The 70,909-nt window shown below is 36.5% G+C and overlaps 6 protein-coding genes and 1 long non-coding RNA gene across 10 annotated transcripts; 2 read left to right on the top strand and 5 right to left on the bottom strand.

The window, feature by feature from the left end:
• Positions 1–2,001: 2,001 nt before the first annotated feature.
• Positions 2,002–3,062, bottom strand: LOC125220487 (B3 domain-containing protein Os03g0212300-like). Its single transcript, XM_048122656.1, has 4 exons — positions 2,952–3,062; positions 2,600–2,864; positions 2,330–2,496; positions 2,002–2,241 (listed from the first exon to the last, which is right to left on the bottom strand). Exons 1-4 carry the CDS (start codon positions 3,060–3,062, stop codon positions 2,002–2,004), a joined length of 783 nt encoding a protein of 260 aa, XP_047978613.1.
• Positions 3,063–8,267: 5,205 nt separating this feature from the next.
• LOC125218069 (glutamate receptor 3.2-like) lies at positions 8,268–12,520 on the top strand. 2 transcript variants are annotated; one of them, XM_048119665.1, is made up of 6 exons: positions 8,268–8,653; positions 8,793–10,117; positions 10,197–10,474; positions 10,575–10,606; positions 10,738–11,132; positions 11,945–12,520. In XM_048119665.1, the coding sequence occupies exons 1-6, from the start codon at positions 8,398–8,400 to the stop codon at positions 12,338–12,340; spliced, it is 2,682 nt and encodes an 893-aa protein (XP_047975622.1). In that variant the 5' UTR covers positions 8,268–8,397; the 3' UTR covers positions 12,341–12,520. The 2 variants fall into 2 exon arrangements, with proteins under 2 accessions (XP_047975622.1, XP_047975624.1); XM_048119667.1 differs by having other exon boundaries at positions 8,611–8,653; positions 8,780–10,117.
• A 5,256-nt stretch (positions 12,521–17,776) lies between these two features.
• LOC125218072 (zinc-finger homeodomain protein 4-like) lies at positions 17,777–19,545 on the bottom strand. Of its 3 annotated transcripts, XM_048119669.1 has the most exons (4): positions 19,369–19,545; positions 19,205–19,276; positions 18,715–19,071; positions 17,777–18,587 (listed from the first exon to the last, which is right to left on the bottom strand). In XM_048119669.1, the coding sequence occupies exons 3-4, from the start codon at positions 18,891–18,893 to the stop codon at positions 17,987–17,989; spliced, it is 780 nt and encodes a 259-aa protein (XP_047975626.1). In that variant the 5' UTR covers positions 18,894–19,071; positions 19,205–19,276; positions 19,369–19,545; the 3' UTR covers positions 17,777–17,986. The 3 variants fall into 3 exon arrangements, with proteins under 3 accessions (XP_047975626.1, XP_047975628.1, XP_047975627.1); XM_048119671.1 differs by lacking the exon at positions 19,205–19,276 and having other exon boundaries at positions 18,715–18,943; XM_048119670.1 differs by lacking the exon at positions 19,205–19,276.
• A 2,979-nt stretch (positions 19,546–22,524) lies between these two features.
• LOC125218071 (protein root UVB sensitive 6-like) lies at positions 22,525–29,963 on the bottom strand. Its single transcript, XM_048119668.1, has 13 exons — positions 29,389–29,963; positions 28,859–28,957; positions 28,673–28,786; positions 28,181–28,252; positions 27,962–28,072; positions 27,746–27,865; positions 26,742–26,843; positions 26,557–26,629; positions 24,289–24,372; positions 24,062–24,126; positions 23,797–23,898; positions 23,542–23,721; positions 22,525–22,985 (listed from the first exon to the last, which is right to left on the bottom strand). Exons 1-13 carry the CDS (start codon positions 29,749–29,751, stop codon positions 22,920–22,922), a joined length of 1,551 nt encoding a protein of 516 aa, XP_047975625.1. The 5' UTR covers positions 29,752–29,963; the 3' UTR covers positions 22,525–22,919.
• A 7,007-nt stretch (positions 29,964–36,970) lies between these two features.
• On the top strand, positions 36,971–51,249 carry LOC125221883 (cullin-associated NEDD8-dissociated protein 1-like). Its single transcript, XM_048124195.1, has 28 exons — positions 36,971–37,296; positions 37,413–37,582; positions 38,083–38,293; positions 39,529–39,694; positions 39,804–39,933; positions 40,575–40,689; positions 40,803–40,960; positions 41,035–41,158; positions 42,494–42,544; positions 42,626–42,708; positions 43,204–43,288; positions 43,366–43,467; positions 43,567–43,665; positions 44,470–44,580; positions 44,672–44,755; positions 44,825–44,965; positions 45,886–45,978; positions 46,061–46,182; positions 46,300–46,462; positions 46,559–46,798; positions 47,524–47,772; positions 47,867–48,043; positions 48,144–48,290; positions 48,441–48,557; positions 49,445–49,613; positions 49,735–49,812; positions 49,919–50,057; positions 50,808–51,249. Exons 1-28 carry the CDS (start codon positions 37,261–37,263, stop codon positions 50,902–50,904), a joined length of 3,657 nt encoding a protein of 1,218 aa, XP_047980152.1. The 5' UTR covers positions 36,971–37,260; the 3' UTR covers positions 50,905–51,249.
• A 1,631-nt stretch (positions 51,250–52,880) lies between these two features.
• Positions 52,881–56,004, bottom strand: LOC125224408 (protein NRT1/ PTR FAMILY 4.3-like). Its single transcript, XM_048127804.1, has 5 exons — positions 55,794–56,004; positions 55,509–55,726; positions 54,948–55,388; positions 54,283–54,413; positions 52,881–53,722 (listed from the first exon to the last, which is right to left on the bottom strand). The coding sequence occupies exons 1-5, from the start codon at positions 55,912–55,914 to the stop codon at positions 52,939–52,941; spliced, it is 1,695 nt and encodes a 564-aa protein (XP_047983761.1). The 5' UTR covers positions 55,915–56,004; the 3' UTR covers positions 52,881–52,938.
• Positions 56,005–64,189: 8,185 nt separating this feature from the next.
• On the bottom strand, positions 64,190–70,296 carry LOC125224409. Its single transcript, XR_007176874.1, has 4 exons — positions 69,916–70,296; positions 67,409–67,569; positions 66,525–66,689; positions 64,190–66,434 (listed from the first exon to the last, which is right to left on the bottom strand). It is a non-coding gene; the product is annotated as an uncharacterized LOC125224409 (long non-coding RNA).
• Between the last annotated feature and the right edge of the window lie 613 nt (positions 70,297–70,909).

Genomic DNA, 70,909 nt, shown 5'->3' on the forward strand with positions numbered 1-70,909 from the left:
ACCGATCAGTTACTTTTTTATGCTTCAGTTGAAATGATTTGGTTTTTGTACTTAATTTCTGGTGTATTACCATTTATGTGACTATACACATTTTATTTGCACTTAATTTGGCATATGATTATGATTGTTGAGTGGATTACTCATTGTCGTCGTGTGCTTTGTGTGCAAACTCGGGCTCAGCTTCATTGGTGAAGTCTACATGGCCGAGTCACGTCGCACTGGTTTTGGGCCACCACGGAAGACAACTGGAAACGGTAAAATGCTCACATGTACTTTATGGCTTCTGCATAATTACTGTCTCTTACACTATCTTCATTTGTTTGTTAAGCTAGCTGTGTAAAAAGAGATACTTTTTTTTGTTTTATAGCACCCACTGGGTTGGCATCTCCAACCACTGGGAGGGCATCTCGTTCACTGGCTCCCCTTGACCGTGGACGACGGTGTTGGAGTGACAGAGAAGAGGAGATTCTAATTAGATCGTTGAAAGAACTCGTTGCCACTGGATGGAAAGCAGACAATGGATTTAGGGGCGGGTACCTGGGTAAGATTGAGGATGCGCTGCGCCGTGAGTTCCCTAACACTGACTTGAAGGTGAACCCACATATCCAGTCCAAGATTCATACCTTGAAGAAGCACTATGGCGCATTGTCTCAAGTCCTCAGTAGGAGTGGTATCGGCTTCAATCTCTACGGTGACTACAAAATCGACTGCGATGACGCTGCATGGACTGATATTGTGAAGGTAAGTGGGTGCTTACCTGCTTTGCAATCGACGAATCATACTTGTCCCTATTGAATACATAACGCGACGTTGCCTAAGGGATTGATATTTATGTGTCTGTGTAGTCCGACCCAGGTGCAAAAGGCTTACGCTATAGGTCGTGGCCTTACTACGATGATTGGAAAATCGTCTTCGGCAAGGACAGGGCCTGTGGTGAACATGTTGTTGGTCCGCGAGAGGCGTATCAGCAGAACTCCTTTTGCTCCTCCCCAGTTTCTGCAGGTGAGGGGAGTTCATACCATGTCCCCGATCCATTCCTCGGTGATGATTCTGCTGCTCATAACCTCTACCCTGAGACACAAACCGACAGCGGATTTAGCGCAGCAGCAGGAGAAAGTGGTCCGAAGGAACGTGCACCCAAGAAGCGCAAAGTGAAGGAGGATGCTTTGGATAGGCTGGTTGATGTGATTGGTAAGATGCATGAGGACACTAACAACAGGCTTGAATATCTTGCCAACCGAATTGGGTATGAGTTTGACCTGACTAAGTCGAGGAAGGAGGTTTTCAACCTTGTTGGGGTAATTCCTGGTCTCACTCTTGACCAAGTGTTCGATGCCTCTGCTATCATACTATCAAAGGTGGAAAATTTGGACTTCTTCATGAGTCTGCATGAAGTTGCTAGGCAAGCTTATGTTTACCGAGCTTTGGAGAAGTTTAATGGCAACTGAATGACAAGGAAGTATGCTATCGTATTTTGGCTACAAGGAAGTATTGACATCTAGACTTATTTAAAAGGTGTATGTATCACCTTCTTACTTTTGCTGGAGCGAAATTATGTAGTACATTGCTCCTTCTACTATCCCTTTTCATGGACTGGTATCAATTAGATTGGCTTTTGTCTGTAATTTGAACTTCTATATGTAAGATATGGTAACTGTCTATGTAGGTGTCTCTTTATATGAGTCATGGTGGTAACTGGTATTATACATGGCTTACATCTATTTCATGTTAACGACATGAACACCTATTTATCATACATGAAATATTAGCTAATATAATCCCATTGCTAGACACAAAATATATGTTCTCCTTTTGTTTGTCAGAAGCGAAAGCATCCACAGTTTAAGACATTGGGAGATTACGTGCTAGCAGATACACAAAACACAGAGTGCTATTCGATTTACAATACAACATATTCTGAAGTCCAAAGTTAAACCTACGTTAGACTACTAAGATACATACTGATGAACATATTAGGCAAAATATGGACGAAGTGGCAACTCAGTAACCAAATGAGACATAGAAGTGGACCTCATCGGCATCCACCAACTGAAAAAAGCAAGACATACCTTCAACCAGAGAATAGGCTCGGGCAAATTGCTGCCAACCATGCCTGATCATTATCTGCCCGTGCTTCTGTTTGAGGGACATCAACCAAGTTGTTCCATCTACGTTAAAATATATATCTTCTTGTATCGCAGACATTCTAAGGTGCTTTTTCCAGAATTTCATAGGTAGCACCTGCATGAAGCTGTGGTTACAATGTATTCAAGCATTAAGAGCATGCGATATACTTGGATGCTACGCATCGAGGAAGACATATACTCACAAGTGTTTGCTGGATGTGTGACTTAGTAAGAGCCATTCTGAAAGCAGGGTAGTCGCTCGGAGCTACTTCAGTATCAAAATCATCATCAGATTCATCAGATGTGGAGTAGTCTTCGGAGGAACCAACATCCAAAACAAGTTCGTCATCACGCTCCCGGCTCAATGATGCTGATTAAAGTCAATAAATAAACCTAATTAGTTTTATTTCTACGCTACCTTGAGCAGTTTACATCATCTATGGTCGTAGACTAAAAAGGAGATCAACACTCACCATCATAGTCAGTCCTTGAAGGGCACCCTATGAGGAAGTTGCAACGTAGCACATGGAACTCACCGCCGCCGATGTGGGTGAAAGAGATCATGTCCTTGTTTTCAATGGTGTTCCCACGGACGAAGTCACCCCACCCCTGTTTGAAGTAAAAAATGTCATTTTCTTTCACCATTTGAACACTCCATGGTACACCGTTCGGCATCGACAAGGTGCAATGGGATGGGACTCCATCGCCGTAATTGCTCACCCATTCGCCGGGGATTCGCTGAAAAAGAAGATGCACATCTACTCAAATTCGAAGCAAATGTGGCCACAACTTATTAAAATAACATAAAATCATAAAAATACTCACTATGGTCTCCATATTTCGTTGCACATCAAAAATTTTCATGAAGCTTGGCGCCTTGCGCAGATCTATGGACTCGTCGTCGGAATTGCCTCCATAGTACGAGCCGCCTCCCATTTTTTTCAATTTCAATTTGAAGACAGCTCTCAATACCCTCACTGCTAGGTTTAAGTAAAAGGAACTAGTATCCCATTTAATAAAGAGCTAACGTATAACAACCCATTTAGTCTTTAATTGATTTGAATGATCAGCAAGATTTCGTGAAGTGCCATGCGATAATCAATTTGGAAGGGCGGCTACATATCATTTCAGTATTAATTTCTTTACAGCATGGCTTCGGCGGATGGGTGGTTGCCAATATTGAATGCATTCAATTGCCACCCCATCTACCTCATCCAATCATAGTAATAACAATATATCTACACATCCTCTATTTAAGAAGCAGGGCATTAGATGATTTAGTAAACAAAAATTATTTAGTCAATTGGAAGATGATTATCCCTCCCCAAAATGTTTTTTTTTACAAAGGTAGGTGGAACCCAAGGATGGATGAGCTGGTTCTTGAAACAGCCATCCGAATGAGAAGTGATCATCCATGGCCGGAAGATAACATCCCGGAGTCCGTCGCCTTTGAAGCGGGCGCCGTCATCGAGCGAGAGATTGGAGTCCAACTCACGCTGATAGAGGTCAAACAACGACTGATGATTATGCATGCACGCTATCTCACGTTCAAAGATGTTATGGCGACCACTGGCACTTGTTGGGTGCCCGACATGGAACTCGTCGTTGCAGTCGATTCGGTTTGGCAAGATATCATTAAGGTATGCTTTTATTCTTAATCAATAACCATGTGTAAGTATTGACACCTTTAAGTTCGGTTTCATTTGCAGAGGCATCCTTTTGCGGCTGCATTCTATCATCGAGATGAGCCGGAGTATGAAAAGTTATGTGTTCTCTTTGACCCAATTGTGGTGAATCCCGAAGGTCAGCAGCCCCATCAAGAGGAGACTATAGTCATCTCCGACATTGTTGAAGTTAACCCGACCCTCCCAACGCAAGCTGCTCCTGTTGTGATTGACCTTGATGAGGTTACATCACCTGCACCACAAACACCGAAGGCAGTTCGACGCAAGCTTTTCACCGAGGGCTCGCCTGGTACGGAGTCTACAAACGGTCTCCCAAACCCTTACTTCACCTCATCTCCAAATGGTGCCCAACTTCAAATTAGTTCTAACACTAAAACTCACCACCCCCTGTGGGGGAATACTAACCTACTGTCATCCCCTGGTGTCTCGTCTACGGCCTCATGTAGTCCGTTAGCACCGCACCGTAAGCCATAGCCTTTGGTGATTGTGATGGGTTTATGGTTATTAATCCTATATTATCTACTATATTAGTCTAAATTTGGGAACATGTGATAGTAGGCGACGTTAATTTTTGTGTTTGTTATTCATGGGTGAACTTAGTATATCCTTATGTCAGTAGAATTTTTTTTGTAACACCCAATGTAGCCAACTTGTTGCCAGTCATCTGCCTGTGATGACATGGTTTATTGAAGTTTATTGTTAATGCCATGTTAAAAAAAAATTACATTCAATATAGCTTATGTGGATATTATTTAGCAGTTAACTTGAATGAGAACAAGTATATAGTTAACAGTGCAATGAATAGAGTCCAGTGAGTTGAAACATTACAGACAAATAGTTGAAAGATTCAAGCACTGAGATGACAAGTTCATCACATATTCATTACAAAAAAAACTGAATGGGTATAATGTAGGTGCTAAAACAGGGTGCATTCTCAGAGGTAACCCAAGCTAACGATCACAATCACGGTGCGTAATTGTTCCCATACTGCAAATTAGGAAAGGTATGAGGATTAGCTTTGTCGATACTAAAAATTATGAATATGAAAATAGTTGATGGAAATCGTAAATCATACCCCATTCCACATTGATTCCGCAAGTGTGTCACACATGTTGGTCCACGCCGGAGTTAGCTCAACAACATCGACAAATTCTGGCGCCTGTCCATCACCCTCTCCGACATCAGTGGTTGTTGCATTGTCCAAAGCAATTTCAACGGGGTCGTTTTCCATTTCAGACCTAATAAAGTTGTGCAGCAAGAAACAAGCTATCATAAGTCTAACTTGGATTTTTGTTGGATAGTACGAAGCGCTCCTTAATATACCCCAACGCATTTTTAACACTGCAAATGCTCTCTCAATCACATTACGAGCTTTTGTGTGTCTCATGTTGAATATTTCACGCGCATTTTGTGGTGCCTGGGTACCTACACCCCACTCCTTGAGATGATACCTGACCCCCTTGTATGGAGTAAGGAAGTCATCGCTGTTCGCGTAGCCATTGTCGCACAGGTAGTAATTTCCTAATACAAATCAGATGCATCGAATATTAGGCTTGAATAAAACATATTGCAACCCGAAACAAAGAGACATTGACGTCCGTAGGGATTACCTCGTGGTAATTTTAAACCGTGTTCCCGAGTGACAGCATCACGTAATACGCGTGCGTCCCCAGCTGAACCCTCCCATCCACAAAGAACATACACAAATCTCATCTTACGATCACATACAGCCAATGTATTCGTGCAAATCTGCCCCTTTCTTGATCGATAGCGGGGTTTGTCCTCATTTGACACATGCATATTAATGTATGTTCCATCCAGAGCTCCAAGGCATCCCTGCAGCAAAAGCGACGAAAACCAGTTTATCATCAATACATTTGTGCTTTGAAAAATGCTTGTGTTGTCAGAAATAAAAGCTGTACATAACGTGTGAACCTTGAACCATTTCCACCTACTATCATCACACTCATCAGACACAGGCTCGGGTGTCACGAGCAGGGTGTCATGCAGCTTGAGGACCGCACCGAGCACGGCTTGCACATAACGTGATACAGTATATCCAGACCTCTTAAATTGAAACCGAACTATACGATTTTTTTGTGATGTGCTAGGATTCCCAAGAACATGGCAACTTGTTCCTCCACCTTCACAAAGTTCCCATCCACCAAATCCCCGGTCCCACGAAGAAGAATGCATAGTCTCCCGAACGTGTTGCGGTCCATACGCAAGTTATCTACACAAGCGACGTCGGAGACATTCACTAGTCTATTGAAGTACCTTACTTGGTCAGGGATTCGAGTCAGCCTCTCAAACGCAGCTCTGATGGTCCGCGCATTCCTGCGAGAACGATTCCCCCGCGGACAGAGGAGAGGGAGAACAATAGACAACAACTCCATTTGCTGATTGTGTAAGATATCCTCCACCATTTGAAGCACAGCTACATTCCTAGAAGCTCGATTTGCCATGACCTATATAAAAAGACCCAAATATCTTGATCTCTTTCCAAGCAGATAAATCAAGTTGTTGCAACCAAGTTGAATTCAAATTTATGGAATTGATTAACAAACAACCCACAGTATTGCTCTATTAATTGCTTCTCACAAGTCGATTTTGTCATATTCATAATTCATTCACGGATGTTGCACGGAACGACAACCAATAATGAACAAAATCCTTACCCGCATCAATCGAAGCCTCCACCACCAAGTGAGCACAGGTAATTCTCCGTCGTCGCCACCAGAGATGTCCCAGCTGAACCCTCGCCGATGCGCACGCAGACTTGTTTGGGGTGTTCCAAATACGAGAATGCAGAAGGTAAAGAAGGGCACGAGGGGTAAATTGGGTAGTTTGGATGGTAATCATGGTGCGAAAAATGAGAACAGGTTTTAATCCTTGCAATTTTGTTGGACATTAATCCAGCTAACCTCCTAGTGTAACAGTAGAAATTTCCGGGTCACATGGTTTAAAACCCGGGTCATGCGGACACTTGGTCCATATTATAAAACGTGGGTTTTCTGTGGATTACTTGTCCATATCCATAGAAGTCCGAGGTAAAAAACGGCCCCTAAGAGTGTTGTCATTTTAACGCACCCCTAAGTATATTTAATACAAAATATATTAACAAGAAATTTTTGTTTAATTATTTAAGTTATAGAATTATTCATAAAATATTGTGGGATTAATATGTAAATTAAATAAGTACGGAGGCATAACTGAAAAAGTATAGATATGGAATTTTTTTTTGGGTTTGAGTTTGGTGTAAATGATTGGAGTATAATTACTTTTTGGTGTGATCCAAACTCAGAAATGAGTTTTCTGAGTTTAAGTTTGGTGTAAATGGTTGGAGATGGATTCAAACCCATTTTTTATTATATGACACACCAAAAAGTAATTTTACTCTATTCATTTACACCATTTTTGAGTATTTGTCTAACAAAAATTTTGCGATAAATACTATATTTAGTGTTATTCCACTGAAAATCCCAAAAATGAGTTTGTGTTTGGTCTTTAAGTAAATGTTAGGACGAAACTATACTAAAGTGCAAATATAATAGAGTAGTGCTTTATGGTTTCAAATAATGGAGGTTGAAAAGCATGATTTTGGAGGTTATTAGTCTCTCATTCGATATGTGACTCAACCATGACTTGTAACAGCTTTTAAATATTGCATTTGAAAACCTTTATGAAATAATCTAAATGTATCGGACTTGGGTCCATTCCATTTTTGACCTTGAAAATAACATGTTTCCGTAACATCCATTAAGATCCTATATTTGGTAATAATAATTTCAAAATCTTGTGTTTGTTTGAAGTAAGAGACCATAGATTGCCAAGTGAATTTATTACTGTTTGTTTAGGTATTAATCAAATACATGTGATGCTAAACGTAATTATATTATTCGAGAAACTATGAATCACATATAACATGCATGGATTTAAAAAATTAAAATGTGTGGTTAAGAACATCTATTGTGTAGTAAGATTGTAAGAATATACATAAATTTTAAAAATTTGCTTACTATGACTTTGGTTCTTTAGAATATCCAATTTTTAGTGAGTTTCCCTTGAGATTTCTTCAACCATTTCTTGTGGTTGAAATTCGATGCTTTTTTGTGCAAAGTAATTTTATTTAATTTGTTTGATGTTTTAACATGTTAATTATTTACTTAAACATTCAATATGGAGTAGTAAACTACTCCACTACTTTTCATATTTTGAAGACCAGTACTAAACTAAACGCATTGGATGAGGTTTAGGATTTTGAAGATAGTGAATAAATGATGTTATATTCAGCAAAAAATAAAAAGAACAAACAAAAAGGCAGTTAAATTGTGTCTTCCAAATAAAAAAGAAAACATAAAAAATAAACTTCAGCACTCCATTTTGAGTAATTAAACATATCTCTTTTAGTTACTATTGTATTCTACTTGAAGCTCATTATGTTCCTGAATGTGTCTCCCTTTTCCTTGCTGACAAATTGGCATATTCCCTCGTGCCTTCAATCTATTTGCCCATCCACATGATTTCATCTTGTTTTTTCCCTTTCTCTCTACTCTCTCTACTTTAATTAGCTTCTCTCTGCAACCATGCTTAACAAAGCCACGAAAATCTTGCTGTGGGCCATCCATTTATCCTCCCTCTTCATCACTGCATTCTCAGCCGAAGACACCATCAACATTGGGGCCATTTTCTCCCTTGACACCATCAACGGCAAGGTTGCAAAGATCGCCATGGCCGCCGCCGCCGCCGACGTCAATTCCGATCCCACCATTCTCGGCGCCTCCAAACTCCTCCTCTCCGTCTACGACTCCAACTTCAGTGGCTTCCTCGGCATAATCGGAGGTACATATATATTATATATTCCAACAATTTCTGAAATCTAACTGTCGAAATCATAGTTTTCAGTTTGTACAATATATAGAGTTTGCATTTGATTGAATACGAATTCATTCATGCGCTTATGTTTAGAAACTCGAAACAGGATTACGGTATCTCGAGGCCGACACGGTCGCCATCATCGGGCCACAAGCCTCCGGCATGGCTCGCACCCTCTCACACCTGGCCAACGAGCTTCACGTCCCGATGCTCTCCTTCACCGCATTGGATCCCATCCTCGCCTCCCTCCAGTACCCTTACTTCATCCAAACAGCCCCCAACGACCTCTTCCAAATGGCCGCCATTGCCGACGCCATCAGCTTCTACAGCTACAGAGAGGTTGTCGCCATATTCCCCGACGACGAGCAGAGCAGGGGAAGCATCATAGCCTTATCCGAGAAGCTCGCCGAGAGGCGCTGCCGGATCTTCTACAAATCTCTGCTCTCCCCTGAATCCCTCGCCACGACCGACGACATCATGAAGGAGCTCGTCAAGGTCTCGCTTCTCGAGTCGCGCGTTATCATCGTTCACGCTTATGCTGACGTCGGCCTCAAGGTTTTCGACGTGGCTCACAAGCTGGGGATGATGGAGAAGGGGTATGTTTGGTTCGCGACCGCCTGGCTGTCGACTGTTCTTGACTCTGTCGTTGTTTCTGCAGAGACTGCGAAGTCTCTGCAGGGCGTGCTCGCGGTAAGGCCTCACACCCCGGATTCCGAGAGGAAGAGGGACTTTGTGTCGAGGTGGGAGAAGCTTAGCAACGGCTCGGTTGATTTGAATCCGTATGGTTTGTATGCGTACGACACGGTTTGGATGGTCGCTCACGCGATCAAGGCGTTTAAAAACGAAGGAGGCGTGATCTCCTTCTCCAACAACGGAATTTGGAAGGGTGTGGATGGAGAGGCCTTGAACAGATTCGAGGGAGGGGAATTGCTGCTTAGATGCTTGTTGAAGACTAATATCACAGGGCTAACCGGGCGGATTGCGTTCGATGCTGAGAAATCCGTGATGAGGCCGGCTTTCGACATTTTAAATGTGGTTGGGAGAGGTTACAAGGTGATAGGGTATTGGTCTAACTACTCTGGCCTCTCTGTTTTGCCTCCGGAGAGTTTGTATAGCAAAGCCCCAAATCGTTCGAGTTCGAGCCAGAAGCTGAGGGCCGTGGTCTGGCCAGGGCAAACCACGGTGAAGCCACGGGGGTGGGTGTTCCCTGACAAGGCGAGGCAGCTGAGAGTTGGGATCCCGGATAGAGTTAGTTACAAGGATTTTGTGTCGAGGGATGAGAACACGAATGAGGTTCGTGGATACTGCATCGACGTGTTTGTTGCTGCGGTCGGGTTGCTGCCCTATGCTGTGCCGTATGAGTTCATATCGGTTGGTGATGGGCAGGCCAATCCTAGCTATAATGAGCTTACACACATGATTGTATCAAATGTGAGTTTTGTGATATGTGATGATATTTGATTTTTGTGAGTTAGTATTTGATAGTATTTGTGACTGTGTGTGTGTGCAGAGGTTTGATGCAGTTGTTGGAGACATAGCAATCGTGACGAACCGTACGAAAACAGTAGACTTCACGCAGCCTTACACCGAGTCCGGGCTGGTGGTGGTGGCTCCGCTACGGAAGCTGAACTCGAGCCCATGGGCCTTCATGCAGCCTTTCACCCTCTCCATGTGGCTTGTGACGGGGTTGTTTTTCTTGATCATAGGCTTCGTTGTATGGATTCTCGAGCACAAGATCAACGATGAATTCCGCGGTCCGCCCAGGAAACAACTCATTACTGTTCTTTGGTGCCCCCTCCATTCCTTAATTTCCATTCCATACACATTAAATGATCTTATGCAAAAAAGCTTATTCCATTTTGTGTTGCTTTGTTTCAATTTTAAACAGGTTTGGATTCTCAACAATGTTCTTTGCACACAGTAAGTTGGGAGGAAAAATAAATAAACAAAACATAATAAAAACGGCGTTCTATGTCATTTTTTATTACTATATACAACTTGAAGATAGATGAGTTATCTGATTTCAGTGCATATATATGTAATTTTTTTAGGAGAAAACACAGTGAGCACACTAGGGAGGATGGTGATCATAATATGGCTGTTCGTAGTGTTGATAATAAGCTCGAGCTACACAGCGAGTTTGACATCGATGCTGACGGTCCAGCAACTGGCGCCATCGATCAAAGGAATAGAGTCGTTGTTGACGAGCAACGACCGTATAGGGTTCCAACAAGGCTCATTCACAGAGAACTATTTAATGGAGGAACTCAACATACCAAAGTGGAGGCTGGTGAGTCTGAGGACGCCGGAAGAGTCAGCGGAGGCGCTAAACAGAGGAAGGGTGGCTGCGGTGGTGGATGAGCGTCCCTACGTTGATTTGTTCCTCTCCAAATACTGCATGTTTCAGGTGGTTGGGCGGGAGTTCACTAGAAGCGGCTGGGGATTTGTAAGTTTCTCTCAATTACTCTCCTATATTCTTCCATCCATAATCGCATACCTAATAAATTGCCAAAAAATTTTAAGTTTGATCAAATTCTTATTCTAATTTTAAAACTAGTTTCGTAAAATATATGAAGTTCGAATTTATTCGTTATCGTCCCATGACATGAAAAATTGGCAAAATTGTATCTGATATGGTGGTCGGAAAATCATACATGAATGGCCCTACCGGTGAGTTAAACAATGTCATCTATGTATAAGGAAAACAATGTGAGTGGGTTAACGAAAATCAAAAAGAAATTTACACACATTACCTATTTTTTTTTGCTATAATATAATTGCAAATAAATTCAAACTTCATAGGTTTTTCCTTCTGATTTACATAGTTGCGCATTTAACCAGAATTTGATCAAATTTAAAGATTTTTCTGACAATTTTCCCTATAATATAGTATCAAATTGAATAAAATAAAATGTCTCTGAATAAATATTTTGTCGATCTACCACTAAATATACTCATATTTAATTTATGATACTGTAACAAGTGTAAAATTTGTACACTTGATTAGAAAAAAAGTGAAAGTTAAAGAGTAAAATGATGTAAAAAAAACTCTAACGAAATTATGACTATACTTAACAATATTTTTATGTATTTTACTAATATTTAATTTCTTGGATCCAGTTTGTATACTTCACAGTTCACACCACTAGTCTAACTCTATTTTTAAAATTCCTTTGAAAGAAATTGACAAAATTAAAATTTGTATTCTGAGAACTATGTGCTTCATGTCCAGCATTGTAAACAGTAATTTTTAAGCAGGCATTCCCAAGAGACTCACAGCTAGCAATGGACTTGTCGACGGCGATTCTAACGCTGTCGGAGAATGGAGAGCTCGAAAACATACATAACAAGTGGCTGAACAAAGGAGCATGCACTCTTTCACACAGCCTTAATTCTGACCAACTTCAACTCAAGAGCTTCTGGGCACTTTTCCTCATCGCGGGCGTTGCATGCTTTCTTGCGCTGCTACTCTACTGTTGCTCTATTGCCTTCAAGTATAAGCACCATCCCGTCCCCACTTCCTCCTCATCCTCAACCTCATGCTCCCGAAGTATTCAGAGCTTCTTGTCCTTTGTAGACATGAAGGAAGAGGATGAGCCAAGAACCATGTGGAAGAGAAAGCATTCTGAATTGCGTGCTCACACTCGCAATTAATTATATGTATAATGATCCATCCAGAACTACTCCTATTTGTATATATTTATTAGTTTATAGGACTCATTCATGCATAACTCCTAGCCCTCCTCTTGCTTGTTGCATATCAAACTACACTTATTGGACGTATAGGGATAATTCATGAACCTTTTACATTCTAGATTCATGTTTGGAATTAACTGTAGATCTGAAATTTTTTTTCTAAGAATATTTTGATAGTAACAAAAACTCATGGAATTCAAGGAGAAGTTGGGCTACACATCGAATTTGATGGGACTGGCCCAACAATGCCTAGACGATGTATTGGCACTTGGCCCACTGGAATTTAAAACAATTAACAAAAAAAGATCAACTTATGTGCACCTCTACTTGTCATTTCATGATCTTAGTATTGTCCAACCTCAAACAAGATAAGAGATATGATCTTGATGTGTTACGAAAGCATGGTTAATTGGACCTATACATTGTATATAAATCATATTACTGCCTATATGTATACTAGACATTCACCAATGCATGTTAGGATTTATAATTATTTTTATATTTTTTTAGTTAAAATTGTTATCTTGGTTGACTGTACATTCCATTTTTTTTTATTCTAATTGTTTGTGATAATTTATTTATAATGATAAATGTTTGTTTTATTGGCTCACTTTGTCTCAAACAATAGTGCACACTTTTAACTTTCATTTTAGACACATTTTCATTATACTCAAATTTTACACACTAATTTACAAAAAAAAAAAAACATGATCCATTATTATCTATACTATGATAAATTAACAAAGTAAAATTATTTCTTCACTCACAAAACATAGTAGTATTTTTTTCACTAAACTCCTTATCACAACAAGATGTTACATTATTAATTGGGATTGAACAAAATATTAGTATGAACACAAAAGAATTATAGAAGAGATGAACTCATGTGGCATCCTTTATATGCATAACCATTTTAAATATTCACGAGACCTTTCCTAAAAAAGAATATTTTTTCTCTCTCTCCAATTGGGGAAGACTACATTATACATCAAATTGAATAGAATACAAAATTTAACCAAGGTTTTGTGGTGGGGTATAGAAAATTGAGTGATACTAATATATAAGGATGACATGTATTATACATGATGTATATGTTGTGTAAAAGGAAAGATACTTCTTTATTGTATTTGTCTCTCTAAGTTGCTTTGAATCTAATGCCTTTGCATCCGACCAATTTTTGGATTGGTACCACACTTAAAAGCACAAAGAATGTTCCCAACGGCTACTCCTTGCTTTTTCATTTCTTTTCTTTTTCATCCTATTATTCCTTTTTTCTAATGTCTTATTTTTAGTTAACCCCTTTTCCGTTTATTCGTTCTTTAATTAATTTCTTGCTAGACCAAATTTTGTAGGAGCTTATAAGTAGATGTTTGGCAAAATAAGCTAGTAAATTATTTATAAGTTGTAAAAATAAGTTCAACATCTTATAAGCTCACGAAAAAATAGGTCTTCAACTCCACTTTTTTCTTCATAATCTTTTAAAAACAATTCATTTACAAAAATAACTTTATTATAGTTTGTTACTTTCAATATATACACTTTTTTTTTCATCTCTTTTCTATATTATCTCTCCCGAACTATAATTTTCTCTCCTTGCTTATAATTCTCTCTCATAAGTTCAATTATCCAAACATTTTCACAACGTATAAACTCTTGAGTTATATTCTCTAATCTCCATCCTATAAAAATAGACATTATTTTTCATTTTGGTTAATCCCATAAAAACAGTCCACTTTCACAACTTTTAAACTCTTGAAATATACTCTCTCTGTCCCATAAAATAAGACATTATTTTTCATTTTTGCTAGTCCCATAAAAATAGTCCACTTTCACAATTTATAAACTCTAGTGCATCTTATAAACTCTTGAAATATCTATATTTTATAAACACCTCCTTAATATAGTAAAGACTTTATTATAACTATAAGGCTTGTAAAATAAGTTAGGCCACTAAACAGGCCAGAATAGTGCAAGAAAGTTGAAAACTATAAAAACTCTGTTCTTTTCCCCCTTTGTTTGTTGGAGTGGAGGCATTTGCACACAACATAGCTCATGTATTGTCAAAATCAATGAACCATACTTAATTTGTGAAGCATTATGAAATTGACATATGTTTTTCTGTTACAAGTTATCTTGCGGGATACAAATGCTTTTTTCATGAAAGACAGACTTGGATCTTTCGCATAGCACTACTCATTGTTCAATATGGAATACCAAACATGTTTCAAAAGCTATTTGTTAATTACAATACTTCCCTGGATTTTTTTTTCTAGGCTTTCAAACCTAATTAAGAATATTACCTCTCCATAAAAAATATCAATATGCTTCTAGTCACATTATTTTTCACCTAGATATAGCTCAATTTGATACCTATGTACTTATATGTTTGTTTTTACACAATTATAGTTATAGTTCTTTTGTGTGTTCTCAGGAGAAGAATTCACCAAAGTTTGCTGCATTTTAAAATCAGATTCAAATTGCAAATTGAGTCAAAGTTTGTGATTTAGATGCCAATTATTTATTTCTTGATGCGACTAAACAAAGCTATTTATTGAAAACTAACGTAAACAGCCATGCACGGTACTTACAAATCATGCAATAGAAATTAGAGAAGTTGAACATTAATAATCACTTTATCAATGTGCCAAACGCTATATTCTAGCTATTATTTGAGGTTTGTTGCATGGATAATAAGTATAGGTTCTGCCTTGAATTTTTGCATTTTATTAAAAAAATTATTAATATTGATGGGTATTTTAAAAAATATCGATTGGAAATAAAGTTGCAGACTTGCAATTGTGTGTAGAATAGAAATAACTGCTGCTCTGCAATTCGCATTGGGCTACCTCTAAAAGTCAAATCCCAACAAGATATATCTATGGTCCAACCAATGGTCAATAAGCATGCTTCTAAATAGTAAGTTCTATTTTAATTTATCTTCAATATTATATTAGAAGTACTCATTTTATGCAACATTTAACAGGAAATTTTAACTTTTTCCTTCCTTAAATGCAGAAAAAGTTTTCTAACACAACGTCAACGGTCAAACTTAATAATATCCTGAAAGAGGTGATTTATAATTTCTCATCCAAATTAAATACTAAGTAACATTTTTTTCATCCAAACTAAATCCTTCTTAAATAATAGTACTATACATTTCTTATTGTCAATTTGTGTGACGCTATCATATCAAAGCTTTTGAAAATATGTAATTAGGACACCCTTACTTTGGTTAAGTAGTCAAACTTTTTCCTTTCAAACAAAATTCTTGTAGTTCGAACCTTTAATCTGAAAAAACTTTGGGCAATTATCGAGATCGGTGGATATATGTGTTTCTTCTCCGAATAGTACTATATAGATTCAAAGTGAAATAATTAATAAGAATTCTTCAGTTTCTCTATTCTTGAAATTTGTGACCATATAATATAATTTCTGTGATCGACACCATTTAAGTTTGGGGCCCTCTACATGATGTACCATCCATCTCTCTGCAGGGGAATAGTAAACCAACGCTTTCTTTGGGGAACAAGAAGAAATGTCTAAAATGGAAACAAATACTAGACTTAATTCAATTTTGAATCTTTAAATCTTTTCATTTATCCAGTCTGCATGCTGCAAATTGGTTCATATATTTAATAATGATGTACGCTTCAATTTGATACGGATCAGTAATGGTAACTTTGCAATACAAACCAAAATATTATACTTTCAGTAAATTATCCTCGTAAAAAATTGATTTTAAGATATGAATATTTGAAAAAAGCCACTCGATCATCTGTTTTTTCTTCTAATCTTTATGTACAATATCAAAAACAAATACTCCCTACTGAACGCTGGGATGTTACTTATTTTAATAATTTGGTTCGATTTTTGTTTTCGGGTTTTTATATCCAAATATATAACTAAACAAGATACCAAATGTTTATGAAATCAGACGTAAATTTAAATGTGACTTCTTATTTTGTGAATGAGAGAATTAAGGATCAAATATTGTTCAATCTTTAATGATAATATGAAGTAGAATATTTTAGAGAGAATATATTGTCCCTAATGATATAATAAGAGGGAAAAAGGCATCCAAACATTTCTTAGTCTTTAATTTTACTTCGTCCTCCTTTTCTTCTTGCTTTATTTTCTTTTCCTTTCTCGGAGTAGGAGAGTGGATATAAATTGTACATTACACATTTGAATTCAATCTTAAAGGCTATGGAATTACATGCAAGTGAAATAGACAACAAGAATTAAGTTCCAAGACAAAAAACCTAAAGAGCCTTTTTTGAATATAGATGGATAAATTATGTGGTGGATTGAGGAATAAAGGAAGGGATAAATGCGGAATAAAGTGAGAGTTGTGATAAGTTAATCCACAATCTACGAAATTATTTACTTTATAGTATAAAGATGCTACACAATAAAATCAAGAATATACCACACCTGGATATGCTATGAATATTTTTTGTAATTTTTTCCACATTCCAATAAATTCTCATCTCCATCTCATGGCTGCATATTTATTGTTTTTCTGACAAAACTGGTCCATGAGAAAGACATGAAAATTAATTCATGGTTAACATATGTATGAATTGAATAAATGAGGACCAAACGAGTAGCTTTTTCCAGACATCTCAAACTTCAATCTCGACATCGTATTATTTGCCCCGGACTTCATGTGCTTTTTAGCCTCGTTTTCTGAGCTTAGTTATCCCAAAATCAATTTAAACTAACATTTATAGTTCAAATATACTAAAAGGTTTTACTATTGTTATTTTCATACAACTACTCTATTTCCAATTGAAATAGAGTAGCAGTCACTTATGTATACGGTTGCTAGTGAACTCAAAACCTATTATGAACGTCCGGAATTTCAATATTTTACATTATATTGGATATTGTTGAGATCTATAAAGAGTTCAATAACAATGTTATATGATCTCAAAATCCTTGATCTAATAAAATCCCAAATGAGCCATTGGTGTTTAATTCCTAATAACATAGTATGATCTAAAGAGTTCAATAACGATGTTCCATATGAATTTACATATTAACTTTTAATGAGCCATTGGTGTTTAATTCCTAATAATATAGTAGTATGATCTAAAGAGTTCAATAACAATGTTCCATATGAATTTACCATATTCAACCCCCATATACCCAATTTACCCTTCTCAACCTCAATCATTACAACTCATTCCTTATTTGCGATTCGATGACAATTTCCTAAAACATGGTCGATTTGACATAAACTAAAATGGTAGGTTCCACATCTCAAATTCTCTTTACATAATTAATTCCAAGACCAAAATGTCACCCTAATGATGCTTCTCAAAATCACCCATAACGCACTTTAAGTATGACATTTTGCTAAAAAAAGCAAAATTATTACAAACAAAAAGATTAAGAAAATTGAACTACATTAGATGGCCATTATTGTGAAAAGCTAGTCCTAAAACGCATAAAAGTAGAAATCTAACAGATCCCAATATATTCCCAAATACCAAAACAAGAAAACTGATGAAATAAATAAAAGCCAAAAGGTGGAGTAATAACTTTCTGCAAGGAATTAAAAACAGTATCTCTCTGAGTGTGAATCAATTAAGTAAGCAATTAATTAGTCCCTAAACTTTGATGATCTTGATTGTCAGATTGTTGCAGAGCCTTCTTTGCAAGAGTGTGCTTGTTGTTATGCATCCACACCTTCAAAACCCTCCTCTTCACACCAACCTCTTGGCAAAACTGCTGCACCACTCCCTCCTCTTGCTTCTGTATCTTCCACCCAACTTTCTCTGCGAAATTCAGCATCTTCTCCTTCTGCTCCTGGCTGAATTTCGTCCTGAACCTCTTCTTCACCATCTGCGGCGCTCTCCCCATCATCATCCCCTCCTGCTCGTCCGACTCTGATGCCATGTTGTACGACATTATCATCTGGTGCGGCCTGGCAGCGGCGGCGGCTGCGTGGTGGTGGTGGTGGTACCCGATGTAGCCCTTGTGGTGGTCGGCAACGAAGAGCTTCCGCCCGATTCTCGGGTAGCACGAGTCGCACGAGTCGCCTTCGGATTCCTTGCGGTGGAAGTTGCGGTGGCAGCCGCAGGCGGAGCAGGTGAGGGCCTCCAGTGAGCCGTCGTCGCCGCTCGGCATGAACTCACCGCATCCGTCTGTCGCGTTGCCGCCCATGGAGGCCGCGTGGTTCTTCAGACACTCGCGATATCTGAAAAAAATAAAATAATAATCAGTATATCAGTGTAAAGAGAGAACTGAAACCACTGTATAAATAAAAAATAATAATTAGTACTACTGATATAACAATATCTCACATGGTATCGGTGTAACAGTACCTGATGGGCTTCTTGAAGGGGAGGTCGTCGGAGAGGGGGGGACCGGCTCCGGCTGCGGAGGAAGGGATGATAATGTGGTTGTGGGAAGGAAGGTGGTGATGGTGATGGATCATCTGGCCACCATATGTGCTGTTGAGTGGGAGAGGCATCTCTTCCCCTTCTTCACTTGGAACTTCCATGATTCAACACACTCTCTCACTTGCTCTACTCCTTTTTTGTGCGTGTGTCACTTGTTTGGAGACCAAAAGGACAAACAAATTAGAGGCCTAACAACAATGATTGTACCTTCTAAAGTGATGTGGGCTGACTTCCAATATCTCCTATGTGCTGTTTTTTTTTTCTTTTTCTCTTTCTTCCCTGATCACAATAACAAATTCTTGATTCAAATTGATTTGGGTGATAGAGGAGAAACCAAAAACAAGATGTAGTAGTATTATATTAGGGATGGATAAAGGGCTATGATGGAGAAGAATAAGCAAAATTAAATAACCTGCCTTTCTCTTTCTACACATGTGTAAACATGTTTCTTGAAAAAGGCTGAAATAGTAGTAGTTTTATATAACTGAAAGAATAGAGTTGAAATGTTTAGTGAATGGGAAAATAAATATGTAAAGTTGCATACTATATGAGGCTCAACAAGTATAACTCACATACCTTCAATTGAATGCAATAATGGAAATGAGAGAAGGGTTTGTTTGTTTTGTTAGGGCAAAGCAAATTGGAGTTTAGCTTGTAGGGTGATGAAGAGGCCTAGGAGGCTTTCATGTAGTGAGAGAAAGAGAGAGGGAGATTGCACTTTGCATTTTCAGGATGGTTTGAGAATGGAATGAAGCACTAAACATGAGCTTATAGGAGGAGGAGGAGGAGTAATGGTGTGAGAGCCAAAAAAGAGGCTGAGAGGGACAGAGAGAGCCGTGTAATGGAAAAAGGAAAAACAAAAGCAAAATTTATTTTGTGCTTTATTATTTTAACAGTGAGGAAGTAAAAATAAAGTGGGGTTGGTTGCTTTGCTTGCACTACTACCAGGCATCAAGTTTACGCCTCATAGAGAGCAGTGTGTGTGTGTGTCAGAGAGTGGAGAAGGACAAAGAAAGGTGTGTGTGTGTTCAGTGTGTGTATTTATTTGCTTGTGTGTGTGAGAGAGTGAGAGGGAATCCCAAGATGGAATTCTCATGTAAAGAAACGACTTTGAAATTGATCTTAGCACGATAAAAGCAAAAGTGGAGGAATTGAAGAAGTTAACTTTAGTTGATAATCATGGATGCTAATAAACTTGAGATGAACTACATACCAGGTTTGGACCAGGCAAAAGCTGTTGCTAATTTTGCCTTTCTCCTTACACTTTCATTTTTTGTTAGGTTAAAACTAAATTATTTCTCATGATTTCAACGCCATACATTATGGTAGTACTATTAATTAGAGCATTTACATCAGACACAATAAAGAAAAATGCTGAATATGTTAGGATGTTTAATAGTACTAAAATTATAGTCGTTTCCAAAATTTTAAAAAGCGAAATTAAAATCATGAAATTTCAAAATTTGCAATAAAGAAAAATGCTGAATATGTTAGGATATTTAATAGTACTAAAACTATACTCCCTCCGTCCCAGATAATTTGTCCTATTTTTCCATTTCAGTCTGTCTCACATGATTTGTCTCATTTCACTTTTTTACTATTTTAGGTAGTGGACCCTCATATTCCACTAACTCATTCCTACTCACAGTTTACTATAAAACTAGAATATAAAAATAGGACTCACATTCCACTAACTTTTTCAACTCACTTTCCATTACATTTCTTAAAACTCGTGTCCGGTCAAAGTGAGATGAATTATCCGGGACAGAGGGAGTAGTCATTTCCAAAATTAAAAAGCGAAATTAAAATCATGAAATTTCAAAATTTGCAATAAAGAAAAATGCTGAACATATTAAAATGTTTAATTCTAAATTCTAGTTAATTCCAAAAAAAAAAAAATTAAAAAGCGAAATCAAAGTCGTGAAATTTCAAAATTCGCTCAAGCTTATGCTTGGTATGCTTATTTTTAGACCAAATTTCGATCTATTTAATGTGGGATTTGGGAGATTGGCAAACCAATTTGGTCATGTATCCCAATTCATTGGTCGTGAATTTCTCTGGTCGTCGGCGTCATTGCAATTTTTGAGATTTTTGGGAATTCACAATTAGTGTAAAAGGCACATAGACGTCATGAAATGTGAAATATCTTACTTCACATTGTCTTTACAAACACCAAATACATGTTGCGTGAGGACCTCTCATGCCGATAAAACCAACTTAGTGGATCACTATTCTCATTATGCTCGCTAATCAAGCCAGACACAATTCATGATGGTGAATACCTGACGAGTTTTATGGTTCATAACATTTATATGCCTTTTTATTGCATATGGAGAAAGTTTATTTTGTTCATATATACGTACTGAGCAACTAAATACTCATGGTTGAATGGTAAGTAAGGGTTGGTTGTATTTTCGCATACTTAGAGAGGGATTAGAGAGGAGTCTTAAGGCTTATATTTTTTGTGGGAAGACTGTTTAGAAGGTGGACAGATGCAACTAATTAGACTGGTGAAATTATTTCTATTTCGAGATTATTCTTAAACCGAGTATTGCATCCATTTAACAAACTCATGTATGTTTTGATACAAATTTGACTAAAACAAATACATGTACTTCTACAGTACATAAAATACATACTACATGTGTTCAATATTTACCTACTATATCTACTAGTACTATTATGTAGTAAAAGTTATTACTTGCATGTGCTATGTTACGTATAGACGGTAGTACAATATTTTTACAGGTAAATTGTTCACTGAGCTACAAATCCTTAAAATGACCTGTAATTGAAGCATAATGGTGTGATATTTACTCTTGGACATGCAATTTTGTGTGTGCCATTATGGGGGTCATGATATAGTCACAACTACAATTAATGCAAAGCTACCCACAGAAAGAGTACCAATTATACGTACATCCCGTGGAACTTCTGTGATCATTTATTGGCAGTTATTATCAATTCACCAAATAAAATCATGCATGCCTCTGTTAATATATTATGTCCTATCTCGAGTTTAATGGATTTTGAAAATTTACACAAATTTTAAAAAGAAAAAAAAAATCCTCCCTTCTCAATTCTCATAGGAATTGCAAAAATATAGTCTAGCCTACCATTCGAGCTCGAATGATAACGTTAAAGACTCAAAGTTGACTCGTGCATTATGTAGAAATTTTCCCGAAATTCTATATTGTTCCACATCATCAATTTAAGAGAACACCAAACTCAAGACGTGTACTTCAAATTTTGAATTTAAAACTATGTCATTCAAGTAAAACAATTCACAAGAGCATCATCGTCCATTCCATAAGATAAGGTCAGGTATGGATTTGTCCAACTCAAACATAATGTTGTTCGATAGCAAGATTAAAGATGTTAGTGTTACGGAGTAGTCGTGTAGATGATTAGTGGATGCGAGCATGTTCATTCTGAACTGAGCGTCCTGCTTGTTTATAATAGAATCACCATAACTCATAGCCTACTGCTGTGCACATTATGGATCAATGAGACTTCATTTATAACATACAGCATAGTGTAATAGTCACCTTTGCCTTATTGCATAACTATTCTCTTCATGAATACTTGCTTGCAATTTTTTCAACATCCTGTTACCCTTCATAATTCAAACAATCAGATTGTACCGCATTATCACCGATCAACACATGAATGAGCCAATTTAATTTGACAACATATAACAAACAGAATATAATGCTAACGAGGCAACTGACAAATCCACAAAACCAAATATACATATCACTATAGGAGTAATCGCATGAATCATACGAGAAGTCATGTGATAAAGCAAAATATATTGACAAATACAAAATGCGCACCTATATAATTAGCTCAACCCACTCTCCTCCAGCTTCAGCATATCACAATAGCTTCATGGCTCTAGACAAATTTACACATCCGCCACCACTAGTAACTTTTTTTCAAGAATATTGCATAGAACTGATTGTGTTTACATCAAATTGAGTATCACTGATTCGGCAACAGCACTCACTACCTCTACCTTGGTCATACCAAAAAGATCCGAGCATATTCAGCGCGATTTAAGCAAGAAATTGACTGGATCCCTTTGTGGATCCTTCTTAGAGATTTTACAGGTTCCCACATTATCCTTAAATTGCCAATTCACACAGCCGTGCTCTGCCAGGATGTAGTAGTGATTCAGACATGACCCATCCCTGAGAGAACATGAAGATATTAGCAGCCATGCTTCAAAATAAATTAAAACACATCCTTACAATCATCTCCAAGAAATAGGATCTCTCATCTCAATATTCAAATTCAAAAGAATCAACGGATCACTTCTTAACAACTTCATATTATAGTAACATGGTACATCTCTAAGAACCTTAAGGCAAGAACGGAAAAGAGGGCATCAAAACAGTACAATTTATATCCTACCAATTAAAAATAAATTTTACAAGTAACCAAGAATTGATAAATATTTGCATTCAGCTAACACTCATTGATGTATTTATCAGGCACCCTGTAGGGTCATCAGTCAAACCCAAAGAATTTTCAGTCTGCAATGGTCAATAATTCAGATCCAAGTACCTAATATCTGTGGAGCCTCTTGGTGAGATCCAACTTAAATCTCTAATTTGTTAATCTGGCTATACTTCAGGGCATCATATCATCACACACAAGTTTAGAAAGAAATGAATTTCACTAACTTCTTTTAAGTATGTCAGAAAATCCATTCTGGTCCTGCTCTATACTTTAGGTGTGCCTTACCTGTTCTTTGACTTTGGTTTTAAAAGGCCCATATAGAGCTGACACCAGCTTGTATGATTCTGCAATATGAGATTGTAGATCACCAATTGAAGGTGATACAGGTGAAAGATCATCATCTTGTTTTCTCAAGGATTGCTGGCTCTGATTGGACGATTGAACTATGTGAAGCAGCACATGAGCCTGTAGTAGAATGACGATTCAGACAAGTATTCTACATTTATTTTGATTGCAAGATCAACAGATTGAAAATCTTACATGAAAAGCTGCTTTCAGAATATCATCAGATTTTGCTTGATCCTTGAACAAGGCATAGATATTGCCCTTTGAAGGATTATAAGTCACTATGTACCGTTCTTTCTGCAATACAAGTAAAGTTGAATGAGAGCTTGTAAGTAAGAACCAACCCAAAGCATGAACACAAATAACGATGCATGCACAGGCAAGTTGACTATTAGAAGGCATCCCCAATGAAAATGAAACTTGGCTGGTGGAAATCATTTTCCCGTGACAGGTACTATACCTCAAAAATGGGCTCCAACGCAATATATGAAACAGGGTCTTGGAATGCATCTTTAAACCTCGGTCCTGCAAGAAAAATAGAATTTATTCTCCATCTAAACATTCCTTGCAGTATTAAGCAGGAAAACCACATTTAGCGGTGAATGCATGGGGATGCAAAGATCATATGTGTGGGCATCTGTCTGTGAGAGTTTTGTGAACAGAGAATGGGAGTGGAAGAAGGGATACCAAGAACAATAGGTCTATGTTGTTTCCATGGGGGAATGAAAATGTTCTCCATCAAATTTCCCTCTTGCAAACTTGGAACGCGCCCTGAGATTGAAACATAAAAACAAACAATGTTAAAGGGAATCACAGGTTTTACCATATTTACAAATATCTTTGTTGAGGTGCATTATAATGCTAACTTTTCTTAAATTGCTAACTTGCTAATTCATCAATGCGGTATATTAAAATTGTCAACATGGTGACATTAGTATATCAACACAAATTTAGTTGATATACTTATATCTTTGTGTTGACTTATGTCAAACCAAATTTATGTTCACATATTAATTTCATCGTTTTGACATTTTTTAGATAATGTATTGACGAGTTAGCAATATAAGAAAAGTTAGCAATTGATCACACATCTATCTTTGTTACTATTGTACAAGTTTAAGTTTCAGTCACAATCAATGGTCCAACTTCAATAATCTTGTTTTGTCTAACATGATGAAATTTTAAAAAAAAAAAAAAAGGGTTGCAACGCTGGAAATATAAGATAACTGATGGGCCAAAAAGAGAAAGAAGTTATTATGTGCAATGAAGCTGAATAGGCACGGGAGAGTTATGTACCCTTTCTTGGGATGTTTTATGTGCATATGAATGAGTACACCCCTTACATGTTTTTAATGGAGTACATATTTATTTGATCATTTTGGCAAACATACTCCTGCAATATCATTTCTTCTTGAGCCCATAAACCTAAGAACCGAACCAAAATCAACTGAATGTATTCATCGGTTGTGGATGTTTTATGTGCATATGAATGAGTACACCCCTTACAACTGAATGTACACCCCTTGTTAGTTTCGTTTTTTGGGTTTTACTGGTTCGATGCTGTGCACCCATATGCTCACCCCTAACAGTAAGGCCTTGTTTTTTTCATCATTTCCATCTATCCTACTTAGTCATCGTCCAATACCTATTTTAACTTTTAAGAAACATTAATTATTCCCATTTAACTAGAAGACAGATCATTTTGAATGAGAGAGTTGTGCGATGAGAAAAGAAGAATAATGTTAAAGGGAATCATAGGTTTTACTATATTTACAAATGTCATTGTTGAGGTGCATTAATAATGCTAACTTTTCTTAAATTGCTAACTCATCAACGCAGTATATTAAAAATGTCAACACGACGACGTTAGTATCTCAACACAAATTTAGTTGATATACATATATCTTTGTGTTGACATCTATTTTTAAAGTCAACACAAAGTCATAAGTATGTCAACTAAATTTATGTTGACATATTAATGTCATCGTGTTGACATGTCAACCCAAAGATATAAGTACATCAACTAAATTTGTTTTGATATACTAATGTCATCGTGTTGACATTTTTTAGATACTGTATTGACGAGTTAGCAAGTTGACAATTTAAGAAAAGTTAGAAATTGATCACACCTTTACCTTTGTTATTGTACAAGTTTAATTTTCAATCACAATCGGTGGTCCGACTTCAATAATCTTGTTTTGTCTAACATGAAGAAATAAAAAGAAAGGTATTTGCAATGCTGGAAATATAAGATAACTGATGGGCCGAAAAGAGAAAGAAGTTGTTATGTGCAATGAAGCTGAATATGCACGGGAGAGCTACGCACCCTTCTTGGGATGTTTTGTGTGTACAGTACACCCCTTACATGTTTTTAATGGAGTACTCCCTCCGTTTCGTCATAGTTGAGTCATTTTTCCGTTTCGGGAAGTTTCTTCACTTTATACTTTATTCTCTCTACCTTTTCCTCTCTGTTACTTTTTTTATCTATTTATTTAACACACCCAACATTCATTTCTAAAACTCCGTGCCCAAAAGTTCCGCCTCAACTATGGCGAAACGGAGGGAGTACATATTTATTTGATTATTTTGGTAAATATACTCCTGCAATATCATTTCTTCTTGAGTCCATAAACCTAAGAACCGAACCAAAATCAACTGAATGTTCTTGATCGGTTGTGGTTGTTTTTATATATATCGTCTAATTCAGTCCATACATTATTAGTTTCGTTTTTTGGTTTTACTGGTTCGATTCTGTGCCAGCCATATGCTCACCCCTAATAGTAAGGCCTTGTTTTTGTCATCATTTCCTTCTACCCTACTTAGTCATCGTCCAATATCTATTTTAACTTTTAAGAAACATTAATTATTCCCATTTAACTAGAAGATAGATCATTTTGAATGAGAAAGTTGTGCGGTGAGCAAAGAAGAATAGGAGAAACAAAGTAATCATCAAACCTGTCTTAAGAAAGGATTCTGCTGCCACAGTGAATCGTGCACGATTTAGTGTATGCAACACTACAGATTTCACCTGGAAAAGTAAAACAGCTACAATCAATACTCCATTATAGAGAACATAAGAGTAATTAAGGAATGGAAGAGGATTTGGCTGGAGAGGATTTGATATATTAACAACATGGAACCTCTTTATAAGAGCTCAGGATATATCCGCAGGAGAGTAAGCCAAATGAAATGAACAAGGATGGGTTTCTTTTAGAAATCATTATTCCGAGTCCAGTTCCAAGCTACATAACAGAGAAACTTGTAATTAGTTAGAACTCAAAGTCAGAAAAGAACTGCTACAGCGAACATAACAAAGAAGCATAATGTGGGGTGATATAAAGTAAATATGTACAATTCCCTTACCACCTCCCCCCAAGCACACACCCCACCCCCAAACAAATGAATGTTATTAAGAGCAAAAGGTACCAAAATCCAATCATGAGTGATATTGCAGATTCTCCACTCCATAATCTCATCAAAACAAAATTTTAGTGAAGCGTGATATTGACAATTGATTGAGATGAGATCACATTGCTCAAATACATTCGAGGACAGAGTAAATAATAGCTCTCACTTATTCCAATTTATATACCCTCCGTCCACGAAAAATAGACAAGATTGTGAATGGCACGGGTTTTAATGTATAATTGGTAAAGTAAGAGAGAGATAGAAAAAGTAAAGAGAGAGGAGGGAAAAGGTAGTGAAATGTGTTAGTGGATTGTGGGGTCCACATTTAGAATGATGTGTAGGGTTAGTATAGGTTGAAAACTTTCCTTTTTGAACTTAGTCTATTTTTTGTGGACGGACCAAAATGGCAAAATTTGTCTATTTTTCGTGAAAAAGAACCAGATCTGAATAAATGTAAAATATATACCGGTTTCTAGCTAGCCCTGCCTGATGCCTGAGGTAAATGTTGATGCATATATAGTCAAAATGGAATTACCACAACAATTGAGTGATATATTGTGCAAAAAAACAAGATAGATGTATGATGAATTTTTCAGAAAAAGCAGTTTACACAGAATATGTTAACTACCTTGTTACAAATTCATGCAACAAATGCATCCTATCAGTTGACATGTGATGTGAGGTTATGATGTTGCTTAAGATAATGATTCATGCAATGCAACATGAACAAGCATACCAGATCGGCTATATTTCCAACACATTCTCCCTTCGCAGTGACATCTCCTATATTTTCTCCTTTGGCAAAGGCTTTGTATATTGGCGTTCGGGTCGAAGTTGATGTCACAGCAGCGACATTCTGTAAGAAAACAAGGAACGTGTGTGAGATTAAGCAATTAAGTTTTTCAAGTGCTGCTAGATATTGATGGATTAACTATACAAATATTGATTAAACCTTAGCCACATTGGCAGCACATGCTAATGGAAGAAACAAGTGGGGGACAGCTGCAGTTGCCAACTCTACTCCAGCTCCCAACTCCATAAGGAGATCACCAGCATACCTAAGCTGTATGAAACTCAAAACATAAGATACTGAAGAGTCAAACAGTTGAACTAACAGAAATTTTAATGATAAATTCTATTCATTCACCACCAATTTTGATCTATTTGTTACCTGCTTTAAGTCATAGTCAAACTTCTTCCCTTGTCGAGCAAAGAGCATCTTCCCGACCCGCCCAGCACCATCCTATGTATACCACAGATTCTGAAGTTAGCTACTAATAAAGTGGAATTAACAGTTATTATTACCGTCCCAGAAATTGAAATCTCGCTTAGAAAATGCATTTTAAATGTTAGTACACCGACGCTTCTTCAACAGAAGTACCCTGCTCCTGAAATTTCACTTAGTCCTTTTATTTGAAGAGCTATAGTTAAACGTATATAATGGCATTCATACGAAATACAGGTGAAACTCAACTTAAGCTACATAACTGGCATCAGTGTAATAGAACTATTGAAGCTTTAGACATTAGTAGATACAGACAATGCCATTAAGAGACAGCTTTTAAAAACTCACTAATACCTTTTAGATTCTTTGTAACGTTGGTGTTAATGAAAAAAAAAATTGTTCACCATATAAATTGTTCATCTGACTTGGTATCTGTACCTTGAGAATCCAATTGATAGCTACAGCACCTGGTGCAGATCGATTTCTGGAGACTCCAAGTGAACTTAGGAGGGTTTGTGTGGTGAAAACACCCATGGCACCACCAAAGATGTGCTACAACCAAAAAAAAATCACTATCACCATCTGGAGTGGCTAGATTTGGCTAATTTCTATCAGGAAAAGTACCTTTATCGCTCTCCAAGTCATGTAAGGCACATAGGAAGGCATGACACTGTCTGGAAAACCTTCAGGAACAACGTAAGATCTTATGAATGTTAACAACTCCTGCAAGGAAAACAACAGAACTTAAGTAAAGAGACAACTTGATCCGTGATGAAAGATATGGTTTCAAGGATGCAGTCTCCATTCCCCACTATGTTTTCTTCATAAGTTGCCAGTTGACAAATATTATAGATGACCTTCCGTTTCACATCTACTACACAGCAATCCCCACAGTTATTGAATGTTAATAATCATGCATATATAGCTTGTATAACACTGAAATAAGCTAGTACCGCTACAATTTCTTTCTATGGTGGAAAAATGATAATTACATCAGTGTAAAAAACAGGGTATTTAAACTAATATGGATTGAAACCCTTGGAGATCTCAATGCTAACTTCAGAAAAAATAAGTTGGTTAAACTAATGCAAGGAATGCAGCCAATATGGAGATGAAAGAAGAAAACGAAACGGAAACAAATAGACAATACTGACATCAGCAGGGGATAACGGCGTCTGCAAGCAGACAGCACGAATGGAATTCTTCTTCAATTTTTTGGTAGCAACATTCCTAGGGCCGGTGTTGTCATCTGCGAAGTATTGCCAGCGTCTGCCATCAATCTCCTCGCAGCAGATCAACCTCAGGCTGGAATTGAGAAACTGATCGTCGACTAGGCCACCGAAGCTGGAATCCTGGAGCAGCGGGCGGTCGTGGGGCGCCACGGCGGCCGGTGAGGGCGAGGGCGGAGGCGCCGAGGCGAGGTTGGCGCTGATGCGGAGCGTCTCGCGCACGAGCAGGCGCGTGTCGGAGGAGGTGAGGGTTTGCGAGGGGGAATTGGAGGGGTTCTTCAGCTTCATTGCGTCGAGATCAAATTGCGCGACACAAATGTGTGTTCGTGTTCGTGTTTGTATTGGAGAGGAGAGATGGGAGAGAATGAGGCTAAATATAGCAAATTCGGAAACTATGTTTAGGAGCGGAGAATAAGAGAGATTTTATTGTTGTGATTTTGATTTTGTACTGTTCTTCTCTTTCCTGATGCACAGGTGGTGTAGGGAGGACGGAGAGGATTTTGATGGGGTGACGAGTGGAGGCACGGAACAAAGCCCGAAACCAAGACGTGGCAGATGCTCGTGTACACCGGCTCACTACGCGCTCTACTTTCGCTTTTTTTGACGCTGTGATTATAACATAACCGTCCAATAAAAAAAGTGTGCGCAAAAAATTATTCTTATGCAATTTCTGCATATATAAAAATGCGCAATATAGTATTGAATAATCATATGACAAAACATTTTAACTCAACATACTGGGTACAAAATAAATAAACAAAAACAAATAACATGTGTTCGTGCAATTTTGGACCAGACTTTCATACTTTATGTAGCATGCTCTTAGTATTAATTGAACTAATTTTGAAACTAAGCTCAAAAAGTTGGTCATCTAACTCTAGGAATCAAATGCGCCGCAAATTTCCGTTAGCGACCCAAATTAATAGTACCAAGATCACCGCATTGTCAGTTTAATTGGCTACTACGATATGTGCATGTAATTTCTAGATTTAATTTGTTTATAACCTATACGTAAGGGAAGAAGGCCACTGCTTTTTTTTAATTAATATCGGCATATGTCAATAATTTTGGCAAGGGAAGGGCCGAAGGGTAATCGAGTCGTGTAGAATACATTAAAAATTTAAAACCTAGTAGTTTGCCTAATTCAATAATTTTGAAGTATAACAGTGTGACAAGAAATTGACTTACGAGGTTTACACGGCATATCCTATCTAAATTTGTAGTCCATTATATTTTCTAATTAAAATTATATTGATCATTAGCATAGTTGTTGAATAAAATTGTATGGTCCCTCCCACCGTCCATGATAAAGATGGAGTATCGTTTTTATCAAAAATAAACGTCCGCAATAAACATCACATTCCATTTTTTTATTTAGAGAAAATTATTTAAAGTTCTAAATATTCTCTTACTATCGAAAGGTGAATCGATCATTACAAAAGAGGCAAAGAGGGACGATGATGAAAATATCGATCTTTGATTTATAGTACCTAGAATTCTCTTAAGATGTGAAACGAAGACTGATAATTTTTTGTCTCTCTAACTAAAATTGTCATTAATTAATAATTATACTAAAAAACAAATTTATAACCTAAAACCAACACCTCCAGTAACCTTATAAGTTATAACCTAGATGTGATGCATTCCCTTCAAATCATTTTATATAAAATTTCTCCATTGATATCTTCGTATTTTCACTTGACATTTTTGGATCATTCGAGATCTAAATCAAAGGTCGAAAATTTTGTTATTCTTTGATTTTCATCTTCGTCTATCTTTATTTCTTTTATAATAATTGATTCAACTTTCGGTTCTACCATGGAATCAAAACATAAGCTAAGACATTTGTAATGCAATATTGCTTTGGATTTCATCACGAAATTGATTGACACGCTTATTGCAACTCATTCTTTTTGATTAAATCCAACATATTCATGCATGTTTTATATGTACAGTAGAAAGATGAAAAGAGCTTCAATTCCAATTGCTACCGCTGCCAATTGAGATGTGCAATTTACAGGGGAAATTTGTCGCATTCAATAATTCTCTTATTTCTTAATTCTTAAATTCTTACCCAATCAAAATACATATGCACATTTTCATAACATACAAATTCATTTGCCCAATTCCCTCTCCATCCTCTAAATTAAAACTCCACATCATATCACCATCTCCTCCGCATCAATTTATGATTTGAATTCAAAATCTAATATCATCATTTTTTTAGTTCCATTATGCAATTTTCAATATTCTAACTTTGGATATGTTGCGAAAGCTAGATGATATAGTTTACTCCGGAAGGGATAGAAAACATTTGCTCCTACACCAATAAATAATTAAATCCTATGTGGCATCTTGTCACGCCCGCATTTTCTAATGATAGAAAACACGGTGGATCGCGACTAGGGGGATAAAGAAACGGGAAAGAAAGGGGAAAACAACGAAACTCGGCCATAGCTCGAAATAATTGAAATAGCTCGAATAAAATCAGAGTACCATTTCGACAATCAACAACTCAAAAGAATATTATCTCAACAATACAAGAACTCAAAAGAAAGACAACAACTCAGCGGAAGCATTTCGAGAGTAGAATACTGCTATGTATGAAGACACAACATATTCTGGACATTTGATAAACATTCTTCACTTTTATGCTCAACACCCGCCGCACTCGTCACCGCTCAACCTGCACATAGGGAAAACAAATGCAGGACTGAGTACTTGATGTACTCAGTGAACAAATGCCAAAACAATTTTATAAAACAGTTATGTCATGCCGCCATTGAGTGACCTCGGGGTTTTAATTCGAAAAGGCCCGAGACACTAAAAATATTTCACAAGCACAAACTTTCAACTCATCCTCAAATCCTTTTCCTCATCATTTCAAAAACACAACCATTTCTCCTTGAGTTATTTAAGAAACTGCCATATATGTTCTTTAGAGTGTCGTGTAAGGTGGCCACTTTCCACGAGCACGAAAACCAGCCAACCCATTCGATGACTCACAGTCCTCATCGTGTACACTAGTCCAAGTAGGGACGCATCCTTACTAGGACCCGAATTCGATTAAACTCATAGTAGGGACTCACTACCCACTAAGCAATCATCAACTCATCATCTCAACAACCTCAATATCATCAACCTCAACATCAACAACCTCAACAACATGTGAACGAGAGTATGGCCACAACTCGATCACCGGACCGGCCGACCCAAAAGACGGCTCACGATCCCCAATGGTGTACACTAGCCGCCTGAGTAGGGACTCACTCCCTAGTTAGACCCAAATTCGATTTCAATAGGTCTAGTAGGGACAACTCCCTTGCTACACAAACAAAGAGACATTTCTCAAAATAAAAACATGGCATGACATACTCTTCTCAACTTTATTTTTCTCACAAAATGTATTTGAAACATAAATCATTTTTCTGTCAAGGTCGAGCATCATCTCACATCACATCAACAAGTTGAGCAAATCACAAACCACTCAATAATCAACACATATTATCACATAACATCACTTTCAATACTCTCACTTTAATCACAAATTTCACATCATGCTTGGAATTTAAATAATTGCAGACACATAAAATGATGCTCAAACCGATATATATTAAATCAAAAGCTCTTGAAAACTTTAGTTCGAAAGCCCACGGTAAAAGTTTAGTTCGAAAGCCCACCTCAATCGTTTAAAGCCTTTAACTCCTCTTTTCGTTCCATGAAACGTGTATATGTAAAACCTCATCTGGTGAAGCATCTTTAATCAGCCCAATAATTTGTTTGATTAGTCTGTCCAGTCTAGCTCCTTTATTTCCATCTGCTCATTCCATGACATCCTTGAATTAAATCACCAGCTTAATACTTTATCACTCTAAATCTATAAATTACTAGTTTGAAAAGGGAAGGCCCTATCTCTTTCTTTCTCTCCCACGTGAAGTTGAAGATAATGGGATTTGAAACCCCCAAATCTCCTCCTTCTCCCCTTCGTCGTCTTCTTCCTCTCTCAAATCTAGGCTCTTCATAAATTTGAAAATCAAGTCACTGACTTTATCTCTTTCTCAAGCTCTCACTCCCTTCTATTCTCCAATAAGATAAACTCAATCCTGACACCAGCTCCCTCGGTGATCTCTCTCTCTCTTCCATGTTCATGCTCACTGCCGCTTCTGAAATTCACCGGCGCGCGAGCTGCAACGCCGCTGTCACCATCGCACACCTCCTCCGTGGCACCGCTGCTGTCCCAGATGAGCAGCCGTGATTGCTGCTGCTGAGTACAGCCCCGTGCTGTCCGTCGCCGCCATCGCAGCACAGCCATCGTCACCTCCTCCGCCGCTGCACTTCTGTCACCTCGCATCCTCTCTCTTTTCCCTCGCTGACAACGCAGCGCTGCTGCGCTGCTGCTGTTCACGCCCAATGCCTGCACCATCGTCCTCTTCATCTCCTCCTTCGGTCTCCGTCGAAATCACAGTGGCTTGGCTTCAGCGCCGTTGCCGGTATCCACTCACGCCGCTGCTCTGGCCCACTCGAAGCCACGCTGCCATCGCCATCCATCGCAGACTACCGAAATCTTCTTCTCTTTCGTAGTTCTACTGTTCTCCTCCTTCCCTCTCGCGATTTATGTATTGTCAGTCGTGACACCGCTGCGCCGCCTCCAGTGTCTAGTCACGCCGCTGGATTCGTCAACGTTTAACCACCGCCGTCGTCCTTGCGGTGACTACTTGGCTGCTCGCTGATGTGAAGAGCTACAACTCTTCGCTGCACTCTCGTTTCTCTTTTAGATTTTGAACGAATGTGGGGAACAGATTTTTGTGAGCATGTAAATCATTGATCCTCTTTCCGTAGTGTTTTGTTGGGTATTTTGAAGGGATTAGTGGTAACAGATTTCGATGAGTGAGGAACGTGATGCTGGCGGTTTTAGGATTTGGCGAAAATTGTGATGCACGAAATGTGGAACAGAAAATAGGGAATTAGTTCGGCTGAAACACTGAAATTGACTTGGGCCAACACTAAGTGGACTTCCTCAAGGAAAAAATAATTGGGCTTTGTAAAAGAATAATTGTAATAGGTCCTTATGTAAAATTCTTCTATCGACAAAAGAAACAAAGGCTAAAATTTTCAGGTCCGCAAACGACGTCCTTTCAAAAACAAATAAAAAGGTAGAAAGGTAGAAAAAGTCGGGGTGTTACAATCTACCCATCTTAACAAAAATTTCGTCCCGAAATTTGCTTACGTCCTTCAACTAAAAAAATTTCTACATCATCTTATCTTCCAATTTCGAAGCAGCTTCCTTGTCTTGTCGCCACTTTCTAGGTTACACAAGATTATACTATACTAATTTAAATCACAAGTACGATCCCTCGTCGTTGCATAGTTACGTCGCTTAGCATCAGCTCTGCTTGTCTCGCACCCTCTTTCATGTTTGAAGCTTCATTTGTCTTCTCTATCCTCATCTTCTTGAAATCTTCCTCGCATTCTCTTTCTCTATATCGTTCAGGGGAAACGATAGGAAATAGTAAAATAGTCCACCCATTAAGCAAGCTCCAACGTTTCGCCGCATTCCAAGAACTAGAAAAAGTTTCATGGTCCACCGTCTTCCATTTAAGTTATGAAGTTTCTATTTCGTATGTCTCTTTGGTTTGAAATCGCTTTATTCTGCCTAGGAAAGTTAGATTTAGTTATCGCCTTTAATTTCTGAGTGTCTGCATGTGTTTTCAATTGAGTGGGCTAGATCTAAAGTTGTTGATCGAAATTTGTAGTTTTGTTTCAGTTTAAGTTTCGTGCATAAGTTTCCTGTTCCGCGTAGATATTACCACCTTGCATGTCAGTCAGTAGAAGTAATCTGCAGTTTCAGTTGTTCATCTTAAGTTGAGCATTTTAATTAATGGATCTTAAGTTTGAATTTATGAATCTGAGTTTAGTTATGGAGTTTGTGTTCATATTGTTTTCTGTTAATATTTGTTGAAGAATAAAACATCGCAATCTACTTTTGCTTGGACCACTTTTACTTTTGGGTTACTTTTTACTTTTGTCTTTAACTTTTCAGTTGTACCATCCAGACCTGTCAGAAAGCCACCCAGCCACCAGAGAAGCCCTGTTGTCTAAGTTTCCTCATTTAGTAACTGTTTACTTTCCACATGCCTCTGAGATACTTTGTTCCCTATTTCCTCGAACACAACCACATGTCTGTCATTTTCACGCTTACTAGTCAGTAAAGTACCATCTTTATTTCTCGCCTAGGTAGAATCTCAACCCCAAAAGCGTGGTAGCTAACCAAAACCACCCAGGAATATCACCACAGTTATCCGAACGTGTCCATCCTTGTGGGATTCGACCCTTACCTCCACTATACTAACTAGTAGAAGTAGGTTGAGGAAATTAATTTGATACCAGGTTCCGGTTGTCGTGCCAACTACTCAGCTAGGTTGGGAATCTTATCCCGATCGGTTGGATACACACTTGCATTTACACACCCGACCGAAAACCTGCACTTTCAAACCCCCACCCCCACCCCCACCCAACTAAATTACACCTCCTAGTGGGCTGAGGAAATTAATGTAAGAGCCAATATGTGCAAGAGGATACATACTCCCTCCATCAATGATTGCAAGTCCATATTTGACATGACACTGGTTTGAAAAATGTAGAAGAAAGAGTGAGGAAAAGAATTAATGAAAGGTGGATCCTACTTTTATGTATTCATATTAGTTTTATAATGAAATGTGAGTGAAATAAGGTTAGTAGAATATAGGTTCACTACTAAAAGTACTAAAAAACAATGTGACATTTATTGGTGAACGAAATGACATAATGAGATGTTTATTGATGGACAAAAGGAGTAGAATAATAATAAAAAAAAGTGGCGGCGCTCACCTATCGCTCATTAAAGCGCGCTCAACAAATGGCTGAACGCTTACCTATCGCTCATAAAAACGACGTTTTTGATGGATAAAGGGAGTAGCATACAAATAAAAACGAGATGACGGTGCTCAGCTGTCGCTCATCAAAGCGCTCAACAAATGACCGAACACTCACCTCTCGCTTATTAAAGCACACTCAACAAATAAAATCTCATTGCTATATTAAATGTTGTGACACATCATTTTTATATTTCCTAGTTTATTTAAACAACTTTAAATTTATATGATTCTCTTCATTTAAATTATTAATTTTTTTTTTGTTTTATTGTGATTTTAACAAAATTCTAATGGTACATGTTAACACAAAAAATACAAATAAAAAAAGGTAATTCAAGTACTATCTTTGCCGATTTGCAATATAATACTAATATTCATTGCAATGTTATAATAATCCAAATTCAATATATAAAATAAATAGTAAGTTAATATAATTGTCTTATATAAATGGAGTATGTTTTCATGACATCTCTCATCGAGATAATTGATTCTTAACAATCTACATACTATAATATTCGTCTATATTAAAATGCTCTGATATGATGTACTCCTGCTAGGCACTATCTAATATGCATATGAAACCTTTTTCCAAAATTGCAATTAGATGATTAAGAAAACAGAAATTACATTGCAACTCAGACTCAGGTGAAGGAACGGAAAGTCTTTTCATCCTCTGCTTTCTTCACTCCATTGAATTCCGAAGCCCTCGCCGTCCACACTCTACACTCTACACTCCATCTCGGTGCATGTTTCTCTCTCAAAATCACCGCCGCGTTAAAACGCTTATCATTCCGGAACCCTAGCCATCTGCTAGCTTCTTCGCCGGGGGATCCCCTCTATTTCAAGTGCGCGGCCGCTCTAAATTGATTACAATCGCCCTGCAAACATGGCGAACTTAGCCCTAACTGGAATATTGGAAAAGGTAAACACACCTCATTGCTGATTTCGTCCACTTTTTTTTCCCCCTCTGCCGTGTATGGCAGGCAGGATGTGATTGATTGATATTTTGAATGATTTTGGGGGTGCAACGCAATGCAGATGACTGGTAAGGATAAGGACTACAGATACATGGCAACTTCTGATTTGCTTAACGAGTTGAACAAAGAAGGGTTTAAACTCGATGTTGATCTCGAAGCGAAGCTTTCTAACATTGTCATTCAGCAACTCGATGATGCAGCAGGCGATGTTTCCGGATTAGCTGTCAAGTGGTCTGATCCCACTGCTTGCTTAATTCACTGTGTTTTGTATTTGCTTCTTAATTTTTTTTATTGATTTTTTCTCTGCTTAAATTGTTGTGAATTTTATATTACTTCAAATGATTTTCTTCAGTACCCATTTACACTCTTGCAGATGATAAAATTTCTATGTATACAATAGCTTCTAAGTTTTAGTTCTACTTTTATATTGCATGAATTAGAATGGTTGAATTGTACTGGATAGGTAAAGTAGATGCTGTATCGTTAGCTACGCATAGTTAAATGTGTTTACTTGGCAACACAACCATGTGAGTGATACATCTGTTTGTGAAGAATGAGCTTTCAGGACTACTTCCATGATATAGAGGAGTTCTTTCAAAAGGTTGCCAAACTATTATATGAACTGTCTTATCTGCATGGAGATGGAAAAGTAGATCCAGAAGTTATAGTTGTATGCTATGCTGGTGAACTATAATCTAATTATATATTGTTATGTTTCTGTAAATTCCTAGCCTTGTTCCCTTGGTGAAAAAAATCCACGAGCAGCAGGTTCTTGAGATGACTAATAAGCTTTGTGATAAATTGCTCAATGGGAAAGAGCAAAATCGTGACATTGCCAGCATTGCTGTTAAGACAATTGTTGCTGAAGTTCCTAATGCAACTGTTGCACAATCTGTTCTTGTATCCATTTCTCCCAAGTTGATACGAGGAATAGTCACACAGGTCAGTGTGATATATATTTCTTTCAGTTTTTCCTTCTACTTGACTAGCCAAATACCTTCTAAAGCAAACTAAACTAGTACCTATACTAAGCTTGTCCTGTCATTTCAATTTTGTGAGTTAGTAGAATATGTAGAAACTATCTCTGCCGGAGCGATATGGCATCATTACTCTTGAAACTTAATTGATTTTGCTTCAGATGATAACAGAGGTTTTTGTTCATGACTTCCTTTAATGGTTGGTTTTATATTCCAAATTTTCAATGAAACTGACCCTGACCAAAGGGTAAGTGACCTATAAAAGATCACCTTTTGTGTGGTGAAGCTTCTTGAAGTAAAAAAAGGTTTAGATATCGAAGTTTCTGCTCATGTTAAACATTAGGATATGTTTAAAATATTACTCCCTCTGGCCCATTAAAAATGAAACGTTTTCCTTTTTGGGTTGTCCCATTAAAAATAAAACGTTTCCTAAAAATGGAAACAACATCATCTGAACTTTTTCATATCTCTTACTTTATTCTCTCCTCATTAACTCACAAAACAACACGACATAAAATCTCGTGCTGAAAAACAAATGTTTCACTTCTAATGGGACGGAGGGAGTACGTGTTAAATGACGATGTTCACACCAGGGGGAAACTGCTGAAGATATTAAACATTAAATGGTACTCCTTTCAATTAGGCTAAGCTTATGATGAGGTAGTTGTTCAGGAGTCCAGAGGAGCTTCAAAGGTTCAGTATGGGTATAAGTAGCATGATTGGTCATGCTCCACTAGTAAGAATCTCATCACTAAAAATATCATATTTGTCTTTATATGAGTTAAAACTTAAAAAGTAGATGAAAATTATCTAGACTATGAGGTTGTGCAATTCTTGCAGCACTTTAAAGCAGATTCATGTCTTTCTGGTTTTTTCTCTATAGACTATGTGGATGCTATTAACCTGATTTTTCTAATATGTTTTGGATTCATCTAGACGAATTAAGTTTTATTAGGTTTACCATCTGACTATTGCAAAGTAGAGTAGCTACTCTCCTTTATAAAATGCACTAGAATTCTGAGAAAATTAAATGAAGTTCTTGAATAAAAAAACTAGTTATAAAGCTTTGAAGTGTTCGAACAATCAAATCAACGGTTTAATTGTGTTGTATTTTTTATGTCTTATTACAAATTTACAGCAACACGAGACGTGCCTTTTATTTTCTCTTTCCAATTAAACTTATTTTATTTCTTTCTCTAGGCGATGGGCACAGAAATCAAATGTGAATGCCTTGATATTTTGTGTGATGTTTTACACAAATATGGCAATCTAATGGCATCCGATCATGAGGTGCTGCTGAGTGCACTTTTGCCCCAGTTGAACACCAATCAGGCCAGTGTGAGAAAGAAGGCTGTTTCATGCATTGGTAAGGTTACTGATCCTAGTGTACTCTAGAACAATGTACCATTTTGTTTCGTATTCTCAAATGACCTCATAATTCCTTGAGATGGTGTAATGTAAAACTTCTGTTGCAGCATCACTGGCTTCAAGCTTGTCGGATGATTTGCTGGCAAAGGCTACAGTTGAAATCATCCTGCTTTTGAAAAACCAAACAACAAAATCAGAACTTACTCGTACAGATATTCAAATGATTGGGGCGTTGAGGTAAGTTGTTGAGCAGTTCTCTCTCTCTCTCTCTTTTTATTTTTTATTGTTACATGCGTCTATATAACTTTGCTGGCACAACATATCTACTATACTATGTTCATCAAGTTACATTACTGTTTCAAGTGCAGTTTAGGAGCAAAGTTCTAGTTGCAATAGCTCATCTCTAGGTGAAAATCTGCTCAGTTCTAGTGGATTAATAAACTAATTCTTCAGGGTTGTTCCTTTACTACATGCTACATTGTAGAAGTGAATGAATTAATTGACAGTTTAATACTCATACAGCGTTGGACTGTTAGTCTGATCCATTACTATTAGCTAGGTTGGATATAGATGCTTTGGTTTACTGGGATTGGAAAAAATTTAATTGTGCACATGTTCATTCTAGGATGGTATAGTAAAGTGGCAGTTGTTGAATCCTTATGTTGGACTATTTTATTTGGAACAAGTCTACTTGGTAATGAAGTTAAACTGAAAAGCAGACTGATTTTTAGAGGAAATTTTCTGTTCTTAATTAGAAATTCCATAGATATTTCCTAAAATGTAGTATCATTGTATTTCAATATGTGACTTTTGTAAACATGCTACTGATTTATGAGGTGTCTCATAGTGAATGATCTTTGGATTTTTTTGTTATGAAGCCGTGCTGTTGGCTATCGTTTTGGTCCACACCTCGGAGACGCTGTTCCTATTCTAATTAACTACTGTAATAATGCATCAGAGAATGACGAAGAGCTTCGTGAGTATAGCTTGCAGGTACTTTGTTTATTCTTGTTTTATTTTTATTTTTTTATTACTATTTTATTAATTTATTCTCCCACTTCTTTGTTGCATTTTTCCTTTAAGGCATCGTATATGTTCTGATGTAGGCATTAGAGAGTTTTCTACTTAGGTGTCCCAGGGATATCTCTTCCTACTGTGACCAAATCTTACATCTTACTTTGGAATTTCTGAGTCATGATCCAAATTTTACTGATAACATGGAAGAAGACACAGATGACGAGAGTTATGTGGAGGAGGAAGATGAGTATGTTTTAATATTTATTGTCTGTGAAATTATGCTCGAGAAAATATGTTCTCATGGTTATTTTATGCTTGTAGTGATAGTGCTAATGAGTACACTGATGATGAAGATGTAAGCTGGAAAGTGCGGAGAGCTGCTGCCAAATGTTTAGCTGCTTTAATTGTTTCTCGGCCTGAGATGCTTTCAAGACTATATGAAGAGGTATACAGTCTATCAGTTTTTCATCCCTGCCACTTGCTGTAACATGGAGGGTTTTACAGTTAAGTGGCTCGCATTGAGATTCTCAGAACTGAAAGACCTGTATGCTTTGGCTACATAAATTGGTTTTGAATATCATACTCATGACAGCATTCACATGGAAATCGTTATGCATGATTGTCAGTACCTGTACCTATATTTTTGTCCCCACTAGAACTGTAACTTGTCCCTGGAGGTTTTATATTGCTTACTTTTGTCCCCACTTTGGCTATTATATACTCCCTCCATCCCATAAAAATAAGGACATTTGGGACGGCATGAGAATTAATGCATAATTCGTAAAGTAAGAGAGAAGAGGAGAAGGGTAGTTAAAATAGTGTTAGTGGATGGTAGGACCCACATTACCCACATTATTATTAGTGTTTAATGGTGGCCCCTAGTGGAGTTGGGGAGAACTTTCCATAAATGGAAATAGCTATTTTTATGGAAGGACGGAAAAGGTAAGTGTCCATATTTTTACGGGACGGAGGGAGTATTATCATTCAAGAGAGACCAATTGATATATGTCATGAGATCTTAGAACTTTTTTCCAAAATAAATGGCACAAAAAGATATGAAGCTTTGTGTGAGCTGGGCCAGCTGGCAAAATTCGAAAAACTAACGAGATACACACAATATACAACTCTTTGGTTCTACTCTACTCTAAAAGATGAATGTCACGAGAGAGTGTTCTTTCTATAAGTTCTTGTTCTACTTTCTGATGAAATGCATGCAAGTAGAATGCCAACGTAGTAACTGCAGCGGATATTTTCTACAAAAGTTTATTTGGGGGAGGGCATGGAATCATGGATTTAAAACCCTTTTGGTTGATCATTAAGAAAGAGTTGAGCTTCTTATTGGTTTTTATCACATGACACAAATTTTAATAGCTGAAGATATAACAAACCAAGGCATTCATGTTAAGGGAGACTCATGTGCCAGAGCCATGTTTATTATGTATAAAATATTTGATCGTGCCCTCAGTTAGCCCTTTTTGATCTAATAACTGGTGAAAGCTTGTGGTACTACTATATACACTGTAACTGAATTCTTTCTAAAATCAAGCATATGATATAACTACCTTAAGGTTAAGCATCTATTTCTTGGTATTCATGGATGAGAGATTTTCCTTTTCTGTTAATATGGAATGTGAGAAATGTAGACAACTAGACATGATGGTCAATCGATGTTTTTTCGATATGCAAGATAAGTCCTTTCTTTTGTTCTCTGCATCTATTGTTTCTTTCACTCACGGATAAGCTGTATGAAGAACTGAGTTTGTAACCCTACTCATTTCAGGCTTGTCCAAAGTTGATTGATAGGTTTAAAGAAAGGGAAGAGAATGTCAAGGTATTAATTATATTGTGTATGTGCGACAGTGAGGCTGCTTCTTCTTCTTCTTCTTCTTTTATCTAATGGATTATGCTGTAGATGGATATCTTCAATACGTTCATTGAATTACTAAGACAAACAGGAAATGTTACAAAAGGCCAGACAGATTTTGATGAATCAAGGCAAGTGTATATTTCCTTCTTGGTTGCTTGGATTTTCTTCTGTTGTGTATTAAATCCCATTTATTAGTTTATTGCTCATAGAATTTGATGAGCTTCTGTTTGTACATAAGGCGATTAAACGAATTATGTTGCATAGTGCTTTTATTTTCTCTTATACATACTGACTTCATATTGTTAGTAGTATGTTGAATATTTTGATTTCATGTTTGTCAAACCACTGGTCTCCTGCATGTTGATTATATATCTGGAAAAAAAAAACAAACAAAAAAGATCATAGCTGGGGTAGGACTTAGCATAAACTTTTCTAGTATCTATTAGATGCTCATCATCCACTTGTGGCAATTACTAACCAAAATTGCCAATATTCTCAATGTGTTTCTTCTTTTCTGTATAGTAATATAATGATGCTCCATCCATGGAGCAAAATACACTGCCGTTGTCCGCATTTGCTGATCGGAATTTGTTTATTCTTTCTATTATTGCAACATTATGCAGTCCTAGATATCTATTGAAGCAAGAGGTGGCAAAGATTGTTCGATCTGTAAATAAACAGTTACGCGAGAAATCTATCAAGACAAAGGTAGAATAAATTACAAGATACTGTGTGGTATGCAGAATCTTGAGCACTGGGAGTTCATAACTTAGGTTGTTCTGCAGGTTGGAGCTTTCTCTGTTTTGAAAGAACTGGTGATAGTTTTGCCTGATTGCCTTGCAGAACATATTGGATCTCTGACGCCTGGAATTGAGAAAGCACTTTGTGTAAGATTTTTTCTGTTTTTCCCTTTCATGTTTTGAGTTTCATTATTTCATGTTTTCCTAGAACTTTGATTATATATTATGCATTTACCTCTTCGACAGGACAAATCTTCTACCTCAAATTTAAAGATTGAAGCTCTTGTTTTTACTAGATTAGTGTTGGCCTCACATGCTCCTCCTGTTTTTCATCCGTACATCAAGGTAGTGTCTAATCAAGTTGGTCACTGATTTATATAGTTCCTCAACTATTTGTTACATGAATGTCACAACACAATTATTTTTTGTTTAGTTTTTTGTTTTCTTCAGAATCAGATTAGTACGTCTATTTTTATTATTAATACTTTGGGGAACTTACATTTTTAATCCCTTAAGGGTAATGGACTTGTTAGTCAATTTCGAGTTATAGCTTTTTATGCATACAAACAAAGGATGCTATAAATGATATTTAACACTTAATGCTTGTCATGGCACAATAACGTTTGTTTTTTTAATCCTTTTATTGTTTCCAGGAGGTCTGGTTTTCTGTATTTATATTTTTATTCTGGTTTATATACATGTTGCATTTCTCAATGTTTATGGATGTTTGGCGAGGATTGTGCTGGAACTTCACTTGATGAGAGAGATGCCATACAATGGAAAATCACTCCTGTAGTACTTACTAGTTAATATTAAGAGCACAGACCTCTATACTGAATGTTTAACGATATATCAGGGGGTAACAGGACCTGTTTAGCTTTCTTGCCTGAATCTTGGGTCTCGAGGCTTTGATTCTTTCATTTAGTTCTGTGCTGATATAAAGTTTGGTGAGCTTTAATATCAGGCTGAAAAAAGTTCTCCTATTTTCTGCCTAATTAGATAAATACTTTGGCTGTAATGATTTTATCATTCATTTTGTATTATTCCTTTAAAATAATTGTATGGTTGATGTTCATGAATTTGAAAATGTTCTAATTCTATGAAATATTGTCATAGTTCTGTACTGAGTATCTGTGCCTGTTTTCTTAGGCAATATCTGCTCCAATCATATCTTCTGTTGGTGAACGGTATTATAAAGTTACAGCAGAGGCATTAAGAGTATGTGGAGAACTTGTTCGTGTCGTGCGACCAGATATTGAGGTTTTCTTCTTATCATTTGAACATTTGAACCTATAGCTTACTTGTTAGGAGTATTTACCTCTGAAAATGTAATTTTTATCTTTTTGTCCAGGTATTTGATTTTGATTTTAAACCCTATGTCCATCCTATATATGCTGCTATCATGTCACGTTTGACCAATCAAGATCAGGATCAGGTTAGCAACAGTCTTGCAGCTATATCCTGTGCTCTTTCTATTATCATGTCTTACTCCTATCCTTTGCAGGAAGTGAAAGAATGTGCAATTTCTTGCATGGGACTTGTGGTTTCTACATTTGGTGATCATCTCGGGGCAGAGCTACCTTCATGCCTCCCTGTGCTTGTTGATCGAATGGGAAATGAGATTACTCGTCTTACAGCTGTCAAGGTTAGTCATTTAATGGATTTTGATTTATATAACACTAATTTTTTTTTTCTTTTATATACAACTATGTGCAAGTTTTCATTATTGGACAAACTTTGTATTCTGAGTTGGATGTTCCTTTATGTTATGTGGGTCTAGCAAACTAATCCTTCTATCTCCAAAATTTTAATCAACTTCCCAAAGATGGAGTATGATGACTGAGAAATGGGTGGTGTTATTGGTTATTGGGTACATTTAATGGATTTTGATTTATATAACATTTTATGATTTTTTTTTTCTTTTATATACAACTATGCACAACTTTTCATTATTGGACAAACTTTGTATTCTTAGCTGGATGTTTCTTTATGTTACATGGGTCTAGCCATCTAGCAAACATACCTTCTATGCCCAAAATGTTAATTAACGCCCCAGAGATGGAGTATGGTGACTGAGGAAATGGGTGGCGTTATTGGTTATTGGGTACACAAGAAGCTGCCTGCATGTGGTCCATGACTGGGATGGTGTTTTGTTTACTTAAATGTATGAATATAATGTGTGTGTGTCCACCAGCTTCTCTATGAGAAATGCACATGGATGCATGATGCCTTTGGTAACAAACTGCGCACAAATGAACCTAAGAAGAAATGAGGAATAGTGCTGATAGCTATTTAGTGACTGGAGATTGATATGCATCAAATTGTAACATGACTTTGGTTACTCTATCATCTCATCTGCCACTTAGTCCAATGGGTGAATGGTGAACCCATAAACTGCATGAACATTATTTATGTTGCATCACCTAGCTGTAAGGACTTCTTCTGTTTGTTTAAGCAGTGGAGTATTATCAACTAAACATATATGAATCATTTTGAATGACACGTTACATTTGGTTTACTGTTTCATTTGTAAATCGCCATACCCTTATTCTATTTTTTTTCCAGGCATTTGCTGTCATTGCTGCTTCTCCTCTGCACATTGACCTATCGTGTGTTTTAGAGCATGTAATTTCTGAGTTGACTGCATTTCTAAGAAAGGTATAACCTACTACTCTTCCCTTTCAAGTGAATTTTTCCATATGGTGTAAACCGAGCTGTTTTGATTGTTCTACTTGAATAGGCCAATCGAGCGCTAAGACAGGCTACACTTGGGACACTGAACACACTTATTGTAGGATATGGCGACAAAATTGGTTCAGCTGCTTATGAAGTCATTGTTGCTGAGCTTTCAACTCTGATCAGGTTTAACAATATTTGATCTATTGTCAATGCACCAAACTATTGCTGGCTTTTTTTTTTTTTGTTAACGAGATAAGTTTCCATTTGTAAATCTTGATTCTACCTTTTTTTTCTTTTCAGTGACTCAGACTTGCATATGGCTGCTCTTGCATTGGAATTGTGTTGCACATTAATGGCTGACAAAAGATCTGGTCCGACTGTCGGTCTGACTGTCCGAAATAAAGTTCTGCCACAAGCTCTGACTTTAATTAGAAGCTCTCTGCTCCAGGGCCAGGCCCTTCTGGTACTAATTAGTAATTTTATATTTCATTGATTAATACATGTTATAGCCTTATAAAAAGTTTGATTCTCTTTTACTCTGTCTTTTGGAAAATCACAGGCACTACGAAATTTCTTCACTGCGCTGGTTTACTCGGCCAACACAAGCTTTGATGTACTGCTTGATTCTCTTCTTTCTGCTGCCAAACCATCTGCCCAGGCTGGTGCTGTTGCGAAACAGGCTTTATTCTCAATTGCTCAATGTGTGGCTGTTCTCTGTCTATCTGCTGGCGACAAAAAGTGTTCCTCTACAGTTAACATGCTTACAGACATCTTAAAAGCTGATAGCAGTACCAACTCTGTATGCAAATCTGGTTTTGTCTACACCTTAATTTTCTCTGAAGCTCTATTTATAAGTTACTATTAGTTCTGAAGTAGGCATTATCTTGATGAATGTTGTGCTCAAACTTATGCCCATGGCATAAACTTGTACATTTATTACAAACCCTAACTAAACAAACTGGCTCACCCATGCTGTAAGTATTTGCTTGAGTCTGGAACCTTCTTCAGATCTTTGATGTCACGAGAACTTTATTGAACTATAACTGAGTCTGGTCCTAAAATATTTTTATTTGCTATTAGAATAGTTAATAAGGCAGGTTCTAAGATATATTATTATGGCCAATGTAAAAGAAACAATTACATATTATATGTAAGACTGGATTGTTGGATAATGGATATAATACTTGGCAGCTTGTGCCTGTTGACTGTGGGACAGATCACAGATGTTGTGAACATGTTGAAAGTAAATACAAAAAGCCTTACATGCTTTCAATAATTCTGTACTATTTCTTGTATGGCACTTACATGTTGAAGGTAAATACACAAAGGGCACAATCTTCCTTTGTGATTTAGAAATTATTTTTCCTTTTTCTTTGCATTCTATATGTTGTATTGTTTTTTCCGCCATATCTTATGGTTCTGTAAGCTCATGAAGTTCATTTGTTCAATCCTTATTGCACAATAAAGTTTTGGTTATATGGCATATATCCAGTGCTCTTATGGTTTTGCCGTTATTTCTCATAGGCCAAGCAACATCTCTCCTTGCTGTGCTTGGGAGAAATTGGCAGGAGAAAAGATTTAAGTTCTCATGACCACATAGAGAACATTGTTATTGAGTCTTTCCAGTCGCCATTTGAAGAAATAAAATCCGCTGCATCTTATGCCCTGGGAAACATTGCAGTCGGGAATCTGCCTAAATATTTGCCTTTCATCTTGGACAAAATTGATAATCAGCAAAAGAAGCAGTATCTGTTGCTCCATTCTCTGAAGGAGGTGTGTTCCTCTTAGATCCATGCATTTAAGAGATACTAGTGTCTTCTGATTATTTAGTCATACTTGAACTTGATAAACACTCACCTTCTTATAGGTCATCGTGAGACAATCTGTAGATAAAGCTGAATTTGATGATTCCAGTGTTGACAAGATCACTAAATTGCTATTTAACCACTGTGAAAGTGACGAAGAGGGTGTTCGTAATGTGGTGGCTGAGTGCCTGGGGAAAATTGCTCTTATTGAGCCTGGTAAACTTGTTCCTGCTCTTAAGGTATCTACTAAAAATAAGTAATGTGCTTTTGAGCTTTTCTATAAGCATAATACACCTGATATTTCTTGCATTGAGTAATATACTTGAAATATTCTTGCAGGAGAGGACATCCAGTCCTGCTGCATTCACCCGGGCAACTGTTGTTATAGCAGTGAAATATTCTATAGTTGAGCGGCAGGAGAAAATTGACGAGATTCTGTACCCAGAGATTTCTACTTTCTTGATGCTTATCAAGGATCAAGACCGGGTAATTGTCAGAAACCCACTTTGAATAAATTTTAAGAGTCATCAGTTTTCCCAATGTTTTGGTTAGGAGAAGGAATTGCATTTTAAATACCTCATTTGAAGATCCTTGACCATAAATGCAAATTTTCACGGTTTATTGGTCTATATGCAGCATGTGAGACGTGCTGCTGTTTTGGCCCTGAGTACTGCTGCTCATAATAAACCAAACCTGATAAAGTCGCTGTTACCAGAGCTATTGCCACTCCTCTATGATCAAACAGTAATAAAGGTAAGTGCTTCAGTATAACTCACAATCATAGATAATGTACCTTCCAAATGCTATCAGATGCATTCCCGTTGACCAGGAGTGTGTTCATATTCTAAGATGCTTGTCTTAAACCAATCAACACTTTTCTTAAATAAGCAAATGATTCTATTTGGCATGGCTGTATATTGTTACCTTTTATCATGTCAGCCTTAAAATGGAAACTATTCTTTATAATGGATGCGATTTTAAATTGCCTCCTTTTACTTATGTAATACTATTATGAAGCAAGTTCCTTTCAATTGTTCCGACTACACTCTTCTGGTTGAAGTATATTGCATTCATTGAATTAAGGGTTACTTCATGGCCTGACCTTGGGCCAAATAACCAAACGACCCGACCTTCATAATTATCAAAACAAATCGTGACTTTAGGAGAAGTTGCAATATGACCCATGCCTAAATTTTAGGCTCAAAATTATGGGAGGCCCGAATCTGTTTTAAATTTAACACGGCATCGAGTTTGGGGCTTCCACATCAGAATATTAAGCCAGGAAATGCAGGCCTGGGCCATAATTGCAACATTTTGAATAAGGTCAGGTTTCCCTTCTGAGATTTGTGAGGATTGGGCCATTTTTGCAACTTGACCCAAAGGTCAGGCCATAAACTACGATTAATCCTTGAATTTAATGGCATACAGGCCCCTCCTGAATTCATGCATGCTATATGGTTTTCTGCCTTATAACTATTCATGATGTTGTCGATTCTTCTCAAGCAAAACATTTTCTCTCTTTTTTGGCTTGCTTAAATGTAACACCCCACATTTTGTTATCACTTTATTTGCCTATAGCAGCAGCATAATATTTGGAAATAGGAACTTATAAAGTATTATTCTGAAATTTCTCTTTGCAGAAAGAATTGATCCGGACAGTAGATCTTGGCCCTTTCAAGCACACAGTAGATGATGGGCTTGAATTGAGGAAAGCTGCTTTTGAATGTGTGGACACTTTGTTAGAAAGTTGCCTTGATCAAGTCAACCCATCTTCGTTTTTAGTACCATACCTCTTATCTGGTTTAGATGGTAAGCAAACATTTGAAGCACCAATCATCTTCTCCTTGGTCTCTGCACTTCCGTTGGTTGTTATATGTGCCAAACAAGTGACAATTGAGTTTCAAATCTCATACCTTTTCATTGTTTGTAGATCATTATGATGTTAAAATGCCTTGCCATCTTATCCTTTCAAAGTTGGCTGATAAGTGCCCATCTGCTGTTTTGGCAGGTATGCCCATTTATTACTATATATTTTCAGAATATTCTAATATTTACTTCCTGCTCTTATACGAGTACGTTTTATACATTATAATGTAATTTACATGGACTTCCAGTATTGGATTCGTTGGTGGATCCTCTCCAGAAGACCATCAATTTTAGGCCCAAGCAAGATGCGGTCAAACAAGAAGTAGATCGTAATGAAGACATGATCCGAAGTGCCCTTCGAGCGATCGCATCTTTAAACCGAATAAGGTATATTTATATCTCAAAAGGAATATTCTTTTTTTACATTCCCCTGAACTCTGGTCATACTCATTGTCCAAGATGATAAGAAATCCAACATAAGTTACAAATTCTTGATCTTTCTAGATGAGGTGATGGCATGCTTTTGCTTTTTCTTTGAACTCTCCACAAAATCCTATGCATTCTGCTCTGCTCTGTCACTGCAATTTTTCATGTTAGGTGTATTTTTTATGCCATCTCTTCTCCAGTAGAAGTCTAAGGGAGAGAAAATCTATCCTGTTTATGAGATTTTTTTTTTCTTTCGGGCCCCATACCTTCTATACTAATTGTGATGCACTTTGAGGCTTTGTTTGGATTGCTAAGTGAGAGATTATCAATGTCTACTGTTTACTTGATTTAAAACTATGGATGTCTAATATTTACTTGATTTAAAACTCTGGATAACAAGATGCCCATGATTTGTAATTCACTAAGTGGTTGATTCGGGAGATGGGATCCATATGCTTCTTGTTATACATGTGAAGTATTTATTAGTTTCACAATATACGACATTCCATCCACAAAAAGATACCCACTAATTTACATTTCCCAATGTATCTGATCTTATGAAGCATCTTCTGATGATTCATCTTGCTTTGTCTGTAAATAATGTTTCAGATTCACAATTTCCTATATTAGTGAAAATATCTAGAAGATAATGTGTTGATAAAAGCTTGATATTTTAACTCTTTTACGCCCTGGTTTTTTGTTCATTTGCAGTGGAGGAGATTGTAGTCACAAGTTTAAGAATCTTATGAATGAAATTGGCAAGTCCAAGACATTATCTGAGAAATACTCATCCATCCGGAATGAATGACATTGCTACATCCGATGAGCCTTGCAGACATCGGTGAACCTGTGATACTGATCAGAGGGTTGTACTACACACTGTTTATGCAAATGCCAACATGTGAGGCTAAATTATGTAAAGAAGTGATCTCATCGTGATGTCTGGGTATTTATCTGGTATTAGGATCATTGACCCAGAATGACATATCCTCGATTTTTCACCATTAAATCTTCTCTCTGTTATTTTGGCTGGTGCTATGTAAATTAGTGATAGTTTTCAATTATTTTGCATTAGAAGAGGAAAGATTAAAAGATCATGAATTATTCTATTTTCATTTTCTGTCCATTAGTAACTGATACAAGTACTTTATTATCCATTGACTACAAAACCAAGAAATTTATCTCGAAAATTCTCACTGCCCTCATTTCATTGCAAGTACGTTCAATTAAATTTTGCTCTTTCTGTTTTCCAGTTACGACCAATGACTCAAATGAAAGAAACGTGTACAGTGTACTTATGCATTAATACCATTCTCCAAACTATTAGCAATGACAAATGGGTATTCACCGATAATCCACTTTTTTTGTTTGTGTGCATCTTTCAATGCTTATTAACGAAATTTTGTTCATGACAACCACCAACTATGAAAGAATTAAGAAAGAAACAAAATAGGAGTAAGTTGGTATGCATATTTATTAAGAGGGCACATTTTGGTGTGTTCAACAGATTTATATATTGAATTGGGATGGGTGGATCGTGGATGCAGACATAGTAAATGGAAAATAATAAAAGCAATACGATATCAGTATTGAATTTGGCCATACCAAATGCAATACATTGAATTTCAATATATTGGAAATTTCAATAAGCTAAAGATATGGTTTTTATTTATATTGAATTTTGGCCGTACCGACCCATCCTTAGCTATGAGGCCGAACTAAGGAACTTATAATAGATGTGTGCTGTGGATAACCTTATCCGTTGTCACAAATGATGTGTTTTCGAAAGTAGTTGATAGTAAAATTTCTCGCAATACATGTGTATTTATGAGATAAGAAGCAGCATGTAGCATTTTACCCTTACAGAACCTGCCATACATGGTAAAGTAGGGTAAGTTATCATCAATATAACCCAACAATGCAAGATGGATCGAGAAAGCTAATTCTAAAAGCAAGAAAAAAGGTTATATTGATTTTGCAATGGAAGGGCCATTCATGCTCATCTTTTAGGCAACACAGTAGCATCAAAAAAATTGGTGGTTGGAGGATATACAAAGTGGGGCACATGGTTGAGACATGTTTTTTTTTTTCTGTGAAAAAAGGTAAATCATTCATATTAAGAAAATGAGAACGATGTGTGTCATCTTTCATTTTGTCTCATCATTATTCATAGATTTTGTAGTTGCCTTCTTTGCCATCTCTTTCTCATAGAAAAAAAAAATACTAGTGACCAGAAATTAATGGTTCTTCTGTTTACTCTTTTTGTTATTGTGTAGCGGCACTATGTTCATTGAGCATGCATTAACAGAACAATTAACAGTGGTTGCACTAGAGCAAGGAACCCACAAATACGACTGCTAAAATAGTAGACGTAGACAACGCCGGAAACATTTTCTGTGTCAAACATCGATAAATTACTGTTTTTCGGAGTTTATTTTTAATTTCTTAGCTTTCGTTTTATTTTCTTTTAGGCCCTTAGGATTTTCCAACCGCTTATAAATAGTGGGTGTCTTTGTTTCGATTATTTACGATTTCAAGAAACTGAAGTTTCTCTAATTACTCACTAAGTTAAGTAATTCTTTATACGTTTTCGCATCAATTGGTATCAGAGAAATGTGGGTTTGTAGGCACACTTTCAGTTCCTATAGTGTGACGAGAGGATGTTAGTTTTGATTTCGTTTTGGGATTGCCGCCCACACAAAGACAGAAAGATTCGATTATAATTGTGGTTGATCGATTTCCTAAGATGACACATTTTGTTCCATGCAACAAAACATAGTAGTATTAAATAAAAACCAATATATGACATATATCTACAATATTTATTCCGATAAACTGAAATTCATACAACGTTAATATCGCCACTCCCTCCACGTTTGAAGCCAACGGAATACCAATTCGACCAAAACAAATAATTAAGAAAATTAAGAAAACTAAGCAGCGCAAGCAGCCAATAAAACAGATCCAAGCGATCATTATCAAGATTATTATCCGTGAGCCACCCCACTCCCACCGCCGACGCCGACGCCGTCACTCTATCCACAAGCGACACCAGCACCGAGCTCAGAAAAAACCCGAACGAGTAAGAACAGTAAGTAATCGCCGTCAACGAGGCCCGCATCCCCCCCGCCGGCAGCGGCTGCTTGTAGAAGAACTCCAGCAGCCCCACCGCCGTCAGCATCTCCGACACCCCGAATATCACAAACTGCGGCGCCAGCCACCACACAGAGAGGAGGGAAGTGGTGTTGCGTCGCTTGTGCTCGACGAGGGCGGCGGAGATCATGGAGAAGGTGGAGAGGAGGAGGCCGGCGGCGATGCGGGGGAGGGGGGAGGAGAGGGAGAGGGAGTCGTAGAGGGGGACGAGGAGGAGGAGGAGGAGGTACGGGATGGATTGGAGGGAGGCGGGCGGGATGTGGAAGTCCAAGGATTGAATGAGGCGGGTGTTCATGGAGGAGGCTTGCTGGACGGAGAAGGTCTGGAGCTGGGCGAGGATGGTGTTGAACATGATTGTGCACAGGAAGATTGGTGTTATTGAGATTAGGATTTTTACTTGTTCCACTTTCTCCCACCTGCACACTCTCCATCCGCTTTCTTCCTCATTCTTGATGCAGGCCTTATTCAAGAATCTGCAAAAAATATAAATAATTATGTATTCATAAATTGGGTGGAATCAACTTTAGCTAATTATTTTAAAAAACTAAAACATGTAGAATTGAAATTAAAAACAACAAAAAAAATGGGACTCCATTAAAAAGTTGACAATAAAATATACACTGTAGTCTCAATTTCAATTGGTAATATAGGTGATTTCCACGCCAAGTGGCCAACCATATATATGGAGTGTTTTTTTTAATACTATCTAAGCTTATTAGAAATTGGATATTGATGAAAACAGTATATTTAAAGACAAATGTAACTCTTCATTTATTTTTGGTTTTTGGAGTAGATAAAAAATTAAGTGTTTAAACACAAAGGAGCTCTTTATTTTAATTTTGGTTGGTGGAATAAAAAATATGATCTAGTTTGATCAGCACTGAGGTAACCATAACCTATAGTCGGCTATGCAATGATACAGTACCATTTAAAATTATAATTTAATTGATCCCAATATATATAACAAAAAGGTGGCGAATTCGTGACGTGTTGAAATTGATTTTAAAAGGGAAATATACATAAATCAAATTACCTGAATCTTTGGCTCAGTTGACTATTGGGAACACTGTCGGAAATGGGCTTGTCAGTACTAGGCTCCATGGAGTGGCTGCCCTGATCAGATTGGCACACTTGCTTTCTCTTCAAAGTTGCAGCCACAATCACCTAAAACAAAAACAAAGCTCGAATTGTAAATTATTTTTCTAGAAAAAACATTGGATTAAATATTGGAGGGAATGTGATTTTTTTATGATGCATTTAATTTTCATTCGAGTACATTATACTATACGTTCAATAAAAGTGTTCTCATGTTAGTGTAACAATCCGATTTTTATTTAACTCACATCTAGATCCATATATATTTATAAGTAATTCATGAAAAATATATATGTGCGTACGTTGGCCTAGTGGAATAATAGTTAATGATCGAGCCAAATATCTCAAATTCGAGTCTTTAAATTGTCTGTTTATTTAACCATTTAGATGCATAAAATAAGTTGACAAAATTGGGTGCTATGGACATTTTCTAATTAAAGGGCATCTTTATTATGGCCTTATGGGCGAGGAGATTGGTGCCACTATGAATGCTTCTTTGTGCATCACATGAATTTTTAATTTACTTTTTTCTCTAATTTTTTATATGCAAATTGTGACATAAATAATTATGCAAAATAACTAAAAATAAATAAAAATACCAACCTGTACAATAGGGGTGAAGACGCTTCCCTGAGGAGGCTTGTTCCGGTAGAAAAACGTGCCGGAGATCATAGTGATGATCCCCATGGCCATGACGGCTGCCGAGACCCCAAACCCTACGTCCATGCCCGAGTGGGTCTGGACGTAGACAAGGAGGGTCAAGGCTATGAGTTCGCCCACTGAGAAGGCAAAGTAGGCAGCATTGAAGTAGGATGATAGTTTCTTGGATTGCTTTTCATCCCTTTGGTTGAACTGGTCAGCCCCATGAGTTATCATGTTAGGCTTAAGGCATCCACTCCCTAACGCCACCAAATAGAGAGCCACAAAAAATATTAGGGCTTGGAACCCTTTGGCCTCCTCACACTGCGTGCTCTCGTTTAGCATGTCGCACTGCGGTGGCTTCAGTTGGGGCAGATGGGCTTGCACCGATAGCAAGATCAAACCCTGCATCAATTTATATACTTCATTAGTATGAAGTTTTTTTGAAAGTATTTCAAAGAGAAAACCATGAGGGTTTTGTCCAAAGTGGATAATATCATACTAAATAGTAATGTAAATATATACCGAAAGTTCGAGGAAGGCAAAGATGAGGATGGTCCAAAAGCAGCCGAGAAAAGAGTCGGAAAGGTAGCCACCGAGGAGAGAGAGGAGGAAGATAGTTCCAATAAAGTTAGTGACTGTGTTTGCAGATTTGGAGAGGGAAAAGTGCATCTCGTTGATGACATAGGTTATCAGATTATTCCCAACTGCAGCTATAGCCATTATCTCAAATCCTTGAAGCCCTGCACATTATTTACTCCATGTCACAACAATATTATACTTTAATTTTCTTTTATATGAATATAGTACCTAGAACAAAGGCAGCAGCTCTCATGCCTCCATGCTTGAGGGGGTTGGAAGGCCTTCCTCTCCAATCAAGACTGCTTTCTTCAGCAATCTTTGCTGTTGTTGGCTTTAAATCGGCCTCCATAGTGTTTACTGCACCTTCAAAAGGTTTAGTACAGGCTACAGCCTTGATTTGTGTGTGTGAGAGGGAAAGGGAGAGAGAGAAAAGTTTGGTTGATGGTAGATTTTTTAGTGAATTCAAGTGTGGCTGGAGTGCAATATATATAGTAAGAGCTTCGGCATATATGTTGTGTATGACCAACAGTCACCACCACCACTTTCTAATACACTTCACACAAACTTCTTTGTATTAGAAAAAATAAAACAAAGGGAGTACTTTCCATTGTAATTTCCATCTCTCTACGATGCAGATCTGGACAATTGGGCTCAACAGATAAAGTTACAAAATAGTAAAATTTTTAGGCCCATAGCCCATTAGCCTATTTTGAGAGCACCCTTTATTTATTACTAAGTCTTTTTTAATATTTTAAGAATTACTCCTACATGTAAATAAAGGTTGCCCCTAGTAAATCATTAAATTTCCATTAACTATCTTTTAAATTTTAATTGTATCAGACAATGTAAAACAAATGTGTTAGTTGACTATCCTAACAAAAACTACCTTTTTAATTAAATCAGACAACATTAAACTACGTGTTGTTGACTTTCCTAACAATATAACGATAGTATAATTCATATAGAATCATCTCATAAACTTGTTACATGCAGTTAAATATTTGTTGTATACCCATAACGAAACTGAAAATGTTCATTTTTTTTAATATTTTAATGTAATTGGATTAACTTGATTGATCGGTTATTGTTAGAGCATCTTCAATGTCGGCTAGCCAACCGGCTAGCCGATTCGTGTCGCTAGCCGGTCGGCTAGCCGAACCATTGGATTAGGCTAGCGGGAAATCGGCCAAATTTTCGGCGTAGGCTAGCCGATTGCGTGTCACTGGCCGATGCGCTGACCGCCATTGTGGCGTGTCGATCGGCCAACGATCGGCCAACGCTATTTAAATTTTTTTTTTAATTTTTGAAAAATTATATAATGTATTTTTTTAATGTTTTTTTTTATGATTTTTTTTTAATTATGTAATTTTTAAATAGGCACACACATTCAAGGAATACTAATATTTTTAATGTTTTTTTTTAATAAATTAGTAAGAAGTAGAGTGGAGCGGTGGCTCGTGTGAGGAGTAGAGTGGGGCGGTGGCCTATTTGCATTGGAGATGCTCTTATAATGATACATCATTTAAGTATGGAGGTGCGGAGTGCACGCTTATTTGAATTCATTATGATGTTATGGGCGAAGCTCCTTAATAGATGAACAAGGGTCCGGGGGCAGCGCCCCCGAGTAGCGGGGTCCAAGGGGCGGAGCCCCTGGCTGGGGTCGAGCCCAGGTCAGCTTGGAAATTTTTTATTTCCAACGAAGTTGCTGTATTAGAAATTCATCTGAAAATATAATTTCTGAAAGTCAAAGGACTAATTTGCAATTTCGGAAACTTTTTGAAAATTAGTTATTTTCGGTTAATATTCCCAACGGATGCACTGTTTCATCAGCAGCTGCACCGGTTCGTCTTCTTCAAAATCTGATCAATTCTTCTGGTTCAAAGATCTCGAATACACATATGAATTTTCTGAATTCTCTGAATTTTATCTGATCAAACAAGTTTGGTAGAACACCGAAATTGATTTGATCTGAAAGTGATTATCACGACTTTCAGATATCCGTTTTTCTGTTCTATAGATTGAATCTCCCTAACATTTTTTATACAAATCACTCCTTCCTCCCTAAAAGAATATATTTATTTAGTTTTATAGCTTCTATTTCTTCAACTTAAACTATCTTACATTAAAAACAATTGTCTTTGTGCTAGTATATCTCATTTGGTGTTTTGAGGATCTATAAATAGTGGCACTACTAAATTTCATATATCTCAAAAATGTATAATCTGAAAATAATACTACTAAAAGAGTTGGACACATGGAAACGACCGGGATGCCCCATTTTGACCACTTTCTTTCAACTTCCATTTTCATTTTTTTAAAATGTCATTATATTTCTTCAGAAATCTGAAAAGCAGATTATTGTATGCCGTTTAATATTATCTGTATTCAAAGGTCAACCTCAATAAAAAGCAATTGGTTTCATCGTCATTGGTGAGTGTATTTGTTTGACATATTCACTGCTTCCTCACATGCTTCTTGTATATCCATAACATACAACACTTTTTAACACCACCACGGCCATAGCCCCACCTCCCCCTCTCCCATTCCAATACAAATATATAAATAAATATATTTACAGAAAAGTTCATTCCAGTAATTTTCTGTATCTAATTACTAGTAATATTAATATGGAAAGAAACCAAACCAAGGAAAATATTTTTTAAAACCACTCAATTAATTGTTTTTATCTGCGTGTGCCGCGTACGTGCAAATTTCCCTCCAGGAATCAAATCTCATTTTTTTTAGAAAAATTCACTAATTATATAGCAAATCTAAACATAATTTTACGTTTTTTTTTTGTAAAAAGACCAAATATAATTCCATTTTCGTCCGTTCCACAAAGTTTGTCCCATTTCATTTTTACCATTTTTGATAGTGGACCCCATATTCCACCAACTCATTCCTACTCGCATTTTATTATAAAACTAATACTTTAAAAGTAGGACCCACGTCCCACCAACTTTTTCAACTCAATTTTCATTACATTTCTTAAAACCCGTGTCGCGTCAAAATGGGACTATCTTTGTGGGACGGAGGAAGTATAACACATGAAGTACTAAAAGTGGTGTAAAATTTGAATTTAATAAAAATAGTTAGAACAAAATTAATTTTATATATGTTATATATTTAAAAATTAGTTTGAATTTAGTGTAAATAGTTAGAGACATAAGCGAAACCAGGGTTTTATTGGACGAGTGAAAAAAAAAAAAATACATTTGAAAATTTTATATACTACTATATTCGAGAAGAAGCATTCACTGTGGTTGAAGTATATAATCATAAGTTCATGTATAAATATATAATAAAGTGAATGGATGAGGCATTTGCTCCATGTCCGCATAAGCTAGCTATACCCCTGATTTGAGATGAACTAACAGTAGAATAAAATTATTTTTTAATAATATACTTCCTCCGTTTCCGATTAAGAGTCACACTTTGACCGGTTACGAGTTTTAAAAAATGTAAAGAAAAATTGGTTGAAAAAGTTAGTGGAACGTAGAACTCATTTTTTATATTGATTTTATAATAAAATGTGAGTGAATTGCGTTAGTGGAATGTGAGTGAATTGCGTTATTGTAAAAATAAAGTATGACTCTTAATTGGGGACGGACTAAAATGGAAAAATGTGACTTTTAATCAGAGACGGAGATAGTATTATATATTTAAAATTAAATTTAGTATGAATAGTTGGAGATATGACTAACAACGCGCCAGTCCCCACAAATAACGTTACTAAATCTTCTCCCTCGGAACTGAAATAATATTGGGGGATGAGACGAGCTCTATTTCATTATCCGAAGTCGAGGCCCTAGATAATGAGTTGACACGTGGCAGCAAAGAACTCAATTGTCGGCTCTTTGAGAAGAAGTAGAAAGATGAAGTGGATGACAACCTAGAACTATTTAGACAAGAAGAAAGGGGGGAGAAAGTGAGAGAAGAAAAAAAACACCACCCATAATCTGTGTCACATCATTTACTAGAGCGAAGGTTTGGTGGAGGGGACAAAGTGGAGACATGCCTTTGGATATTCATTGTTCTCAATGAAATTCATTTTTTACTTTTGGGGTGCTATATGTACGTGCATATATCTTATTCCATGGAAAATACTGTATATTTATGTTTTTTTTTTATATATTTATTAGATGGATAATTTGTTATGAGCATAATGTACTCCATTTTTTCGGGCAATCCAAATTTCCTCATTGTTTGCTCATGATAATATCATCATATGTAATTATGTAATAATATTTCTTCATCCTTTTCAGCTTAGGTAAGATGAGATAAAAAAAAAAGAAGTAAATATCACTATAATTATTTTCTTTATAATTTGATGTGAATTATTAGTCACATTTCAATCGTAATATATATTCAAACATAGGACCTGTAATTTATTTATTCCAAATCCTTCATTACAATGTCTAAAGTCTAAACCAAGAAGGAAATCATTGGTCCAACAAAATGACCTGGGCAACTACTAGCAAATTTAGTTTAATTGTGAATAACTCTATTAGTTGATGGATAAATACGGTAAACATAATCAATAAGGTCTATGATTGGAAAGGAATGGATGTAGAAAATAAATGGTAATACTTGATAAACAAAAGAATTAAATTGTATATATATATCGTATTTTTTCTATCAGACATTGGGATTGGGGAAACTTAACACTTCTTAATAACAAATACTACTATACTGTATACATATAAAACATTACATAGTATAGGACTAATACGTTAAAATTATTACTCCATTTAATATTTATGATACATTTATAATCTTGGGGAGATAAAGGATATTGCATCGTTATGACGCTCATATGCACCAAGTTTGCATATTTCTGGAAAGATGAAAGTCAATAGCTTGAGAAATTGAATGACTTTAGATCCATTAAGATTTGATAGTCAAATCTCTCAAACATTTGATGTGCTTCTTAAGGAACTTCTAGTATTGGAGGTCCACCACAAATTCTTACATGTAATCAACATTTGATGTGTAATATTGTCAAAAAAGGAATAAGTAGGTAAGTAAGCACTACAAAAGGTATTAGCCTTTTTAGTTTTTCCCCATTACTATACATGTTATTACAATTGGAATAATTTTAGAAATTTTTTGAAAGCGTTCATTAGACAAGGGAAAATATCGAATAAATGTAAAACAACACCAATAAAAATAATAATATTATTATTTAATCTCTAACTCTGATCTCTAAATGATTATATTAAAATCAACATTTAATTTAGTTACTAATTATCAGTCATGATGCATGATGAAATCAATTAAGAATATTATATCCAAAGTCGAAAAAAAAGTACTTATAACTTCATTCAAATAGTTATGACTTTTTCATCTACCATTTTGACTTACCATGTGTGAGAATTAAGTGCTCGTATTATTTAAGGCATTAAGGAATTTAAGTGTTATTTCAACAATTTCTCTTTTAACATAATACATTTTATAGCTTCAATTCTCTAAAATATAAATAGCTTTAGTTTTGCTAGATAATTTGATTCATAGTTGGTTTTTAACAATTCACAACCATAGCAAGAATTAGAAGAAGAAAAAAAAAAGTTTGAGTTTGGATTACTCATTCTAATAGTTAAATCATTAAATAATACTTCAATGTAGGCTATTCTAAAGAATAACTAATGGCTTGAACAATTATCAAGATTACGAACATTGTATAACTTTCTCCATAGTCCAAGTAGGCCAATTATGAAAGGAGGCGACAAATACATAATAACCTTAAATTACACGACATTTCAAACATTTTATTACAATTATAATGTAATTCAACGTGGTGCAAGACTAAATATACGTGTACATTAATATGGACACTAGATACGACACTCACATCCACTGATCAAAATAAGTATCCTAGATTTTTTATTTGTAACCCAAATAAGAAATCAACATAGATGGTTATTAGAAGAAGTGGGGTGGGATACTTTGACCGATTTTCATCCAGCACAGCATAGATAGAGTGTTTTTTGCCATTGCCGTCTAAGTTCAGTGTATGTGTATTACTACCAAATCTCTTCCTCTCTTCTCTCTCAATATTTCGTCAGCCAACCATCTTTATCTTATACTCCTCACATCAAGATAAGATTCATTCCAATGTCTGAATTAGCTTAATGATTGAGTGATTAATACCCGATGTCAAAATTTTTGGTTTGAATAGACTGTGATGCAATTTTTAAATTTCTATTCATTTGTCTATAAAAAAAATAAGATCCGTTCCAAGAAATCAAACCTTGACATGTAAAATGTTTAAAATTCAAATTGCACAATTAAGATAATGGTTCGTTTGGTACAATAGAATTGGAATTATAATTCTATATAATTGAATTATAATTCCGCTCCAAATCATTTGTTCAGTAAAAATTGTGCATGCAATGTGTGTGTAGTGGGTTAAGATGCCTAATTTTATACTCCCTCCGTCCCGGCTAAGATGACACATTGCTTAGTCGGCACGGGATTTTAGGAGTTATTGGTTAAAGTGTTTAATTGGAGAGAGAGAATGTGGGTGTAAGTATTAAAGAAGAGAGATAAAGAAATATGAATATTTTAATAGGAGTGAGAAAAAGTGGTTGATTGTATTAATTGGAGAGAGAAAGTTACCAGAAAAGGAAATGTGTCATCTTAGTTGGGACAAACTAAAAAGGAAAGCGTGTCATCTTAAGCGAGACGGAGGGACTAGGGAGTAACTATTTTGAATTTTAATTATTTACTTTTGATATGGAATTCAAATTGTGGAATTAAGAGGAATTGGAATTCAATTCTAAATCCAAATATTTTGTGGTACCGAATAGGGGTGTTTAAACGGTTCTCCGGTTCTCGGTTAACCGGAACCAGAACCGAACGTTTAATTGAGGAACTGGAAAAATCCGATTCCAGTTCCGGTACCAGTCCATCTTTAAAAAAAAAAACGATTCTAGTTCCGAACCAGAACCGAGTGGTTCCTAATCGGGAACCAGATTATAATTCAATTTTATTTTTTTTATAATATAATATACTAATAAATATAATTTAATTAAATTAGTTTTGAAATAAAGAAAAATAATTTGAAACATTGAGTGATTTTTAGATTTAAACAATGTTCGTTATAAACCAAAAAGTCACAACAAAATCAATTAGTATTGAAAATTCCAATTAATATTTGTTTAGCCAAAAAAGGGAAAATGAAATTCAATTTTAAAACTCATTTAAAAAAAATTGCTAAAATTTAGAAGTCCTATTTTTGTATTAAAAAATTGCTAACATAAACTAGTCCAACCTACTACACTTGGCATTACACTTATCCATATATGAATATTATTGTATTGTTGGTTTGTATTTTTTTGTGTATTTAATAGAATTTTTAGATATTACTTGTTATATTTCTAGATGTTGGATTATTATTTTTTTAGTATTGAACTATTTAAAATTATAAATAAATTGGATTAAAATTACACATCGGTTCCGGTAAAGAATCGGAATCGACCGGTTCTTAACCGGCCGATTCAACCCACAATTGGGAAGTTAATAATAGCCTTAATTTCAAATTGAAATGGGATAGATTAGATTATCATATTTCAAGGAACCCAATGATACTCCAAGTGCGCGCAAACATAGGAGCTTCTCTAATGGCTTTATGTTTCCACTGCTTCATGCTTTACAAAGTTGGGCCTAAAATTCAACCAACGCTCATACCTCTCTCTCTTCCATTACAATTTGTGGCTTGAATTCCATGCCCATTTGCTAACATGCTTAGAGTTGAACCATCTCTCTCAATACTAGTGCCCTTCACTTACATTTTGTCAATACTTATATTTCAAAATTTTCAGCCGACTTTAGCTACAGACTTGATCAACAAAAACCCTCTTTAAGTCCAAAAAAATTGTAACAACAACAATTAAAGAAAAACAAACATAAATTACAAGCTATGTTTTTTAGTGTTTCTAAACTCATACTTAAAAGATAAATTCGGACTATAATTTATGAATAACCTATTGTCCAAGTCATACTCTCATTTTCAGTTAAAACACAATTATCTCAGAATAACTCAAGCTTTGAAACTAAAGCTGTAAGCACACAGATTCCACTTCTGCTTTTATCACCCTTTCCACCTTCACCTGAGCATTTCCTTTATATTCCATTTCACTCTACCCCTATCACTACTATGTCACTATAAAAAATTGGATCAGGCTATTCACACCTACTCTAACCTAATAAGAGCTGAAATAAAGGAGTTTATCTTACTTTTAACATAAAGCATTTTCAGCTACAGGAAATAGGTGAGTGGAATAAGATGTTCAGTTTGAGGTCCTTCTTTTGAGAAAATATAAGACATAATTGAGTAGAATGAGAGGTTCAGTTTGAATTCTAACCTATACCTAGAACTCATCTTATATCAAGTAGATGATCAAATAATAAATGTCATAAGAGAACAAAATATTTGACAAATCAACTCCACATTCCATTGAAGAGAAGTGAAAGAGAATTGTAGTACAGCTTAATTCATCCGAGCGTGAACCAAATTTTTACAGTAAGGAAATAATCACAGACGAAGAGAAGTGAAATGCATTTAATGACAGAGTACGCTTATTGAAAGATTCCACAGTCAGATTCGCTGTGAAGGCACTGAATGAAGCTCAGTTATGGTACATGGAAAGTAATCTTAAGAAAAGGAAATATAAGTTTACAACTTCATGAGCTAGAATAGTAATGCCAAGTGCACAAACTCTGCTTGGTGGTGGTAGAAGAGGTCGTACCTGAGGTTGTGGACCTGATTGGCATTGTAGCCAAGTTCTTCCTCTAATATGGTCTCAGTCCCAACTCCCAAGTGTTGAGTTTCATGGAAAAAGGTTGTCATTTAAAAAAATTGATCATCTAAAGATTGAAGGATATTTGACGTTGATTCTGATAAATCAAAAAATGGTAGGAAGTCTACATTTTGATATTTCCCTCGTAGAAATGGTCCACACACCCCCTATAAGGCTATATAAGGGAGGAGGATTATCCAAGAATATATACATGAGATGAGATCATCAAAAAGTTGATGTGGGACTAGAATTGGGGGTTTTAAACACGCCCCCGTACATGTAAGCCAGAATGCACATCTGACCTTCACATGTGCAAACAAAGAGATCATCATCAACTTAGGCCGCTCTGCTACCATGTAGAAATGGGTCACTCACTCCTTAAATGTCTCATTTATGATATGATATCAGAGCTGAGCGATTACTAGTTTCACTTGGTAGTGAACATATATTTGTTGATGATTTCATTCACCATCCTTCGGAAAAAATCAACCAGCATGTTAGCCCGTATCAGCGGTCGAGTTGAAAATAAGATCTGACATACCTTAGCACAATTAGGTTATGATCGTAAACCATTTGGTAAAAGCTACGTTGGTAACGCCCAATGAACTTCAAGATAATGTCGAGGAAGATTTACGCATAAACAAACAATGTCCAACAAGAAGATGGTCGGTCTCGTGCAGTCTCCTAAAGAACCCAAACTCCAATGGTTTGATCAGTGGCGTATGATGCAAAAAACTAGTACAATAACAAACTCCAATATCTTGTACCAGCAGCAATTGATTCGATGAACCAAACGTTTTTTAACTCGTTCTCTGAACCCAACTTTGTACCTGATTGGTTTGCATCATTTATCAATTTTCTCTCCGTCCATTTTGCACCCATCAATTTCTCGAAATTCAGCATCGAAGAAAGTGAAATTACAAAGAAATTGATTGGTGCAAAATGGATGGAGAAAAGAATTATAATACCGTCCAAAACAAACAGGATACGAAGTCGAGTTTGGATAACGAGTTGGAAAACGTTTGGTTCATTGACCCTGATAGGTGGTTGTACAAGATATCGGTGTATGTTATACTAGTATTTGTAATATACTCATCATTGTTCACACCATTATAATTTGGGTTCTTTAGGAAACTGCATGGGACCAAGACCTCTTCTTGTTGGACATCCTTGGACATGTATTAATCTTCATCGACATCATAATAAAGTTCAATGTGTCTTGCCCTCATAGCTTTTACCAAATGATTTACCATCATACACCACTAATTGCGTTAAGGTATATCAAAACTTATTTTCTTCTGGACCTTCTATCTTACGTGTCTTGGGTTATTATCTACAAGGCTTGTAGAAGAAGAAAATGGGGAGGAAATGGTGAGATTCCTTATCTAGACTAGGTTAATACGAGCTCTAGTTGATTTTTTTACCGAAGGATAGAGAATGAAATCATCAACAATTATATGTTCACCAGGATAGTGAAATTGGTAAAATTGGTAACTGCTCAGTTCTGATATCATATTAAAATATAGGCTTTTTAAGAGGGTAAGTGGCCCATTTCTAATAGCATCATTGGGGTAAAGAGTTGCTTGAGGAACTAGGGCTCACTTTCAATGAACCTTTACCTATGTGTTGTGGTAATCAAGCAACTATCTAAATTGCAAATAACCTAGTGTTTCATGAGACAACTAAACCGTTGGGTGGGATTTTGGGCATGCTTTCAAAACTTTGTATCAAGCTAGACATGATCGATAGATATGCTCTAGCTTGAGTGGGATTGTTGTAGAATATATTTTGTATTTAGTTCCTTATTTACTTGTTGCTCTTTTAGGAATAAATTTAACCATAGTAGTAACCCTATTTTTTACTCCCTTTCTACTCCCTACTCCCTAGTTATGAATACAATTTATTCTTTTCCCCTATAACTAATTCACAAACCCCATACAAGTGAAACAGTCAATTAGTCACCTGATCCAGTCGCTCTCTAAGTCCTTCTAAGAGCACCTTCTAAGAGCACCTTCAGTAGTTCGGACCCTTCCTTTCCATTTTTAGCTGTGCATTCCATTCTTTCAAGCTGAACAAAATGGTGATGAGTATTAAAACAATAAAATATCAATGTCTACCTATCTATAAATAACATAAATAATGTACATAGAGTACTTACATCCACACTTATTCTAGAAACAGACAGCTTTGTATCACTTCTCATTTGAATAAGCTCATTTTGAAGATGGCCCTTTTCCCTATTTATGCGCATTTAGCTTCTCCTCTAATACGTGTGCTCTTTCTTCGGCTTTGGACGCTGACGACTCATCATTTTTGCGCAGATCTACAAAACCAAGTATGAAATTACAAAGAGAACAAAAAACATGACCAAGAAAACAAAGTGTAGGTATTTACAAGTGCTGGAACAAAATACTAAACAAAATAGCAATCGGAAAGCAACCTCATGGAAAATCACAAGAAATTTTGGTAAAGATCTTCTACAAACAATAATGTTCCTTCAAAACCCACATCAAGAAAAATTATTCTTTTAAATTTTTAGTTATTTTTTTTGGCTAAAAAAGTTTCTGACAAAAGATAAAGTTAGCAAATGAGGTCAATTTCAAACTTGATGCCCAGAGAGAGAAGTTTTCCATTACTTAAAGGTTAGACCTTTTCTCCACCTGCAATAGACCAATCATTTTTATTAAAACCCTAGCCGCGTCCAGTAGGGCGATTGTTTGGGGTTAGAGCTTAGAGGGAGTATAACAAAAGAGCAAAGTAATGGCTTTTAGTATCTAAGGTTTGAAACTATGGAGTGGGAGCCCTTCTCAAACATTACACAATTATCAATCTTTTAGAAAATTTTAACTCAAATTCAGGTCCGAATACACATATAAACAGATTTCCCTCCCTAAAACATACAGCATAAGCATTTCTATGTGGTTGACCTATAAGGCTTATAATCATTTGCAAAAACCAGTATGACAAGACATTGATAAGAAACTGATTTTGTACTATTAAAATATAGGCCCTGCAATGGTTCATGCTCCACTACTTATATACCTCAAGCTCATGAATGACCTGTAGTTGTTTCCTTAGATGTTTTTGAGAAACATCGACCTCCTTCTTTAGCTGCTCCTGTAATATATGTTCACATCCTCTTTCAGCAGCTGGTTCCTGCTCAGTGTTGAAAATTTTCTATAGGAGTTTCGTTCTCTCTGATTCTGTAAGAAGCAAAATTTATTTTTGGTGATGCAATCCATCGTCATAATATGTCCTACAGAAATTGTGAGAGAAACAAGCAAAAAGATGCGACATCTTAACAGGTACATATGAATTGGTGAATTATAGTCACAGTTTATCTACTTGGAAATGGATGTCGGCAGATACTGTACATATAAATATGTTCACTTTTCCGGAAGAAGAATAAGAAATTGAAAGACTATATTGGATTGTCATTTCTAAAAAATTATTAAAATGCTGCATGGGTTAAGCTTGTGGAGGAACAAAACAGCTTGCAAGAAAGAGCAATGTGAGTTTGAGGAGACAAGCATTTCCATCGTGCAATAATTAGGCATGTAAAAAATGGAGCTTCTCTAAGCTCGCTAGGAGGAGAACAAATTAAAAGTCTTCAAGTAATCAACTGCTAGTCGTAACAAGAATCTCAGGGTATAACATATCATTCCAAGCACTTCACCAAGCAAATGAAACGTGACCATCATTCTGTAAAGATAAACATTTAGAGTAAGGCACTGCACATTTGAAAGATGATAAACCTGGAAACATTTTTGGTAGACATTTTCAATAGCGTAATTTTTTTTTAATTTGGATTCAGGTTCATGGCATGAACCTATGATAATAAAAATAACTATGGAATCATCTGTAAGTAACAAAAAATAAATATGGTAAGGTACTTTATCATTCCAATCATTTGGATCATCAAAGCTAAAGCAATTGAAAAACACTTTTGCTGAAAGTATGGCGTGAGTTACTTCGGCGCCCCATCAATATCTTCACCATTTATTTATTTTCTATAGATTGGGAGTTGTGATCGTAACCCCTGTTAACAACTTCAGAAACTTTAACCTAACAGGTTCATAAGCTAGAAGAGGTATGTAATCTTTAAAACCGAAACCAACTAGGCCATCAGATCACTAGTTCAACTAGTTGTGGATTTTTATAACAAAATTTTGGGAAAAAACATATATTCATATAATGTATGCATGTCTATGTACTGTATGCATATGTACTGAGATAAGAAACCTACAATTTAAGATGTAACTCAGTCATCATGATATAAATACCCATTACATGATGATGAGCATATATGTTATTTATAACAAAAAAGAGCTCATTTATTAAACTTATCAGTCAGAATAAGATTTTATTAATATGACTTGCTACAATCTAGTTTTTCAAGTATTAAATTTAAATATAAGCATGTTACATAAATCACCACAGAACAATTAAAAATAAAGCCCCAATATTCCTTTTTCATTTTACCCGTTCCTAACCCACACCTACCATAATATAGAAAATCCTTCATAGCATGCGGAGATGCAGAAGCTTGTGATCAGCGAATCACAAATGTAGATGAATAATTCTACTAATAAAGTAATAATGACCAATGAAGACATGCACATAACAAATGACAAGGAAAAAACAATGATTCGGACTTTTCCAACATTTGCAGAGATGCAGAGGTTTCTGAATTTTTATTTATATATTTATTTATTTATTTTATTTTATTTTTGACAAATCTATTGCAAATCAGCTACTTAATACTCTCTCTATTTACTTAATGGTGAAATTCCCTTCATTAATTCCAACAACAATGAAGATTAATTGAATTTTTTAAATTCTGCTTCATCAGAAACAAAGAAGATTGCATTCTTTTAAGAATTAATAAAAAAAATACTGTGACTGAAGGTAGCTGCCCTATGGTAGATGATATAAAGGGATTTGTTGAATTGGAATCATAGCTTATTATCATACGGGGAAGAAACTGATCTAAAAATCCAGGAATTCGTATAAGTGCATTAAAGTCTACATTACACCATAAGCGCATTACAATCTTATCAAAATCCTCGTTAAGTGTTTCAAATTTAAATTATTATCATGTGCTTGTTTTTCTGCACTGCTTAGAGCATCGAAAATTTCTGATTTCACCTGCAAGACCGAGTGTAGTGAGCCAAAATAAACGCAATCAAATTTTTAAAACAAAGACATCAATCGGATCACAAAAACAAATGGATCGAAACTCAAGTATGCTATTAACCAACTTAAACACTAATATTGACGAGATTGGGGAACTTTCAAAACTTATAGTAGTAAATTTCCAAAATGAGGTTATATTAAATACGATGTGTTGATGGATTGGGTAACATAAACCACTGTTCTGCGGGATAACACACTAAATTTGACCCTGGAAAATGAACTATCGATCATTAGAAGCACAACGGAACAAAAACATCATCAAAATACACCAATATGATCCGAACAATATAAGAAGTTTTGGTAAAATAAACGGAGGTGAGTTGTCGAATTGACGGGGCACAAAAATAGCATACCATCAGCCGGCATTGATAGGTGCAGAGGTTACTGGAATCCAGTGGTCATGCGAATATTCCGGCACCGGCAAGTCCTCGTAGAATTGGTGCTCTGAGGCGTATTGTTGTTGGCGTTATTGTCTTTCTGCGGCGGAGATTCTGCCCTCCTCTTCCTCGGCTGCGGCGTTCTGAACATCTGAGAATCATCTTCTCCAATTCTTTTCCTCGTTTCTAAATTGAACGAAAGGACAGTACTATTTGAAATGGCGAAAACCAAACGTCTCAAATTAAGCTTCAACTTTGAAATGGCGAAAACCATAACGTCTCAAATTCGGCTTCAAATTTGAAATGGGGAAACCTCAAATTCGGGAACAAGATATTGTCAATATTTGGGGAACATCGCTAACTTGACTAATTTGATTAAGATCCATTTTTTAATACTGTATGGAGTACTACTGTGCTATGGTTGTTTTATTTGTTTTTGCAATATTTGGTGAACATTTTTAAGGCTAAAAATATTTTTTTATTATATATATATATATATATCTCACTTTTAATTTATTTTTTAATTTTTTTCCCCAAAATTCACATTTTCATCTATAAATACCCCCACTTCAACACAAAAAAATCACATTCTCATCTATTCTATCATCATCTACATTCTCTCATCTTTTTTCCTCATACTCTCTCATCTAAATTCCCACCACACTACACAATGTCCGGCTCCGGCGATCACCCCTCCGGCAATCGCGGTTGGAACCACGATTGGTTCGACTCCGAGGCTGGATTTAGTCCGGAAATGCAATTTACGGCTCCTCCTCAATCCCAAGGTTCGCAAGTTCCAGGTGGCTACCGCCCTTACCCGGTGCACGACCTAAACGCACTCCGAACCCGGATCGGGTGGGCACCCGAACCCGGATCGGGAGGGAGCAGCAACTCTGTTCCTACTCCTACTTCTACTCCTACTCCTCCTGTTCGTGGCACCCGCACCCCATACACTCCGGGTGAGATGATA

This window comes from Salvia hispanica, chromosome 4, assembly GCF_023119035.1.
Source record: "Salvia hispanica cultivar TCC Black 2014 chromosome 4, UniMelb_Shisp_WGS_1.0, whole genome shotgun sequence".
NCBI classification, from domain to species: Eukaryota; Viridiplantae; Streptophyta; class Magnoliopsida; order Lamiales; family Lamiaceae; genus Salvia; species Salvia hispanica.

Bases quoted from the DNA above. Each gene is read 5' to 3' on its own strand.
- LOC125220487 (XM_048122656.1), bottom strand. From the start codon at position 3,062: ATGGGAGGCGGCTCGTACTATGGAGGCAATTCCGACGACGAGTCCATA. The intron at 2,865-2,951 runs GTGAGTATTTTT...CTTCTTTTTCAG, and splicing joins AACGAAATATGGAGACCATA to CGAATCCCCGGCGAATGGGT. The intron at 2,497-2,599 runs GTGAGTGTTGAT...GACTTTAATCAG, and splicing joins TTCAAGGACTGACTATGATG to CATCATTGAGCCGGGAGCGT.
- LOC125218069 (XM_048119665.1), top strand. From the start codon at position 8,398: ATGCTTAACAAAGCCACGAAAATCTTGCTGTGGGCCATCCATTTATCC. The intron at 10,118-10,196 runs GTGAGTTTTGTG...GTGTGTGTGCAG, and splicing joins CACACATGATTGTATCAAAT to AGGTTTGATGCAGTTGTTGG. The intron at 10,607-10,737 runs GTAAGTTGGGAG...TAATTTTTTTAG, and splicing joins AACAATGTTCTTTGCACACA to GAGAAAACACAGTGAGCACA.
- LOC125218072 (XM_048119671.1), bottom strand. From the start codon at position 18,893: ATGGAAGTTCCAAGTGAAGAAGGGGAAGAGATGCCTCTCCCACTCAAC. The intron at 18,588-18,714 runs GTACTGTTACAC...TATTTTTTTCAG, and splicing joins CCCTTCAAGAAGCCCATCAG to ATATCGCGAGTGTCTGAAGA.
- LOC125218071 (XM_048119668.1), bottom strand. From the start codon at position 29,751: ATGAAGCTGAAGAACCCCTCCAATTCCCCCTCGCAAACCCTCACCTCC. The intron at 28,073-28,180 runs GTAACAAATAGA...AGTTTCATACAG, and splicing joins TTGACTATGACTTAAAGCAG to CTTAGGTATGCTGGTGATCT. The intron at 24,127-24,288 runs GTATCCCTTCTT...TTTTTCTTGCAG, and splicing joins ACATAGACCTATTGTTCTTG to GACCGAGGTTTAAAGATGCA.
- LOC125221883 (XM_048124195.1), top strand. From the start codon at position 37,261: ATGGCGAACTTAGCCCTAACTGGAATATTGGAAAAG. The intron at 39,695-39,803 runs GTAAGGTTACTG...CTTCTGTTGCAG, and splicing joins GAAGGCTGTTTCATGCATTG to CATCACTGGCTTCAAGCTTG. The intron at 44,966-45,885 runs GTTAGTCATTTA...TTTTTTTTCCAG, and splicing joins CTCGTCTTACAGCTGTCAAG to GCATTTGCTGTCATTGCTGC.
- LOC125224408 (XM_048127804.1), bottom strand. From the start codon at position 55,914: ATGGAGGCCGATTTAAAGCCAACAACAGCAAAGATTGCTGAAGAAAGC. The intron at 55,727-55,793 runs GTACTATATTCA...AATAATGTGCAG, and splicing joins AGCTGCTGCCTTTGTTCTAG to GGCTTCAAGGATTTGAGATA. The intron at 55,389-55,508 runs GTATATATTTAC...AAATTGATGCAG, and splicing joins TTGCCTTCCTCGAACTTTCG to GGTTTGATCTTGCTATCGGT.